The 72089-nt window shown below is 31.6% G+C and overlaps 5 protein-coding genes and 3 non-coding genes across 8 annotated transcripts; 4 read left to right on the top strand and 4 right to left on the bottom strand.

Annotated features, from left to right (window-relative positions):
• Window positions 1–4184: 4184 nt before the first annotated feature.
• LOC137826488 (BTB/POZ domain-containing protein At3g22104) lies at window positions 4185–8356 on the bottom strand. Its single transcript, XM_068632468.1, has 3 exons — window positions 7456–8356; window positions 5250–6356; window positions 4185–4821 (listed from the first exon to the last, which is right to left on the bottom strand). Exons 1-3 carry the CDS (start codon window positions 7519–7521, stop codon window positions 4366–4368), a joined length of 1629 nt encoding a protein of 542 aa, XP_068488569.1. The 5' UTR covers window positions 7522–8356; the 3' UTR covers window positions 4185–4365.
• Window positions 8357–8482: 126 nt separating this feature from the next.
• On the top strand, window positions 8483–8564 carry TRNAS-CGA (transfer RNA serine (anticodon CGA)). Its single transcript has one exon. It is a non-coding gene; the product is annotated as a tRNA-Ser (tRNA).
• Window positions 8565–20076: 11512 nt separating this feature from the next.
• TRNAY-GUA (transfer RNA tyrosine (anticodon GUA)) lies at window positions 20077–20166 on the top strand. Its single transcript is given in 2 exon segments — window positions 20077–20113; window positions 20131–20166. It is a non-coding gene; the product is annotated as a tRNA-Tyr (tRNA).
• Window positions 20167–30916: 10750 nt separating this feature from the next.
• Window positions 30917–31985, bottom strand: LOC137820978 (protein VASCULATURE COMPLEXITY AND CONNECTIVITY-like). The gene is made up of 3 exons (XM_068625346.1): window positions 31818–31985; window positions 31510–31715; window positions 30917–31323 (listed from the first exon to the last, which is right to left on the bottom strand). The coding sequence occupies exons 1-3, from the start codon at window positions 31914–31916 to the stop codon at window positions 31146–31148; spliced, it is 483 nt and encodes a 160-aa protein (XP_068481447.1). The 5' UTR covers window positions 31917–31985; the 3' UTR covers window positions 30917–31145.
• Window positions 31986–38949: 6964 nt separating this feature from the next.
• On the bottom strand, window positions 38950–45172 carry LOC137810496 (formin-like protein 3). The gene is made up of 6 exons (XM_068611805.1): window positions 44309–45172; window positions 42623–43328; window positions 41745–42327; window positions 41440–41633; window positions 40664–40899; window positions 38950–40556 (listed from the first exon to the last, which is right to left on the bottom strand). The coding sequence occupies exons 1-6, from the start codon at window positions 44453–44455 to the stop codon at window positions 39684–39686; spliced, it is 2739 nt and encodes a 912-aa protein (XP_068467906.1). The 5' UTR covers window positions 44456–45172; the 3' UTR covers window positions 38950–39683.
• Window positions 45173–55778: 10606 nt separating this feature from the next.
• TRNAA-AGC (transfer RNA alanine (anticodon AGC)) lies at window positions 55779–55851 on the top strand. Its single transcript has one exon. It is a non-coding gene; the product is annotated as a tRNA-Ala (tRNA).
• A 9-nt stretch (window positions 55852–55860) lies between these two features.
• On the top strand, window positions 55861–58673 carry LOC137828051 (putative pentatricopeptide repeat-containing protein At3g11460, mitochondrial). Its single transcript, XM_068634461.1, has one exon. The coding sequence runs from the start codon at window positions 55963–55965 to the stop codon at window positions 58063–58065; it is 2103 nt and encodes a 700-aa protein (XP_068490562.1). The 5' UTR covers window positions 55861–55962; the 3' UTR covers window positions 58066–58673.
• Window positions 58674–59677: 1004 nt separating this feature from the next.
• On the bottom strand, window positions 59678–62621 carry LOC137828056 (beta-amylase). The gene is made up of 7 exons (XM_068634475.1): window positions 62380–62621; window positions 61846–62244; window positions 61153–61317; window positions 60780–61043; window positions 60495–60704; window positions 60141–60380; window positions 59678–60039 (listed from the first exon to the last, which is right to left on the bottom strand). Exons 1-7 carry the CDS (start codon window positions 62440–62442, stop codon window positions 59887–59889), a joined length of 1494 nt encoding a protein of 497 aa, XP_068490576.1. The 5' UTR covers window positions 62443–62621; the 3' UTR covers window positions 59678–59886.
• Between the last annotated feature and the right edge of the window lie 9468 nt (window positions 62622–72089).

The raw sequence follows: 72089 nt of genomic DNA, 5'->3' as shown, positions 1-72089 counted from the left end.
AGATTTCAATAAGATAGTTAAAAAATTAGTCATCTTCATTAAAATATTTTGTAACAAAACTTTGATAAGATATTCTTATACATTTACATACATATATAAGAAAAATAGATGTAAAGCAAAACTTTAATTATTTTTAATCAAGCATTCTAACAACCCTCATTCTTGAATTTATATTTTTATCTTAATTCAATGAATTGAAACAGAGATAAAATTTTAATTTTTCAGTAGTAAGAATAAGTTTTTTTTATAATTAATAAAATTTTAATTTTTGAAAAAAAATATATTTTTCTTTGCAGGCTGGCCCGTGGGTTACCTCTTATGCGAGGCGGGTCACTGAAATGAGCTTGCACTCCTTGCGCGAGGCAGACCAACCTGGCCCGCATTTTGTGGGCCAAACGCGAGACATGCCTATGTGGGACGGGTTATCCCGCATTGCCATCCCTACCTTCAAATGAGGCAATTTTCAATCTGTTATTTTCCCATCTCTGCATTATATAAGTCCTGATATCTTCTAGCATGATAATGATAGGTATTGCACGTGCAACTATAAGCCCACTATTAAACCCTTCACAAATAGTGTTGACAAGTGAGTCACATTTTGGAGTGAATGTGAACATTGATCTGGACCAGAACCCAGTAAAGGAAAACAAACATTACTTAAATACTTCGAAAATACAGGTGAGTACAACTATGTGCTTTATGAATGTTTGCCTGGGAGGTAATGCAATCAAATGTTTGAAAGCCTCATCATTGACTTCCCTTATAGCCATCATTTCCCTCTCCCATGCTTGGGAATGTGTTGTTGGTTGTCCTCCACATTTAATTTTTTAATTTTTTTCTTCCTCCTCGTCATCTTCCTCAACATCACCTTCCTTACCAACATCATTTTCCACACCATCAGCATCACCAACATCATATTCCACACTGTTAGGCTCACCAACATCATTTTCACACTCAACCTCATCACCTAAAACCAACATAACTTCTGCCTTTGATACAACTTGTACTAAAAATAAATGAACTTCAAAATATGTATTTGCAACTTTCAGCATATCTATTGCACCACCATCATCAACCAAAAGCTACAATCTATTTTCCAACACTTCACAATCTCCATGTGAGTACCACATCTCTTGTATTATTAAAAAGCACATCTCCTTTACAATGTCAACTATTTCAAAGTAACTCCATCTATCAAAGTCACATGAGCATGTTGATGTATCACCACCAACATATCTCCTATCAGAAAATGTCCCACTATGGTGGACCACAAGCTCAAAAAACCTTCTGACATGATATGGAGTTTATAAAAGGTATCCTGTAAAATATACATATGGCCACATATACCAAACAAATTACAAATCAATCCTTCATTTAATTATGTCAGAAACCAAATGTTGGACCACACACAATTTTTTTTTGCACATGGTGGGAACCTACATCAGAAACTACTCTGTAAATGTTCTCTTAAAGTAATCAAATACAGAACATACGACATAAAATAAAGCAATCAATTAAAAAACATTTAAAGAAACCATAATCATTGAACCAACACAGGGTAAATGAAAAGTCCTAACATTAGAAAGGAGAAAACAAAAAACTACACCACACTCAACAATCGTTGCACCTCACGCAATTATTGCACCTCACAAAATCGTTGTCCCACACAATTGCACTTCAAAGGATCACACTTCACCAATGTTGAACTATAACCCCAATCTCTCAAACTCACTGGTTGTCGCACTGATTGCAATTAAAAAAGCCCTAACCCCAATCGCCCACTCACTGATTGTAATTAAAAAAACCCTAACCCCAATCGCCCACTCACTGACTGCAATTCAAAAACCCTAACCCCCCCAATGTTCATTTTTACTAATATGTCAATCCACTCCACTTGCCACTTCACACAACACCCAATCTCACTTTTCTCTGCCACATAAGCAACATAGGGACTTAACATAAATGACCAATTTGAGTACTTCTTAAAAAACAAAGGGAGCAAATATCACTGTACTAAATTGAATATTAACCTTAAATGTAATGACTAATAAGATAATTGTACCAATAAAAAATAATAAATATTTTTTTATATTACATTAAAAAAACAATAAAAAAAAGTAAATTCATCTCACAACAGTAAGTTTTCTTATATAAACTTTCTCTATTTTTGTTTAACATTTATTCAACCTTTTTATGGGGTAGAGTGCACAATGCAATAATTTTTAATTAAATGAGGTTATTTCAAATAATTAAAAAATTAGGAAATGTTAGTATTTGTTATGAGTTAAGTGTTAATTTTGGTAGAACATATTTAATAGAGATTTTTAAAAGATGTAAGTGTGATAAATCATCATAATATAATATAATATACTATAATGTAATATAATATAATATAATAATAATAATAATAATAATAATAATAATAATAATAATAATAATAATAAATCAAAGAATTCTAGTATTATATTGTGAATCAAATGTGATGTTTTTGTATTATTGAGATTGAGAATGCTTAATATTACATATTCATCTTTGATGAGTAAATGTGTAATGTTAATTTGTATGTATATTTTATGCATTCACATATTTATTTATTGAAAATTTGAAAAATTAGTTTATTGTAGTTTTATGTGTTGTGAAACTGGTTTCATTGTATATATTTGGATAAAAAAAATTTAAAAGTTTAATGTTCTATTACTTTCAAACCAATCAATCTTATCCAAATATATATTTCAACTCTCTTTTAAATTATTACTTTTTTATGTAATATTACATTTTAAAAATAAATGAGTGGAATAAATTTGGTTTTTCTGAAGTGAGTTTTTGTTTTTATTTAGTGTCATTTAAAATGCTTAGATGAAAGATCGTAAAATGTCAATGTTTTAATAGATTTAAAATAGGCCATTTCTTTTTTACTTGAATGCATTTAAAAATAATAAATTTATGCCGATTAAAATTGTTAATTAAGTAAATTCAATTTTCTCAATTTTATGTAAAAAATAATTTCATCCTCTAAATTATCCTAGATGGAAAACTTCAATTGAAAGAAATGTGTTTCACGTGAATACTTTTTTTAAAGTTTAAAGATCAAGTGACGTGTTAGGAAAATCAGATTGACAATGAATAAAATATAAATTACATAAAAGAGTGTTTAGGAAATGAGTTTGTTGAATAGGTAAAATTAGTTAAAAAGAAATTTATTTAGACCATTATAAATTATTTTCTCTTCTTATATTTAAGTATGAAATAATTACAAGTTTATTTGCAATTTTTCAAAATAAGAAAATTATAATGTTTACTTTTCAAGTAAACGATTAAAAGAAAAAGGTATAAACCAATTTTATAGTGTGATGCAATCACAAATTATTATATATGATAACTTTTTTAATTTTGACAATATCTACTTTATTCACAAAGCTAAGGTTTGTAATTAGTACCATTAGTTTATTACGATTATTATGTACTTTGGCTAGTCGATGTGGGACATTTTTGTTACTCCTAATAGTGACAAGCGTGAAGATGGAGCTGCATAAACAAGAGCTACCAGTTCCACCTATTAATCAAAATCAATTGCATTATTACTAATTTGCAACGTATATGGGACCTCCATGGAGATTTCACATCTTACAACTAATCTTCCTCGTGATTGGTTTGTAATTTGAGTCAACACCAAGAAATTCTTTATCCTAACATGGTACTATTCAATTCAGAGTGTATACAAGTATATTACAGTACTTAAGCAATCAGCTTATTACATTTTTCTCGAATTCATCTGACACGCTTGCATCTTCAGGTAGTGGTGTCTGGTAATAACAGTAGCTATTTTGTATCTTATGCGTGTCAACTACTGAATTGTCTTCGTGTAGGGGTAAGCCAACAAACCATAATTTTATTGGTTGAAACTAGATGTGGAACCATCTTTCTGGCCATGCTTCTATTTGCAGGTGAAGGGTCAACTTTGATTTGCAAGTTACAACGAATCAGAGATGAATGAATAGTGATCAATTCAAAGATCAATGTTCATAAATTGAGGGGGTACTTTGCATTATGAGTTACAACACGCTTCGTGGTGTAAGTAATGGTCTAATAGATCAACACTTTTTGATATTATTATTACGATAAGACTCTTTTTAAAGTAATCTAGGAAGAACATGATTTCTTATACAGGGTTATTGTCCACACTCTAATCTGAAATTCTTTGAAGTCTCTTCCATTATTTCATGACTGTACAATAAATATCACTGTTCTTAGTTACCGGAAAAGATTAAAAACTACAGACACACAACTCATTCCTGTGCTGTACAGATGAGAAGATTACAGGAAAAAAAAAACAAAAATCCAAAAGCAAAGAAAATGTGTCATGACTCATGAGCATAGCTTTGGCAAAGATTTTGTATAACTATTGCCTGATGCTTTTGATTTTGTGATCTTTGCCATTTGAACTTGCATTTTCCTACAGAATTTCTCTAATTCCATGACCCTCCACTGCATTCCTTGTAAATGTGCTTTGAGTTTCTCATTATCTGTAGAAAGATCAAAATTGCCAGCATACAACACAACCTCTTCACTGGTTTTATCTTTCTTTACCTTTTGAGCAGCCCCACTGGAGCTGCAAGGTGAATCGTTGTATGAACTTGTACTGGGAGTAACATGGAGTAAATTTTTTAGCTTATATTGTTGAGAGATAAGAGCCTGAACTGCGGATTTTGAAGGAAATTTTTTGTTCTGAGATAGGTGTAGGCAAGCTTGGGGTGAAAGCTTTTCATAATTTAAAACGCAGCATATCTTCATTCTTTCTTCCTGTGACAATTGAGCATGTACCTATAACAATAATAGTCAGTTCAACAACTCAACCACACTATATTTGAATAGGCCATTAATTTAAAGGCAGATTCAATTTTCTCACTGCGCTACACATATATTATATAAGCATTTCCGATGAATTAATAGAACAAATCTCAGTCAAATACTTAAACATATGACTGAAGTCACATGTGTCCAAATTTAAATTAGAAAGTAACTCTTCTTGTAGATAATGTATTCCACATAAAAAAATCATTATGTATGGTAAGTTTGTTGACTGATGCAATAACTACTTGAAAGCCTTAACAAAGATGATTTCTTATCAGTTGACCATGTGTACAATGCATACAAATTAAACTTTATCTGAATCAAGTAGTAACCATATGACTGAAGTTAGATACTTCCAACATTAGAATTAAATTGGAAAGAATTATTAACTATTATACCTCAAGATACATGTCAATTGCATGGTAGATCTCATCATAAGAATCTCTTGCGGAATCTGGAAGTGCTGTGGCAAGAGCCAAGAACTTGGAAGTTTTCAAACAAGGATCAGGGGCTATTTCTGCTGTATACAAATCTATTAAACTAGCAACTTTCCTCATCCGAATGGGAGTGACTGGACCATTCCCTCGCCGCAAGAATGCCTTTAAAAATCTCAAAACAAGGTTCACATCATACAAGTAGCTTATTCCATAAGGAGATGGAACAAGCAAATTGTCCAAGGTTGCTTGATCCAATTGGGAACCAATCATAGTCTCCAACTTATTCCTGCTACATTTGCTTATATTTAAACCTAAAGTAACCCTCAGAATCCCAAACAAAGTCTTGCAAGGAACACAACTTAGATCCATATCAGAATGCATATCTATGACCATTTCTATTATCTTGCTCTTCTCATTTGTAGTAGAAGTGGAAAATTTAGCCTTCTGATAGTAGATAAGAAACCTGCTGATCAAAACATGGTCCATCTTTCGCGCAAGCATTGACTTAACCAACATTGCAACCAACAAGGGACTCAAAAAAAGGAGATCTTCAAACCACCATGTCAGACGAGTGAAACTTGTTTTTGCACTCTCAGTGCTCTTAGAGTCACATGAAAACCGAATCCAAGAACTATCTGTGGAACTAGTTGATGGACAGGGACTTGCTTCACTAGCCAAAACCAACCTCCCCACAATAGTGTCCAAGCATCTTTCTACCATCACCGAACAATCTAGAACTAGTAAATTCTGGCACTGCTTCAAAGCAATCAAAACATCTGACCAAGTCCAATAGTTGATCTCTTGGAGTGACTTTTCAGTTAGCTCCAACAAGTTAGATACATCAGCCACTGGTTCCTTCATTTCCATGTACTCAGCAGCACAACGCGCAAGGAACAAATTTGAAGGACTTATATCAGCTGTTCCATTATTGTAACAGAATTTTAACATAAGCTCAAAACCTTCTGCTCCTCCTGGAAAATCGTGAAATATTACTTTAAGCTTTCCTGTGGCACCACTAGACTTTCCAAATAATCTAGCAAACTTGTTTGAATACTGTGTAATAACACTCTGCAAAAGCACCCATTTAAGACCAAGCTAGATGATTAATAAACAATAGAAGAAATAATGCACCATGGAACAGCTAGATAAAAAAGAAATAGCAGCAAACTATTAAAGGGCAATTATTTTATTTTATTTGTGTGGAAAGAACAATTAGAGACAGTAGATTTAGTCAAATACCAAAATAACTGGCCAAAAACATGGAACAACTGGAGCACATAGACTAAAAAAAGGACAAGTAAAAAAGGGGAAACGGAGAGAATGAAGGGAAAGTTCCACTCCAATTAAAGCTCTGAAACCAAAAGAAGGGATTGGAGTCGTTATAAACAATAAATTATAAGTAAGTGTGAGCAGTAAGGACCCCTATTCAGAAATCATCTGGCATGGAAGGATATAGAAAGTAAATAAATGGCATGAAAGCAACCCTTGGTCTCTCTCAGAAAAAAATGTGAATAAAACAAACAAAACGAAGGTGAGAACATTTAAGGCTCGGAAGACCATAGCAGCAGCATTTAATGTGACATGCAACATGTAAAAATAAAAACAAAAACAAAAGATGAAAAGGTGACTCATGCTTGTGGTTAGTAAAAATGGAGATGGAAATTATTGCCGGGATGGACAAACAGAAGTTGCCCCACCTCACTGCTATGTAGGTGCAAATTAATGATAGGCGGAAAGCTACATACACGAATCATAAAGTAACTCAAGGTTTGCCACTACTACTAGCTAGAAAGCAGAAGAGAGAAAGAAAAATTAAAAATTGCAAAGTATAAAACCACTGAACCATAATTATTCTATATTCATGAGTATATCAGCATTTAGCATGAACTCACTGAACTGAAACCATCAACCAATTATGATGAAAAAACTAACCATGTGACTAGATCCTGACCCAATGGAAAAGGGAAAAAAAGAAGAAAGGGTTGATAATTTACAATAAAGGTAAAACATAGAAGAGGAATAAAAAATGAAAAAAGTGAATCATTGTCCAACAAAATTCTCCCTTTTATTTGGCGAAATTGTAACCAAAGTTTTGAAACAAAAGTTAATAAGATTTTCAAAACAGGAGTATTAAGCCAAACAATAAAGAAGATAGAGAAAGGGTTACCTTGTCCACCATGAAGGTCTCTTCTCCATTTACATCCACTTCAAGGTTGCAGCAGCAAGCTTCCATAACTTAAAACAAATAAAAACAGAAGAAAAAAAACTAAAGCACAAGAATACAAATCAAGGGTCTTCTGAATTGGCTTGCTGGGACTTATCTTACATGAAAGATAATCCAAGAAAGGGAGATGCATGAGAAAGCCAAACTGGGGAGGGAAGAGGAAGGGGAAGAAGGACTAACAAGATCATATTCTGAGACTAACAAAAGAAGACAAAGCAAAAGTGGTCACAACACTGGTCCTTGTAATGGGGTTGTACTAGTCAATTGGCGCAGAAGTAATGTGGTTCGCCACAGGACACAACAAAGACAAAGCTCGAAGTGAATGAGAAGCAACAAGGCATATAAAGACAGAGGGTGAAATATAATATGTGTAGACGGGTTATGAGTCAGAGAGAGCACACACCACAACGCAAGCAAGAGCAAGAGAGAGAGAAAATAATTATATTTTGGTGTGTGTGTATATAGATATAGATATCATAGATATTATTATACCATAATATAGCACCGAACCTTCTGACATTCCTGCAAAAATAATATTACTACTAGCCTCTTAAATAACAGCATATTTTATGACTAATTCTGATTTCTTTTTCCACAGCAAGTCAGAGAAAAAATTAAGAAAAATAAAACTTAGAACTTAAGCTTTATATCTGGCTTGACTCTTCTCTTGTTTGTTCCATCTTCACTGCTGCAAGAGTTTTATATATGTGCACCAACACCACCATGAGGGTCCAATATTGTAGTGGCCTAGGTGCCCCCAACACCTCTCACTTTTTCCTTTTTTCTGTCAACTATCATGTAATTGACCAAATTTACTATGCATACCTTTTTTTTCTGGGCATGTGCTTCTTCTGGGACCAATTCACGTTCTTTTATTTACCCCACCAAGCCACCAACCAGTTCCATCACTAGTTTTATAGTAATGATAGTATAGATAAATATTATATATATTGCAAAACTTAAAGCAAGCGTCGATATGTCCGAGTGGTTAAGGAGACAGACTCGAAATCTGTTGGGCTTTGCCTGCGCAGGTTCGAATCCTGCTGTCGACGTTTTTAATTGTTTTTCTTTTGTAACACTCGTCTTTATTTACAGAAGACAATGTTCTCTTTTTCTTAATTTATTATTTATCACTAATTCTATAGTAAAGTAAGAAAAGCTTTCCCTGTCCTTTTTATTGTTTTTTGGTAATGAATGTTGATAAAGTCTTCTATTTCTGTGAGTATATTGGATAACTATTTCCTCATTTAGAACTAGTTTATACACATTTTAAAATAAATTGGCCAAGTTATATGAGAAAATTTTAACAAAATTAGTTTATTCATATAATAATTTTGAATTTATATAAAAACTAAATTAGTATTTTTATACTTTTTGTTAGAAAGTTCTTATGGAAAATTTGGAGTTTGTTTTATAAACTTTGTTCTATTGATGTCATAGAAGGTGGTAGATAGTATTTTAATTTTTTAAAGAGATTTTTTTTTGTCTGTGTTGGGTGAATTGGAAGAATATATATAAATTCAATATTTATAAAAGTTTAAGTGTTAATAATTGTTCTTGTACAAAGGAATTGAGAGAATTTTTTACTGATTGAATAATTAACTCTTTTGTTTTGGTCGGTCTTTGCTTTCTTTCTTCGCTCCTTACTCTATTAACTCCTTCACTTTTGTCGGGCTTCACTTCCTTCCTTTGGTCCTTACTCTTTATCTTCAACTCTTGGTCGGGACGACACCTGCAAAAGTGTTCTGACGCTCAAGTAAGTTACATAGGAGGTTGTGGGGAGCAAAAAAACAATTTATTTTGTCTAATATATATTCTAAAGATTGCTCCTAAGGTTACTCATTTCATTTGGAGGTGTGCACAAGATAAGATGCCCACTAAACAAAACTTGTACAACAGAAGGTTACTGAATGCTGATGAGGTACAATGCCTTGTATGTTTTAAAGCATAAAAGTTCATGTATTAGATTCTATTTACTTGTGTAAAGGTGGAAAACTTATAAAAACACTATTATGCTTGGGTGAGAAGGGTATCTTGCTCTCCATGTCATATTATTGTTCACTGTTAGCAAAATGAATCTTGGATGGAAAATGCACATAGTAAAAAGATGTGGTATTTCATCTAGTGTGCATTCTTATGATGAATATGATAAAAAAGAAATGGAGTGGTGTTTAGAAATAAGATATGAGACGAGGAGGAATTGCTACAACAAATTAGCTATGTGGTATGGTCATGGATGAAGATTAAGATCAAATCTTTTAATTTCCCTTATTTGATGTGGAACTTCATCTTGGGTTTATGTTTGCTAGTTGGTTAAGGTAATGTGAGTGTCAATATTGTTGGGGGAAGCAAAAAGTTGTCAAGTTTTAGTAGTATCTTATATTATCTAGAATTCTATAAGAGTATATTGTTTCTCCTTTTGGTTTTGAGTTGCTATATTATAGTTGTTGAGCATATAACGTTAAGAAATGTTAGCTAACAAATGACAAGAAAGGTGATGATGTTTTTAAGAAGGGAATGGAGAAAGGTTTGTACATATGGTATTGGTATTGTAATTCCTGTTATGATGTTGTTGTGAGTACAATTATACAAGAAACATGGAATGTGTATGAAGGGTATTGGTGTTGGAATATAAGTTTATCAATTGGCAAAGACTTAAAGTTTGATCTTAGAGGAGAATCCTTCACAATTTATGTACTAATAGGGTATGTAACAAATGCAACAAGTTGTTTTGTTTGGGTGTGTTTTCTATTGACTTGCATTATGCATTATCACAAGGAATGTGTTTGGTTTTTTAGGGAATTCTTTGAATTGTATGTCGTTATGCAATGGTGGAGGATAAAATGCATTCAACTAGTTGTGTGTTTTTGGTGCAATATACCTTGGTCCTCATGTTTACGTGTTATGACAAGTATTTGATATTGTGGATACAACTTATACTTTTCCTTTAGTCATAAATGAAGTTCCTCTAATAAGTCTGTGATGGAAGGTGGTGAAGGATGGTGAGAAGTTGTAATGGTTTTGAGGAGAAGAGGTTATGATGGGGTGGTGAAGTAATTATGAAAAGCAAATTAAACATTAATGCTCATTTTTTGTGTCATTGCATAGAGTTGTTATAGTGAGTTTGCAGTGTAGCTACTATGAAGCTAATACAATTTACTTGTGAAGTTATTAAAGTGACGCATGATCCTAAAATCATGGTGTGTGGTTGTTAAGATGCTAATGAAGATGTAACAAGAAGGTAAAAAAGGAATTGAGAAGCTATTATACAAATCAAGAAATTATGGTGATATATTTTGGTAAAATGGTTGAATGAGTAAAGATTATATGGTCACCACATTTGACCATAATAAGGGAGTGGTCCAGGGATTTTTACACTTTGAAAAAGTTAAGCAAGAGCGATCTTAGATTATAGTTAAAGCTTCATTGGGGGTGTGGAGGCCATGCAAGCTAGAAGACTATATTTGAGGGTTACCCCAAGTCATATGAAGAAATGGTATAGATTATTAGATCTTGGCTAGTAGGCTCAATGGATCATTACAATGTGTGGTTGGGGTTGTTATGGATAATGGTGTCTTTAGTGAATGAACAAGTTGTAAAATGTGCATTTGAAGTTGAATTATGGAAGTTAAAGGTGTCACCAAATATAATTTTTCTAGATGAATCAAGCAAATAGTTATGTTCATTCTAGGCACAACAACAATAAACTATATCACATATTTTTTCGCAAGAGTTATGTCTAAGTGTTATGTATAACTAAACTTTAAGATAATGTATCGTTAAGATTTGATATAACATTTCATACAGTCAATGTGCTTCAAAACTAGTAAAAATAAATAAAACTAAAGCATTATTTGATGTTCAATTGTATAGTGTATGTAGTTAAAAAGAAATAAACATGTTTGTTTAAAGTGATCTATTTTATAATGAGGCTCTACTACATGACCTTTTTTTCTCTACATGATTTTTCCTAAAAGAATACATAAATAATTTTTCTAACTCATTCACACATGATTCCTTTCAAATCATGGTTGTTTGTTATTTTAGTTGGGAGAAAAGTTGGAATGAAAGGAAGTCTTGAGATATTTAAAATAAATTAATTAGTGAATTTCTCACATGAGGTAGTTATAAATTCAATATTGTGATTTAATGGAGAATGATAATGTGGGTTAGATCATGCAAGTTGACACATCAATCCATAATAAAATAATACAAGGTGAATTTAGTAGTTTAGTCTCCTAACTTACATAGACTCATTCCCATAATCATACAAGTGAAAGTGTGGACTAACCTTTTTCATATAAATCATATATTTTTTTTTCTTTTTTAATAGTTTATTATTATGTATAATTATTTATACGTTGAAAATGTATGAACATTTTTATTCATTACTTCAACCATGTCATATTAGTATATATTCATTATTTTATTATTATCATATTAATATGTCTTGTATAATATTTTTTTTACTTGTAATAATAATAAAAATTTAATATCTAAATTTGTATTTTACTGGTTTAATATCACTTTGCTTGTAATAAATATTTAAATTTTATATATTCAAATTTAAGAAGAAAAAATTGTTAATAATCTTCTTGAGTTAATAGTAAATGAAATTCACAATAGACTAAAAATAAGCTAGTTCATATTACAACCTCTAGTTAAATAGCTTAATTAATGTAAAAAGGAAAGATATAAAGACTAAGGCACTGTTTGTTTCCGGATGTGATTAAGGAGAAGGGAGGGGCGAGTGGGTGAAATTCCTGTTTCGATCTGTGTATTTGAAGATGTGGGTGCGGATGAGAGAGTGAGGTGGAAAACTTTTTTCCTCATCGTAAAACTGAGAAGATTTGGGAGGATTATAGGTGGCAAAAAGGACACAAATAGCATTTTACTTTCGTACCCTTTAAACACTTTGGGCACATGTGAATGGGTTTACAATGTGTTACACAATAACTTTTCTTCTTTATTACACTGTTTAGTGCTATAAATTGCAAAAGAATCTTGACCAAAAATTTATTTTGACCAGTAGACCCTGTAAATGTGAAAGTGAACTTGTGTTTGCTATAAATGAAATTAGGTTTGATAGTTATGTTTGTTGTGCCTAAAACGAACGAGAGAGAAGTGGATTGAGTAAGAGAAAACTCACTAGTTTGAGAAAGGAGAGCGCATTAGTTTGTCTTCATTTTTTTGAATTTTCCAGAATCAATTTTCCTATTTTTGTACATGGTGCATAATCGATTTTCCATTTTTTCAAATGGTGCAGAATCGATTTTCCATTTTTCCAAATGATGCAGAATCATTTTTTGATAGAAGTGATTTGGGATAATCGATTTTGTGGATTTTAAAGGTAGATAGAGAGTCGATTCTCCTTTATGTGAGAAAAATGTTTGATTCTGATATGTTTTTTTATTTTTTCAGATTGAATCTTGGGCCTCTTGAAGCATCTTGGGTGTGCTTATTTGCTTCTCTTCAACACACGATTTCTTCTTCTTCTTTCCGGTGCTCTTCACCCTTCAAGTAAGTTTTTTTTTTTTTCTAAATGTATTTAGAGTTTTTTATTATTATGTGTTGTTACTGTTTTTAATTTTTAAAAATGTATTTACATTCTTTCTCTATATATTTTTATTTTTAATAAATATATTTATATTCTTTTATATGTGTTTATTGTTTAGTTTATTTTCTTGTTTACGAATTTTTTATGAATGTAGTTACTTTTCTTTATTATTATTATGTGTTTATGATTTTTTATTTTTTTAATGTATTTATTTATTTTTATTATTATGAGATTATTGGTTTTACAGTTTTTTATTATTATGTTTACGGTGTAGTTTTTTATTTTATTTTATGATTTTACTGTTTTTATTTTTTATATTATTACGTGTTTAATGTTTTTAATTTTTTTATTATTACGTTTTATGTGTTTTTTTCAGTGTTTATTATACACTTTTTTGTTAGGTATTTACTTGTTTACAAATTTTTTTAGGTATTTACTGTTTTGTTTATTTTTTTTATGTGTTTATCATTTTTAATTGTTATAAATGCATTTACATTTCTTCATGTGTTTATTCTTTTTAATTTTTATAAATTTATTTATATTTTCTTCTTATTATTTTTTTACTGTTTTTATATTTTTTATTATTTTGTGTTTACTTTTTAGTTTTTTATTCTATATTTTTAATTTTTATATATATATATATATATATATATATATATTTTGTTATTATGTCTTTATTGTTTTTAATTTTTTATTAACAAGATACTATTTAATTTTTTATTAACAAGATACTATTTAATTTTTTTTATATGTTTACTTTTTTTAATCTTAATAACTGTACTTGAATTTTATTTTAGATTTTTCCTGTGTTTTTTATTTTTTTTTACTATTAACTGTTTTTAGTTTTTATAAACTTTTATTTGTTTTTTATTATGTGTTTTATGTATTTAATTTTTATATATGAATTTACACTTTGTTTTGTTGTAATAATTGTATTTAATTTTTTTTAGGTTTTTATTGTTTTGTTTACATTTTTTATGTATTAGTTCTTTTTAATTTTTATAAATGTATTTACATTTTTTTTTTACTTTTTATTATGTGTTTACTATTTATAAGAGTGTGTTTGGATTGTGTTATCTTAAAGTGAATTTATGAGAAAAGTTTATTGAAACTTGTGAATGATGTGATGGTTGTGAGAATATTTTTATTTTTTTAAAAGATATAAAATGTAAGTTTACAAATTTACTCTTATTTTAAAAAAATATTAAATAATAAAATGAGATATTTGTGTATAAATTTGAGTTAATTAAAATTTTGTAAATTATTTTCAAAAGTTTTTAAGAACTCACTTTGGAAAAATACTGATTATGTAAATTTGTAAAATAAAAAAAAATGATTATAAAAATAATTGTGTTTGTAATCAAAATAAAATTTTAATATTCATAATTAAAAAAATTAAATGAAATTTTTTAATATTCATAACATTAAAAAATTTCAAAACATAAAAATTACCAATTTTTTAAAATTGTTGGAAAAATAAAAATTATTAGATAAAACTAAACAAAATTTAATATTTATAGCTATAAAAAATTAATTAAAAAACATTTTTATATTAAATTTAATAATAATTTAATTTTTATATTTATTTTTTATTGTAATGATATAATTTTTTATTAATAGTATTATTAAATGTTTTTTAAAAATAAAATTAAACTCAAATTATTATTATTATTAATATTATTATTTTTATTTAATAATTTATTAATAATTAATAATTTTTTAATTTATATTCATTATTATTATTTTTAAATAATTTTATAGGTTTATTACTATTTTATAAATTAATTTTAAATATTATTATTATTATTTAGAAAATTTAATATGTATATTAATAATATTAGTAATAATAATTATTGTTATTGTATAAATATAAATATATTATTATTATTATTATTAATTTTACTATATTTTATTATATTATTATATAGTAATATATAATTAATTATATTATAAAATTTATAATATAATGGATTTTATTGTAAGTTTTATATACATAATTCATTATTTATAAATTATTTATATAAACTTATAACATAATCGATATTTGTATTATGTTATAGATTTATATAAATTATCGATTATGTATATATTTTTATAATATAATTAATTATTTTATTTTTATAATGTTTATAATATTTTTTACAGATAAATATAATATTTTTATTTATTATAAATATACTTAATATTTTAATTTATGATATAGTTAATTATGTTATATAATGAATGAAGAAAAAAAATTAAGGACAAGTTTGTATTAAAATTTGGATGTATTAAAATTAATATTAAACAAAATTATCAACAATGGACAAATATGAATTTTAATGTAAATGTAAGTATTATTACATTGTTTTCTTCGCACATCTTTGTTATTTGCAATGAAATTTGTTTTTACAAATCTTGGAAATCCAGGCTCGCATATCCGTTGAAATAAACATATCACTTTTTCACTTACGCGCAGAGTATATCATTAGAAGCAGACATTGCATTAATGTAACTTTTGTTGTTATAACATATCTATTTTTGGATTTGGTATATAGTTGACCCACAACTCTTTGCTACTTGTGTAATTTATTATAACTCTGTCGATTAAAAAAATATCACTATAGGACTTTAGTCTTAGTTGTTTCAAAGGAGTTCAAGAAAAACAAGAATATGATATCTACTTACTAATTCTTGCATGATTTTTTTTTCTAGTGTAAGAAAATAGTTAACTTCTCATATAACTAATGACTTTCTTATTTTAAGTTATATAGTGACTTGGTTAATTTGCAAACCTCGCCATGCTTTCATGGAGTAATACTAGGAGGTAAAACCATGTAAATCTCCTCACTCAAATCGTTATGCAAAAAAACATTGTCAATGTCCTGTTGCTTAAGATACTAATCTTTGACTGCAACAACGACAAGGATAATCCAAATGGTTGTAAGCTTAGTCACTGGAGAGTGTGTTTCAAGGCAATCAACTCTTTCATGTTGAGTAACCCTTTGCAACTAATCGAGCTTTGTATCTTGTTGGAGATCCCACATCGACTAGAGATTAGAGCTTTTCATTGTATATAAGTGGGTGCAAACCTCAACCCTATGAGCCGGTTTTATGGGGTTGAGTTAGGCTTAAAATCCACTTCGTAATATATCTTTCAATCTCATCATTAGCCTTACGCATGATTTTATAAATCCATTTACATCCAATGAGAGTCAGCAAGAAGGACCATAATTTTCCAAGTATTGTTGACTTCTATAACCCTGATCTCTACTTCCATGGTATTTATCCACTCAAGAAGAATAATTTTCTTCATATGTTTAAAGCTCAATTTGATTTGAAATAGAGAGAATGTAATTCATATAATTGTTAGATAATTTTTTGGATGATAGAACAACATCAAGCAGATAGCTAAACTGATTGTGACTTTATGTGACAGCATTCTGTGATGACATCAATAGTTGATGATTATAGTCCTTTAGAAAGGTTAGTGCTTTGCGCACCCATGTTTATCATATATTTTCTTCCAATAAAACTCATGAGCATTATCTATCATAATAATCTTGATACTTTTGTTAAATTGATTATGAACATAAGACATGAAACTAATTAACATACTTCTCATTTCACTTTTACTTTTCATCAAATAAACTCACATGTGTCTAGTATAATCATCAACTATCATGAGAAAAAATTTAAGACCGTGTTGGAGGGAATATTAAATGGCCCCTAAATGTTAATATGAATAAGATCAAACGAATTAGTAAGGTAGAATTACTAAGTGAGAAAGGCAATTTGTGTTGTTTGGCTAAATGACAAGAATCACAAATGTTAGTTTTATCATAATGTATACCAACATGCCTATATATACATTCATATCAATTTTAGCAAAGAAGATTATGTTATGGTTATCAGTGACAGAAAAATGAAAGCCCACTATGTAGATTAATTTGTCCAGCCATCTTGGATGTATTTTTCTATTGTATCTGACAAGTATTTTGTGAAAAAATGAGTTGGCAATTTAACGAGGATGTAAGGCAGACAAAAATAATATTAATGGTGAATTCAAGTATGTACAATACATCACATATTATAAGTTTTCTTGATTGAAAAATAGTTTCATCTCGCTTAACAAAAACTTGTGTATTATTTGGAAAAGTAACACATAGGTTTGATTTCATGATAGCTTATAAAGAAAGACAAAATAAGTAACATGATCATATGCATCGGTGTCAAGTATCCAAGAGTCTAAAACGATATTACCTTTCGCATTTAGTTGCATAGAACACTCACCAATAGTGTTGTTGATCAATATTTCTTTAGTGTTTGAAGATTGAAAAATGTCAACTAATTGTTGTATTTGTTCAGTAGTTTAGGTATTCAAAATTTGATTATTGAAAAAATGATTCTATAGAGATTGAGCCTTTTATGGGACATGTTCATTAATCTCAATAACATTAGTGACGTAATGCTCTTTTGTTTCATCTAGGGAGGAATCTTGTGCTTTCAATAGCATTCACTTTCCACATGTTTCATATTGTTGCAATATTTACATTGTTTACCAAAACTTCTTCCTCTGCCTTTTCCATAATTTCTCCAACCATAAACCATGTTGTTATTTATACCATTTATTCTTTGACTTTGTTTTTTAACATTATTGATTAACCCTTTGATTCTACACTAATATTATCATTTAGTTGCCTTTCATGTTGAAGTACCGAAGAAAAAACTCGATTAATGCTAGGTAAGAGCTCCATGTACAATACTTGTGTTTTCACAGTGTTGTAAGTTTCTCTCAATCCTTTCAAGACTCGTTCAGATTCTTTGTATTCTACAATGGTTTTAACAAGAATGCAACTGCATTTAATACTACAAAAATAGGTTGGCACATTTTGTATCCAACTCTTCTTATGACATCATTGAATATGTATAATAATTTGTGATACTTCTTTCGTCTTGCTTGATAGAGTTAACTTCTAGAATCAAATCGGATATGTGAAATTGATTACTCTTTGAGAATCTCTTCTTTAAGTCTTCCCACACTTCCTTCGCATGATCAACATATACAACACTCTATGCAATTTGCGCAGTTAATGTCAGAGTGATCCAATAAATAATCATTACGCTTCATTGTTCCCAACCTTCATATAGATCATTTTCATGTAATGGTTTTAAGATTTCTCCGTTCACGAATTTGTTTTTGTTTTTACACACCCTGGACTCTCTTCATTGCTCTGATAGTTTGTTCCATCAAGCTATGGAGTCACGAGAGTTATCCCAGGATTCTTGCCTACATGCAGGTAGAAGGCGCTCGAGGTCTAAGAAAAATTCATAATAAAGAAACAACCGAAAGAAAATTAGAGTATGGAAGAAGCACAAGAAACCAACAAGAAAAAAAATAGAGAAAAAAATAAATAAAGTCGACAAAGCAGAGCGGAACGAACCCATTCTGATACCATAACAAGTTTCTGCATTATGGTTATTTGAAAGTTCTATGCAAGAGTGAAGAAAACAACAAAAGAAAAGATAACAAAAGAGTGATAATGACCCATATATTATTTTTGCATGCTAACATGAAATACATACACACAAAAAAAATTTAAAATAGAAACAAAATGGCTAAAAATCAATTTGGTCCATTAAACCAAAATTAGGACATAGAAAAGTAACAACAATGAGATAATAATAATAAACTAATAAAGTAAATAAACTTATAACATAAATATAAATAGAACCAATAACATAAAGAATAACTCTTATTAAACTAAGATGATTTAAAAAATAACATTCATAAAAACCGTATTAACTAGTATTATTGGTGTGAGCTTAAATCTTCTTAAAAACGTTGAAGTCATTATATTCAATAATTTCGTTTTCACAACATACTATAGTGGATTAAGAATGAAGAACAAAGTCCTCTTTAATTTTACGAAGCAACATATTATAATATTGAAAGATTGGTAAAGAGACATGGTTAGAGTGAAGCAAGATGGTTGAAAACGTAAACAAAATTTGATAACTTGAAACTTGGATGAAATTGAATATCTAATGCCTCGCCCACACTTGAAAAAAATCTTTAATGTGGCATGTGAAAATGAGGTGTGTAGACCTTTGGATTAAAGACAAAAGTGGGAAGTGATGGCGATGAGACGAAGGGGGTTGACAAAGGTGAATGGTGAAAAAGTTCAAACCAGAGAGAGAATCGTGAAGAAGATGAGGACAATCACAGAACGTGACATGAGAAAGTCGTATAGGGTCAGAATCTTTACTTCATAATTTACAATTTTTTTTTGTCTGTCAATCTTTTTTGTCTTGTCCAAGTTTTTTTTTAACCTTTTTCTCTATCAAAAACCCAACCCCTTTCATCAAATTAGACAAACTGACATGTCAGGTTTGGATTAATATTTCATTGGCTAAGCAACCTTTTATAAAGATGGGGTGTTTTCCATGCCCTGTTCTTCTCAATAAAAACTCTAACTTTTCTCTTCTTTCTTTTTTGTTTATAGAAAAATATAATATTTTCATTGCTAACACAAGTATTTGAGAAAAAAGAGTTAACTCACAGCTCTCATCAATGCTATGTATATGCATCCCTGCACAACTATGCGAAAAAAAGTAAGAAGTTTATGAACTGCATTAAAGTTAAACACGAGACATTATCTTATGAGCCTATGGTCATTTCATTCATTCATAGCTTCTTATTCAATGTGTAATTAATAATAATAATAGTTACATTATTTAATATTATTCACATATTTATTTATTTCATTAATGGGTGGTTGATTTCTGATTTTTTTTTATTGATTAAAGCTGAAGAAATATCAAGCATGAAAATTATCCTGGTTTTCAGATCAAGGATGGGAATAATATGAGCAATGGGGACTCTCTCATCATAATTTGAGTCTCACTATCATTTCTTTTTCTTTTTTGCTTTTTCGTTTTTCTAGAAACCTCACTATCTATTTCAAAAAGTGAAATTAGTAAAAGATTAATAAACATATAAAATAGGTTGTACTGTTATTCACAAACCGACCTTAGCTCAGTTGGTAGAGCGGAGGACTGTAGTGGTAATATCCTCAGATATCCTTAGGTCGCTGGTTCGAATCCGGCAGGTCGGATTTTTTTAATCTTTTTCCCATTCAGTTTTGGTTTTATCATTGTGATATTTGTATTTTATTTATGATATCTGCAATTTTTCAAGTTTATTTATTTGTCCATTTTGATTGTGTAGTATAACCACAAATAAAAGAAAATAGAATTTCAGGATTTAAATTTCAGAAATTATTTGATTTTTTACAATTCTAGAATTATTTGACTAGTTTCGGTAATAAGGGTATCATTACAAAATGCATCAAAATTAAAAGTGCCAGTAGAGAAAAAGAAAAGGCAAAAAAAAGCCTCTACTCACAAAATTCTTGTAGTTCCATATGGGCCACCTCTATTGAGCTATGTTTCTGTCCGTCCACGATATGCTGAAATATAGATTTTGTTTCCTGCACCTCCACAATTACTACCTGCATTATTAAAATATCCGTCCTATCCTTATTATGTTATTAGAAAGTGGGATCCTTCGCTCAGAGTCTTGTTACTTTGAGGTTAGTCAAACTACAACATTCCATAGAGTTTTGATGGTAGTGGTGATAACGGTTTTAATGGCTCAAATTGTTTAGAACAATCCGCGGATAGAACAAATTGTTTAGGTTCTCTCTTCATGCTTTCAAGAGAAGGTGCTCTTGCAGGACTGGGTATCGAACTCGGTAAAACATGGAAGAGCTTATTGACTCATATGGAAAAAGTAGGTGAACGTGGATCGAATGTTTTAAAGTTCAAATCAAATAAAATAGATTGGATATAAATTTCATATACATTTTAATTAGATCAAATTTATTTGGTTTTTTTTTTTTAAATCCGTTTAAAATAGATTAAATCTAGATTAAATTCACTTTGTTAATTAGATTAAATTTCATGTGGGATCGATCTGGTATAGGAATAACTCAACTCAGCCTCGGTCTAATTGACTCGAAGTTGACTCCACTTGACCTGATCCAGCTCGACATAGGTCTAGGCCAACTCGGCTCAACCTGGATCTAACTTATTAGGCTCGACCTGGACCCAAACTAACTTAACCTGAGCCTAGGCCAATTAGCCTAACTCGACTCTATCTGGGTCCAACTCAACTTAACTTAACATGGGCTCCGACTTGCGTGGTTGAACCTAGGCTTGGGCCGACTCGGCTCAACATGGGCCCAGACCGACTCGGCTCGACTTGGGCTTGAATGGACTTGGCTTTACATGGGCCGGGACGACTCAGCTCCACCAGGACTTGGGTTGACTCGGGTTTACCTGGGTTTGGGCCAAGTAGGTTTGACCTGACACGCTTTGACTCTTCTCCTTGTGGGCTAGTGATAAGTGTCTAATTTCAGTAATATTTCATATTAAAATATAGACACTTATGAGGATTTATTGCTAATTTACATATAAAATAATCCCTAATTTATGAATTTATACCTTTTTACATTTTTTATGATCTTTATTTGAATAAGAGTATTTTATTCCCAAATTTGGTGTTAATTGCAGATTTCTAAGGAAGATTGGAGATTTGGATTAAAGATGAATGATTTGAGCTAAAAAGATAAAGATAGAAGGTCCCAGAATGAAAAAGATGCAAAGAAAGATTGGGCCTTTTTTATGTTTTATCATTTAGCTCATTAGCGCGACACAATAAACAACCTAACCCTAGAAAAGTAGGATAAATAGAGGGCTAGAGGCTCAACCTTAGTGTGCCAGATTGAGAGGAAAACACCATAGAGTGAATTGTAAGCCAATTGGGAGAATGGAAGGTGATAGAAGTATGCGTGGCTAATTCTACCCTTTGGGATTGAGAGTAATCTGCTCAAACTCTTATGTATTGAGGTGATATTTTATATATTAATATTCAGTTCTTGATTGATTATTGGTATTGTTGTTTTACTTTTAATTTTCCGTGACAAATTGAGAATCTTAAATCTGACCGGGAGGTATTTTTAGGGTTCGGACCTAAACAACAATACTTAACATATTTGAGTGCTAGGAATATATTTGAAATGTTAATTGCTATTAAACGTCTGAGCTTCGTTCTAAGTTGTTCTTATAATTATGCGAGGGATCGATAGTTAGGGGACATTCTTAAGGATTTTATATGCGAGGAATCGATATAAATGATTTTTATACGGGCATCAATTTCAATCAAAGAACTTAATATATTGACATGCTAATCAAAATACATGAGAGTGAGAGAGATGAAACTAATCCTTATTTTTCCAATTGAAACAACTAATTCTTTGTTTGTTTTCTTATTGATCAATGCCAACACAATTAATTCAAAACTCTTTTAATTGTTCTGTTTTTATATTTAGCGATTATTGTACTCGATAATTCATTGTTCCTTGTGGGATCGATATCCGTCCTTAGGGACAATTATTACTTTTGACAAGCGCGGTGCACTTGCCGTAAAAAGTCATCAGCTAGCTCAACCTGAGCACGGGCCGACTCGTCTCTACCTGGGTTCGGGTTAACTTAGCTTAATCTGGGTCTAGGTTGACTAAGCACGATATGGGTTTGTATCAACTTAGCTCGACTTGGACTCGGGTTGACTCGATTCGACTTGGGCTCGAGTCGACTTAGCTCGACTTGGTCCCAAGTCAACTCGGCTCGACTGTGCTGAACTTGGTTGCATGTCATCTTGGCTTGACCTAGGCTAGACCGATTTGACTCGACCTAGGCCTAGATCGACTTGGTTGGACATGAGCTTGGGCAGACTTAGCTCGACCAAGGACCAAGATAACCTGGTTGACCTTAGCTCAAATTGTGAACCAAAGGTTAAAATTAGTCTATAGTTTGTGGTCGATTAAAATTGACATAATTGTACTTTAAAATAAAAAGTAACAATAAAAAATTGACTTTGAATCTTATACAACACAGATGACATCCATAAGATCAATTCCATTTTCTGAAGGTTCTATCATATTTGAGTTAGATGGCAGGGTAAGAACCTTATCACAATGAGATTCCAATTATCTGATGAAAAAAATCTTATTCCACATATATAATCCCTTCTTTCAAAAGCAATAATTATTTAGAAGAAAAATTTGTAAGATGAATTTTATAATGATTAAGGTTCCATGCATTTTAAGTTCCCATTTTGTCAAACTTCTTTAATAATGTCTATGGAGCTTTCCACTACAAGGCATCAGCGAAAATATATACTATAACTAGCTTTGAAAACTTGAACCAAACAAGATAACTGGACTGCTTGAATTCCACTAATGACTTATCTATGGCAAGTGCACTGCGTTGTCAGAAGTAATAATTTATCCCTAAGGACGTATATCAAACCCATAAGTAACAATTGAATAATCAAGTAAAAGATTCACTAAATAGAAAATAGAATAATAAAGTTTGTTGGAGTTTGTTAAAATTGCAATGATTAATAGCAAAACAAGTCAAAGAGTTTGTTGCTTCAATTGGAAAAATAGGGATTGGGGTTCATCTTTCTCACTCTTTTGTATTTTGATTAGCATGACAATATTGTATCCTTTGATTGATATTGATGCTCGTATAAAAATCATTTATATATGATGACATTCTACGAAAATATAAAAATCATTGTATTGATGTATTTTAATGATTTCCTGTTAGATTGTCTACTATATACTATAGACAGTATAAACATAGACTGCCTATACTCTATAGACTGTCTATATTATGAATGTAGACTATAACATGAGATCATCTGTAAAAAAAGGTGCAAAAGGAAGAAGAATTGAAAACATATCCATACTGACTACATTTGAAAATTAAAAAATTACTTGGTACGGATCAACATGTCATCTCAAGTAACAAAATCTACAATAACATATGTCAACTTTGGATATCATTGACAAAATAGGGTTCACATATACAAAATATCTAAATAGTTATAAACCTTGACCTTACCTTGACCTTGACCTTGACCTTACCTTATCTAAATAGTCTCAAGTACATTCATGTGCCCTATATTCATTATCTAATGTGTTATAAGATATTGAATGCACAAGATCAACATCATCTAGCCCGTCCCACACATCAACCTCTTTTGATATCCTTGTGTATGAACTTAGTGTATTCATCATACTCCTGCCCCCAAAAAATATATTAAAGGATACAGATACCAGAGTTATAGAAGGATCCTAATATTAATTGGGTGTCTTTTCTAATTATCCGTTGTTTCTCTTTATAGAAGAGAATAATTTGGTGTCTTTTCTAATTATCAGTTGTTTCTCTTTATAGAGATGAATAACCTTTATTTTTTCTTTGCGTGTTATGATTCTAGTATTTAATTATTGATTCTTTCCCTCTTTAGTTAAACCTAGAATGAGTGTACTACTTGTATATATTCAGACCATTTGTTTTTATTTGAATAACAAGAAAATGAGATATTCATTCTCATATCCTTTACCTTCCTTTTACTCTTTTATTCATCTCTGTTCTATTTCATAATATGGTATCAGAGCCATTTCGAGCATATCCTAGCGAGTGTTTGTGTTGGGCCTATTGTGCCACCTGCTATCGGGCCACTATCGGACCACCCATAATATATAGTCTCACGCACGAGTTGGCAGTCTCGGCGTGAGAGGGGTGTGTTGGAGATCTCACATCGACTAGAGATTAGAGTCTTTCATGTATATAAGTGGGTGCAAACCTCACCTCATTGAGCCAATTTTATGGGGTTGGGTTAGGCTTAAAGTCCACTTTGTAATATGGTATCAGAGCTCCATGTTAGTTCATCAGATAATTCATCCTTGAATAGAGTTTACTCTCTCATTACACAACAAGAGAGACAAGTTTTTGGTGATCAATCCAAGGCAATGATTGCTACTAGCAAAGGAGGTTATAAAAACAATGTTATGACCTATGGCATGGGTGGTGGATATGGAAGAGGAAGTTATGGAAGAGAATATAGTTCCAAAATTTGCAGTTATTGTGGAAAGACAGGGCATACCATTGATACATACTATAAAAAGCGTGGTTTTCCACTTCATTTCAAATTTAAAAATCAGAATCATCATCATAGTCATGCAGCCTTTCACAATACAAATTTTAACAATAATGAGCAGAATGATGAAGGTTCAAAGTCAGAAGTGGAGTCTCAACAAATTGGTTTTACTCCTGAGCAGTATCAAACATTGTTAGCTCTTTTACAACAGGTCAAATCCAGTGACAATGTTTCTAGTCAAGTCTCTATTATTCCTTCCAACATGACAACACAAACTGGTAATAACTCTATTTCTTCTTATAGTTCTTGGATTATTGATAGTGGTGCTGCTGATCACATTTGTTCATCCTTAACTTACTTCACTTCATATCATCAAATTGATTCTATTTATGTTAAATTACCAAATGGAAATCAAGTCATTGCCAATTATTCTGGAAGTGTTTTTCTCAATCAAAATCATGTCATAAACAATGTTTTATATATTCCTTGTTTCACTTTTAATCTTCTTTCAGTAACAAAATTGATTGATAGACTATCTTGTGTTCTTACCTTTGATTCTAATGGTTGTCACATTCAAGACAAAACTCCTTGAAAATAATTGGTTCTGCTAAGATGCAAGATAGACTTTATATACTCAGGATCCCATCTTACCAGAAATTTCAAATTAAACCTCTTGAATCTACACACACCATCAATACTGTTAATGTCAGTGCTAGTGATCTAGAAACCCTTTGGTATTTCGATTAGGTCATATTTCAAAAAAATGTATTGATGTTATCAAGAATAAATTTCCTTTTGTTAAATATAACAAATCTTTTGTTTGTGATGTTTGTCATTTTGCAAAGCAAAAAATACTTTCTTTTCCTATTAGTACATCTAAATCAAAAAAATGTTTTGATTTGATTCATGTAGATGTTTGGGGACCATACTCAATACCATCAATTCATGGTCATAAATATTTCTTGACCATAGTTGATGATTATTCGAGGTACACATGAATTTTTCTTTTGAAACAAAAATCTGAAGTTCTTAAGGTTTGGGAAATTTTTGTTATTTTTGTTCAAACACAGTTTGAGACAACAATAAAAATATTAAGAAGTGATAATGGAACTAAATTTTTCATGACTAATTTTTTTGTCAGTAAAGGAATAATACATCAAACATCATGTGTCAATACTCCACAACAAAATAGTATAGTTGAAAGGAAACATGGTCATTTATTAGATGTAGCAAGAGCTCTTATGATACAATCTCATTTACCCAAAATTTATTGGTCATATTCTGTGATACATGTTGCGCATATTATAAACATGCTTCCCACACCTGTTTTAAACTATTTTTCTCCTCATGAAATGCTTTTCAAAACTGATGCATATTTTAATGGATTAAAGGTGTTTGGTTCTTTATGTTATGCTAGCACTTTGTCTATAAATAGAAGAAAATTTGATCCAAGAGCATCAAAATGTGTTTTTATTGGTTTTCCAAGGGGGACAAAAGGATATATTTTGTTGAATATTCAATCAAGAGAAATTTTTGTGTTTAGGGATGTTGTCTTTTATGAACATGTTTTTCCATACCAAAGGGTTCAAGATACTAGTAATGAAACTAATAGTCCCGATATTGATGATCAAATTTTGTTTGCTGAAGATCAATTTGTCTTAAGTCAGTCATCACAAGCCATTCTTGCACCTTGTGACAATACACCTTGTGATAATGTTGAAAATAGCAGTGATAATAATTGTGATTCACAAATTGAGGTTTCAGACGTAGATTGTTCCTATATAGACCAAAATCTCAATGAAAATCATGATATAGAATAAAGTTCTGAATCAGATCCATCTGTCCGAATGAGCACAAGAATAAAAAAAACCACCTAAGTATTTAAAGGATTATCATTGTAATCTTAATGTTTCCAGAACATCTTCAAGAGTTAAATATCCTTTTAATTTTGTTTTGTCTTATAGCAATTTATCACCTTCTTACAAATCTTTTGTTATGTCTCTTTCTTCACATGTTAAGCCAAACACTTATTCTGAAACTGTTAAACATGACTATTGGAGAAAAGCTATACAATGTGAGATATCTGCTTTAGAGTCAAATCAAACTTGGGAGACTGCTCTTCTACCTAAGAACAAAGCTGTCATAGGTTGCAAATGGGTATTCAAAATAAAATATAAGGCTGATGGGACAATTGAAAGGTCTAAAGCAAGGTTAGTGGCAAAGGGATATACACAAACAGAAGGCATTGACTACCTTGATACTTTCTCTCCAGTAGCAAAGATGACCACCATAAGGTTGCTTCTTTCTTTAGCTTCTATTTATAATTGGGAATTGAAACAATTCGACATAAACAATGCCTTTTTACATGGAGATTTGAAAGAAGATGTATACATAGTTGCTCCGGATTGACTTCTATTCCACCAGGAAAAGTTTGTAAACTAAAAAAGGCTTTATATGGCCTTAAGCAAGCCAGCAGAGAATGGTTTGCCAAAATGTCATCATTTTTGCTTTCTATGGGATATACTCAATCTATGAATGATCATTCCTTGTTCATTAATTCTTCTAAAGGATCTTTTACAGCATTATTGGTATATGTGGATGATATAATATTGGCAGGAAATGATAAAGAAGAGATTGCTCGAATCAAACAAGCCTTGAATCAGACATTCAAGATTAAAGATCTTGGGAATTTAAAATATTTTCTTGGTTTAGAAGTAGCAAGAAGTAAGACAGGAATAATGGTAAATCAAAGGAAATATACATTGGAATTATTAACAGATGCAGGTCTTTTAGCCTGCAAACCTGCACCCACTCCTATTGATAATCATGAGAAATTTTCTTCTACTGGAAGTGCTCCTTTCACAGATATTCAAGCCTATAGAAGATTGATTGGAAGGCTTATGTATCTCACTAATACCCGACCTGACATAACATTTTTTGTGCAACAACTTTCTCAGTTTCTTGCTAAGCCTACAATTGCTCACTATAATGCAGCGATTAGAATTCTCAAATATATCAAAGGGGCTCCAAGTCTTGGTCTATTTTTCTCTTCCACTACCTCTGTTCATCTCAAAGCCTTTTGTGATAGTGATTGGGGCACCTACAGTAATTCAAGACAATCAGTGACTGGTTTTAGCGTGTATCTTGGAAATTCTCTCATATCTTGGAAATCAAAGAAGCAAGGAACAATATCAAAGAGTTCTTGTGAAGCTGAATACAGGGCAATGAACATTGTTACATGTGAAATTCAATGGCTAACTTATCTTCTTCAAGATTTCAAAGTTTCTTTTGAGCAACCATCTCTTTTATACTGTGACAATGACTCAGCAAGATACATTGCAACAAATCCAGTGTTTCACGAGCGTACAAAACATATAGAAATAGATTGTCACATGGTCCGGGGAAAAATTACAAAGGGTCTCATCCATTTGCTTCCCATTTCCACCACAGAGCAACTGGCTGATATTTATAACAAAGCTTTAAGTCCTCAATCTTTTAAGAATATTTTTTCCAAGCTGGGTCTCGTCAATATTTGCTCCCCGCTTGTGGCGGGGTATTAAAGGATACGGATACCAGAGTTATCGAAGGATCCTAATATTAATTTGGTGTCTTTTCTAATTATCCGTTGTTTCTCTTTATAGAAGAAAATAATTTGGTGCCTTTTCTAATTATCAGTTGTTTCTCTTTTTAGAGATGAATAACCTTTATTTTGTCTTTGTGTGTTATGATTCTAGTATTTAATTATTGATTCTTTCCTTCTTTAGTTAAACCTAGAATGAGTGTACTACTTGTATATATTCAGACCATTTGTTTTGATTTTAAATAATAAGAAAAGGAGATATTCATACTCATATCTTTTACCTTCCTTTTACTCTTTTATTCATATTTGTTCTATTTCATAATAAAATACATGTCAGAAACACAAATCCAAAAACAAGAAAAAATTATCATTCCAGAAAAACAAATCCAGAATGTATACATTATGGATGAAAATAAAGCTTCCGAAAAAACAAATCCATAATGGATAAAACATATTCTAAAAAGTAATTCCGGAAGATAAGTAAAATCTATAATCCAAAATGTCCAGAGACAATTTTGATATTTTAAAAAATCATTGGATGCATATTCAAAAATATTGAGTGCAGAAATCAATTGCCCTAAGTCTTTAGAATTGCAACTTGGGCCTATTCCTTTCTAGATTTTTTTTGTTATATGTACTTCATTGACAAAAAAGAGAGTAATAATCACTTGACATTTATTACTTTTATTTAAAAATAATGTCTAATTATTTTATAATCAAAATTAATAAAAAAAAGTCAATTAAAGACAAGTCTATATTTAGAATCGATTTATGAAAGAAAATGCAATTATTAAATTAATACATTCTGAATTTCTTCAACTCAGATTAATAATATTTCAATGATTCTTACATTTTATAATCGTTTACTATATATTACTAGAATGAGCAGTTTTTCCTATGTAACTCTAAAATACAAGAAATAAGTGTTGACATGTAAGGATGTGTTTTAATAAATTTTCATGATATCTTAGAATGATTTTTAAAATGATATATTAATTAAATTGAAAGGAAATATAAGAAACTAATATATTATTTTTATTTATTAATAAGCTCTCGTTAAGTACTTCTCAATAAAGGTTTTTGCATTTTCTTATTCTGCCCATGTATATTGTAAAATAAAACATTAATATATAAAAGTATAAATAATAATAAAACACGGAAAAATATAACAGTATATAATAAATTTAAAATAAGAAACAAAAATATTATATTTTTATAAAATTAAGAAATAAATGAAAAATTATATAATAAAAATAATGAAAAATATAATAATTTTCTATATTGTAATTATAACTATGATGTTAACATAAAATAATAAGAAAACCCACAATTACGAAAAAACACACAAAATTATCTATTTAATATTTAAAATACTTATTTTATATTATTTGAATTATATAACTAACGCTGAGTAAATGCTTAGTTGACTATAGTCTTTTTAATCTTTTAATAGTATTTTAAATAAATATATTATCGTTTAAATTATATCAATGTGGTAATATTGTAATTAATAATCTATAAAATAAATATCATAAAGAATAAAATGTACACAGTCGTAAGTTGCATTGGTACAAGATCCTAGTTATATAGCATATGACAAAATGAATCCTTTGTTTTTACAACACCTATTTTTATAAAAAAAAATTAAATATATCTAATTGTTTAAATAGAAAAAGTAAAATACGTCAAACCATACTTATAAATAAATAAAAAAATTACACGAATAATGTATCTACGATATTTAGTATTGAATTAAAGAAAGAATATACTAAAATCAAAACTAAAAGGATCTATGCGGCGGTAGCATCAATAAGAAAATAAAATAAAATTTATATAAATTAACAAATTTTAGGGTAATATAATAGATTTAATAAATTCTAAATAATTTTGATATTAAATTAAAAAATTAAATTTAAATTTAACTCAAGAAAATCGATTTAATAAGTCTATATATCATTATTTGACCAAGATCCAATATAAATTAAAACTCGCCGTAACATAATTTTTCCAAATTCAGTATAAGTACCATTTAAAAAAAATTATTATATTAATTAAATTAAATATTATTTTAGAGAAAAAAATTAATATTTTATGATGACATCGAAATATACAATATAATATTTCTCAAAGATATAATGGAACAATTAAGTAAAGAATTAATGGGAACAACTAATAGAATATACAATTAACATGAGAATAACATTTTTCAAACCAATAAATTTTAAAAAATTGATATGAGAATAAAAAAAGAGAGAAGTATGTGAGAAGTTTGAAAGGAAGAAAAAAACTAAGTGAGCGTGATTTACTCCTTGAAATATGATAAAAGAAAGAAGTGATTGGGGAGGGTAGTTTGGTGATGTAAAATTGTTTCACTTTTTCTGCACAAAAGGCATGAAAGTCTTCTACACACTTTGCCATGCAAAGCAAAAAAGTTGATTGTGGGAAACCTCCAAAAGCACTAAAGCATGAATGAATGGCTTCAAGATGCTTTTCTTACTCACTAATTAATCCATAGAGGCAGTGGCAGAAACGTAATATGCAATACAGAACATGCCATGAACAAAACAACAGATTCCACCAATGGACAGGAAGTGATGGTGTGAGAAACCACAGGATCCATCTGACCTATTGTTTGACATAGTCCCTATCACCAACATGGATAATCCAATGCCCAACACAACCCTGATCAACAACACAACCAAAAGGAGACAAAAAAAAGGCCAAAAAATTAGTGAATCATCTATGCTTAGTTAGTATTGTGACCAACATAACTTTAAGTTCAATAACTAAACTTTGAAACTGGGGATTACTCATGTACATTATTTTGATCATATCAGTATTCAACAAGTAAGAAAGATAAGACTTTACCAAGTTAAAATGAGGCAAGCTGTTGATATTTGCCTATTTGAAGAAGCCTTCTCAAACTCTTGTTGAGAGCAAATGCAGTTGCAGCCACCTAGCATGTTGGCTATGGCATGAGCTAGACCCAAAAGCACTGCTGCTACTAACCCCAACATGAAGGCTTGATGACTTGGCTCTCTACACTCAAATATCCACACTTTTAAGTGCTTCACCTGTTTGTTGAAAACAACAATGGGAGTTTTAACATAGGTTTCATTTCATACAAGTTGTCTTAAAACCCTAATGCACTTCACAAAAGCTGGCTTCAAACATACCTTGTTTTGTGCTATTTCTGCCTCAAAGCCAAGAATCCCAGCTGCAACATCCATGACTAAAATCAGGAGGCACAGAAAAATGCCTGCTACTCTAGCCATTTGTGGCAGAAGTGTTCTTCTGTACAATTTTTTGAAGATCAGAAACAGTGGAGAAATATGCAAGTGTAGTGTGAGTATCTGATTATATATATATAAGGAATAAAGTGAGATTGGTGGGAAGTGGCTAGTAAAAGTTTGTTTTGTCACACTGTGCAAACTTTAAATCTGCTTTATTGTCTGCTTTCTCTTCTTTTTCCCCACTCTTGGATTCCTTTGAAAGAGAAGTTCTGGTAAAGCAAGGTAGAAGCCAGCTCATTCTATGTCTATAGGCATTTACCTAAATATGAATATAGAATAGGTTAGTTAGTTTCTTTTTTTTTTCACCTTTTGGGGTGCAATTGATTTAATTTTAATTACGTATACATTTTATGACAAAAGGTATGGGAAATTTTAAAAAATAAAAATAAGTTTCTCAAAAATATTAAAATCAATTTATAAAAATTATTTTTTTGTTAGTTTCTCTAAAATTTTAATTTAACCTGTGAAAAAATAATTTAAACTTTTAAAAAACTTTTTTTAACTTATGAAAGAAAATAGCAATGGATACCAATGTCACAATTCAACAATGCTTATAATAATGTCACCTTTACTCAAGTTATCATGACTATGGTTTAGAGAGTTTATTTTATTCTTTTTGTCAATAACTTAATGTTTGGCGATTGTGTTACTCCTGATTTCGTAATTATTATGTACTTCTCGTATATTACACTAATAATATTGACAATAATTCAGTGAGTTGAAAAAATTATAGAAAATACTGAATTTTGGTTTAGCAAGTTTTTTTTTTTTTTTAGAATTAAATATATTTTTCGTCTTTGCATAATTTTTATCTTTGATTCAAACTAGATATTTGTAGTATGGAAATGATGTGGAATTCACTCAATTTGAGATTCCAGTTCATCAATCCATAGTTATAATAGACGTAATGAGTTTGCAATCAAAACAACAATAAATTTAAAAAAAAAATTAACAACCATTTTACATATAGACTCATTCTAGTCATTTCCATATTATAAGTATTAAATGCTGTATAATTTGAATCAGACAAAAATTAATTTTATGTTATAATATGGGAACCAAAAACATATTCAATTCTTTTTAGTCATCTAAAATGCAATAGATTGGAATAGCCTCTTTGTTACCTTCAAATGACAGACTGAAAAATAATTATTCTAAATTAATATAAGAATGTTTATTTATTTATTCATTTAAACTAAACTTAATTTAAACTAAACTTAATGCATCTATTTTGTATGCACTTAATGCCACGTCATATATAGGTATTCTCTCACCTCATCTAAATAAATAACCAATATATCCACTACAACATTATAAAGATTTATCAAAAAAGAAAATCTCAACGACCTGGGAGTTTCATAATAAACTAGCAAGTATTCATTTTTTATGAACTATTCATAAATAGTTTGCATATTAATTCAAAAATAGAAAATAAAAGGTGACAATGCTGTTTATCACTACTTTTAAAAAATACAATTTCATTATAAAGTTCTTCTTACAATTTTTTTTAAAAAAAATAACAAAGAACTAATGCTTCCATGAGGATTTCTTTTTTTTTTTTTTACTTTTATTTCTATAATTCTTCTAACAAGTAACTTAATTATTTGTAATTTTTAGAAATGTCAAATATTTAATTAAATATAACGTGTATAACTAAATACTCTGTAATTGTGTTGGTAGTAAATACTATTTTATTATTAATGTACATGCACCAATAACTTCATATTCCAAATTAAAATTGTGAGTTTTATAATTAATAAATATTTTATTAAATACCATAGAAAAAAAGTGTATTAATAACATTAAATATTATGTTTTTTCATAATTTTTCTACTAATATATTCTTAATTGTACCGATCGGAGTTGAATGAGCCACATTACTCAATGTCGTTAACCGACTGAATGATGAAACAAATTGAAAATAAATATCAAGTAAGGAACAATTCTATAAATTAGCGTAACCTCCTTATAAATTCGGGTCACACCCTACCAAATCCGGGTAACACTTCGAGAAATCAGTTAACATTGATTTATTGAAGATATGTGTCAAATATGACCCGTGAATCAAATAGTCAATTACCAAATACTATAAATAAGTCTTCTTAAAAGGAGTAAGGTATACACTTTTATCAGTTTTATATCATACACTCTCAATCTAGAGTACTTAATTGTCGGAGAACCTTCTCTAGGTTTACTCCTGATCAAAGGCTAAAGAGCTAAGGAATTGAAGAGTGGAAGTCTTAAGGAGTAGAAGGGTTGAAGAACTAAAGCACGAAAGAGGAACGAACGAATATGAGGAGAGCGACTGACACAACGACAATTGTATCTGTCAATCTCAGGTATTATCTAGGCACATTTTATCTATTATAAATACATTAATTAATATTATTTAGATACTGGCTAGTAATATTGTGAAATATAAATGTAATTTTATATTACAATAAGATATGATCTTATATTTATTTTTATTTTTTAAGAAAAAGAAATCGTGTTAGAAAAACAAGTATTTCTATAAATTAAAAAAACAACAGAAATTGTGTTTAATGAAGATATGATTTCAAACATGAGTTACCTATTTTCATTATTTATAAAAGTATATCTATATTTTGTAAATAAAAAAATAAATAAATTACACCAACTTTATAAAAATGGCAAGTGTGTGTATGTATATATAAAAGTATGGCCTCTAAATTTGTTGGCCACAATATGGTTTTTTTTTTATTGCATCAAAGTTTGTCATGTTCATGTTAAATAGGTGAAATGATAAAATACTCCATTTAATTCACTCTTTTACATACTCTTAATTAAAACTGGATACATTCATACCAATAATTTTTTGTTTAATGTTATATTTAAGACATATAAATCAGACCATGACTCGGTTATAGGTTACTAGCAGTTATAAGTTACTATTATAAAATCCATTTACATCTCATGATTACTATTTAATGTATTTTCTAATGGTCTGAGTCCAACAAGACCTATAAATAGATGATAACTCTCTCAGTAAGGGGACACACTAAACTCTTCATACTCTTACTCACAAATATTCTATGTTTTTACTGACTTAAGCATTAGAGAGTCTTTTGCAAGTGGATCTCCCTTCTCTCCTTGTGATTGGTCAACACTACAAAGCTTGGTCCACAGAGAACTTATCTCTTCTCCATCTCGGAACTCTCTTAATCCATTTTTGGTAAGAATATTTTGGTGCCCACCATGGTGCTTTGATAAAACTTTTCCCCAGGACTACCATAACAACTAGATGTACCTTATCAACATGAGTTCTTCACAGAACAACATGACCACCCAGCTCGAGGCTATCCTCCGAAGGAAGGAGGAAAGCATGCACAAGACAATGGAGAAAGTCCTCGGACAAATGCAGAAAAATATTGTTCAGGGATATAACGTCCCTGAAAGAGCAACACAGGGTGGAAGCTAAACAGAACCGAGCTGAGATACAAGCTTTACAAGATCAATGGTGGCAAGAAATGACGACCATACTCGGATTGGTAGGAATCCTACCCAATATACGATAGATTCCCAACAGTTATCGCTTGAACCATCCATTTGGCAAGAACGTACTTCTCCTTACACATATACTCCAAGATCATCCTGGAGGGAGACTCGTTATGCTCCAACGACAGGATCATCATGGAGGGAAACTCGGGGACACGAGCAAATACCATTCAAGGCGGTACCCAATCCTCCTATCAATGAAACGATGAAAGTCAATCGAGAAGGTTTCCACCCCTTTACCTCTGAGGTCATGAGAGCTCAACTACCCCAAAAATGGAAATGGTCGAGCTTGGAAATATACGACGGGACTTCAGACCCCGAGGCTCACATCAAAGCATACATGACCTAGGTAAATCTGTTTTTGGGGAGCATGGTCGTACATTGCAAACTCTTTCCAACAACGTTGATGGGGGTGGCCTTGGAATGGTACTATTCCTTTCCCAGGATTCCATTGACTCCTTTAACACACTTTGTGATAGGTGCCTTCATCCGAAATGCTTGGAGTTTTTGGAGGAATTGGCGGAAGCTTGGTGTAGGAAATGGATCAAAGATGGCTCCAATGGAGCTATGGATTCCTTGTAGGTGCATGAAGAGTAGAGAGAGTGATTGGTTGGGCAATATCACTTAGAGAGGTGAAGAAGAAGACCAAAGGTGTTTATCCTAGAGAGGTTTGGACAAGCGAGTGAGTAGGCTAGCAACTTGGCAACATAACACTTATTAATTTATGAGCCAAGCACCCCTTTAAATAGCATAGAGGTCCACCAAGGTTACACAATTTTGAGAGAGAAAATCTAAATGCTTTAGGTTTGAAAGCGACACCTATTTGGAGTCACATTGCAAGCATGACCTAGGTGTGCTTCATGTGACTTTTTTAGATCTAAATGACTGACCTAGGTTAACTATGAGCCTTAATGAAATCCTAACTTAACCTAGGTTGGTTTTTAGATTCCTAAATTTAACCCTAATTCAATTAATAAAATTACAAGTAAAATTCTTATTCTACTTTTAGCAAGAAATTTAAATTCTACTCTAGAAAAACTACACTAGGTTATGGAATTTTTTAACATGTATAATAGGGTGTCTCTGCCATCAGTAGCAGAGTCCCAATCCTCTTGAATCTTCCTTGCCATAGCCCTAATGATTGGTCCTGAGCTGGGCCTTCTGTCATCACTTTGTGCATAGTTCTTGGCCAAATTTGCTTATTGCAAACCAATAGTTGCAACGCCGACTTCATTGCACAATGTGGTGCAAGGTGAAGAAGAAGGCATGGGACAATATATATGGCACGATTTTCAAAAGCAACATTAAACATTCCTGACCTTCATCCAATTGTAGCCATGCACGCCCTATTGGTAGGACTTCATTTAGGGAAGTTCTTAGACACCCTTTACACGAATACATCAACATAGATGAACTTCGCAACCGAGCTGCACGATACATCAACATTGAAGAGAATGTTGATGTAAGAAGAAAAATAATGAAAACATCAGAAGTTCTCACTTTGGAACATATCCCAAAAGAAAACGAATTGGGAGATTTGAAGATTATACAACCTTAAATACAAGTCGGGACGTGATCTTGCACGAAGCGTGCAACCATGGGTCGATGCAACATTTGCCTTCGGCAATCAGTCATCCATCAACTGATTCGGCCAAGAAGTGCAATTATCATAAAAACATGGGTCACACTACGGAAGAATGCTTCAAGGTACGAGCAAGTCCTTTTAGTGACCAAGGAAGCATTAACCACTAGACCAAACAAGTTCTTTGGTCATATTATCATTTTTATTATACTTATTATTATTAATATAATTTATATCCCTAAACCCTGATAATAATATAAATTATATTCATATTATTAATATTATATTCATATTATTAATATTAATATTATACTCATATTATTAATATTAATATTATACTCATATTATTAATATTAATATTGTTAATATTAATAATATTGTTAATATTAATAATATTGTTAATATTAATAATATTGTTAATATTAATAATATTGTTAATCTTAATAATATTGTTAATATTAATAATATTGTTAATATTATTATTAATAATAAGTATAATAAAAATCATAATAATACTAAAGAATTTGTTTGGGGGTAATGGTTAAATTTTCTTTGGTAACTGAAGGAACCTGGTTTTGAATCCCATTCATTGCAAATTTTATTTTATGGTGCCAAAAGTTACATACGGAATATAATCTGTATGTAATGTTGATTTTACATACGGATTTTGATATTATAAAAAATAATCAACAGACATTAGTAGAAATCAAAATCAAGGGTTGACCTATGCTAAATCCAAACTGAGCTCATTCTTTATTCCGAGTTGGGGGCTTATGTACAAACCCCCAATTACAACTGGATACATTCAGATTAATAACTTCTTGCTTAATACATAAATTAGACCATAACTTGGTTATAGATTACTAGCGGTTATAGGTTACTATTATAAAATCCATTTATATCTCATGATAACTATTTAATGTATTTAATATTTTTCTTAATTAATGGTGTGAGTCCAATCAGACCTATAAATAAGTTATATATGACTCTCATAGTAAGGATACATTAATCACTTCATATTCTTACTCTCTCCTACTCACAAATATTTTATATTTTATATTTTTATTAATTTAAACATCAGATAATTTTTTGCAAGTGGATCTTCCTTCTCTACTTGTGATCGATCAACAGTACAAAGTTTGGTCTAGATATAAGTCTCTTCTACACCTCTTAACTCTCTTAATCCATTTTTAAAGATCAACCTTTATTTTAAGAACCACTTTTTAGAATACACTTTGAAAAATACATTTTTTTATCTTTTCAGAATACATTTTATTAACTCAAAAATTATGTTTCAAATAATTCAAAAGTCGTCAATAAGAATAAGAGTAAAACAATTTTTTTTTAAAAAAAATTGATGGGTTACAGTAAGAATTGATATTTGCAGGAAGGAAGACCCTTCCAAGATTATGTTTACACCTTTCCTACAAAGAATGAATCTTTCGTCCCCGATTAAATTACTTTTTTTTCTTCTGAATATTAGATTCTTGAGAATAGCATTCTTAAAAGAATTTTAAAATGTATTTGTTTGTTTTTAAAATTTTTAAAATACAATACATTTAGCATAAACGTTCTTGAAAAATGTTAGTAATTTTATATTCAATTATTTTGGAAAAGTTCAATTTCTATCTCTAAAAGTACAGTTTTTGGAGAGGAAAACAAATATTTATCCTTTCGTAATATTGTATTTCATGATTCTCGATCAGCCCCTCCAACATATAACTTCTTATTTTATGCCTTATATTTGAGATGGATTATGCTGTTTGTGTTATTTTTTTATTTTAGTAAGTTGTATATGTAAAAATTTTAGTTAAGTACTTAAGTATTCTCATATATATTATTCTTTATTATTGATTAAAAAAAAACATAGAACTTCTTATTGCTGGGATGAAGTACAGTCCGTGAAATACAATATTTCAAAAGAAAATGTTTTATGAACATTCAAAATAATATCTATAACTGTTGCAATGACTAGAACATTCTCTCGTTACAAACCCAACATATATGGAGCAACTCATAATAAGATAATGAGATGCAGGAAAAGGACAGAACAAAGGGTTTATTGTTGCCACTCTTTTTGTTTAGATTTTTCAGACAGACTAATACACAAGAAATCAAGAGGTGCCACAACTATAGACCCGAATGCTTCTTTTTCAGTGTGTTTGCTTCCAACATCAGCTAAACAATATCATTTGAACAAGTGGAGAGAGAAAAAGAAACAACAAATTCACACCAGAACTTCATTCTTGTAATCTTGTTCGCTTTCCATGTAAAAGGTTAAATAAGGAAAACTTTTGAACGTTGAAGAACAAGACCATGCTAAGCATTGATCAGGAGTCCACACGGAAATGTTATGATGATCATTACACATGTCCCTTGAGATAATCAGAGGCAACTTGCAGCACACATGAAATAGGCTTTGTTTCCTTAACTTTCCATGTCATGAAGCATTACAACAACATGCTTTCTAATCAAAGCCACTTACATAAGCATAGAGCCACAATCACCCCTCCCCTTTTTCCATCCCTCAAATTACAAAACAACACCACAATATATAAAAGCAAAAGACCAACAAATCCTTGAACTGGTGTCATTTTGATGTGATTTTAGATCATATGCATACCAATATGTGAGAGCTATGGAGGTGGAAGTTAGAAGTCCTCATCATCAGAACTAGAATAATCCATTCTCCTCTCAGCTATGGCAGGGAAGAACTTTCTGTGGAAGTCAGAGGGTGGATTTGGCGAGTGTTGACTGCGCGCGTCAGGTGAAGAAACCGAAGAAGTCGTCCTAGTCTCCTTCTTGCTACTGCTGGAAGCCTTGGCCTGCTTTATGATGGCGTCCTTCACTTCTTTGCAAACCTTGTCTAATATGATCAAGAAATCACGCACGATCAAGAACAAACGCAACCCTTCATCCTTCCCGGCATTGCCGTGAAAGTAATCGGCAGTGCTCTTAACCAGCGTCATTATCCTCTTCTCCTCCTCCACCATCCACACCACCTCCTTCCTCGCGTTCACCATGAACCGCTCCATGCTGCGTTGGAACTCGCTCTCTTCGACCAGGTTCTTCATGTCCTTGTCAAGAAAATCCTGCGTCTTCACCAACGAGTGCCCCAGCTTCGATACCGCCGACGTGAGTGCGTCGCCGTCTATCAGCGCCGCCTTCTTCACGTCCGCGAGTTCCGTGCTGAGGCCCGACACCACCTGGAGGCCGACGCTGTGGTAGTGTTCCTCGGACTCCTCGCCGCCCTCGTTGATGTTGACGCTGCTGGTACTCCGGCTGGCTCTTTTGTTGCGCACGGTGCGGATTCCCTCGGAGCGGATGATCTCCTCGACGACGAAGTGCAGGAGTGTGGTCTTGCCGTCTGTTCCCTTGACGTCGGAGAGTTTGAGGAGGGTGTCGAGCCTGAATGCTTGCGCGCCACCGCGGTAGGTTCCATCATTCATACGATTGCCGGTTTTCAGAACTGCTTCTAGGAGTTTCAGGAACAGCCTGCTCTCTCTCAGATCATTGCAAGCCACCTGCCATTCTCATGCAACAACTACGTAAGCCTTTACCACTTACATGCATGAACTTGTAACGAAATCACATGAGACAAATATCACAAACATGCCTTGCTTGGTCTTACCTCTAATGTGGCAAAAGAATCCTTAATGCTTGAGAAATCTTCTTTAAGGTTATACACGAACATCAGACATTCAAGACGTTTGAAAGCGAATGGAATTTCAACCAACACTTTGAGAAACCTCTCTGCTGGCCCTAGTTCATGCAGTTGTCCTGTGAACAGCCTTAGCTTTAGTTCCTCGTCTTGCGTAGGTGCCATCTTCAACAACGTCTGGATCAGCTCCATGGGAATCTCATTACCTGATTCAACCAACATATTGTAAGTCCTTCCTAAGAAATGCAAATCCTAATCTCATAGAAAAATGCTAAAAAATTTAATACTTTTGGATTCTTTTTATGCTAAAACCAATGAAGCAACTCATAACGAGAGAACACCCTTATGAATGTAACTTCAATATGTGAGTCCTGACACGTTCCCCAAATAATTATCATAGATTCAAAGTCAAAGTATAGTCCTGTCCTAAGAATATATAAATGAAAGAGAAGAGTATTTCAAATTATTGGTATCATGAACACATGTGCCAAATGAACAGCGTATATAGTTAATTAACAGAACTGAGTGGCCTTAAAGTGATACAAGACCTTCCTAAATTGAATTGATCAGGGGAATAAACTAATTTATCAGGAATATCAACCGTGTGCCAAAAGAAAAATACCAATCCATATATGAATTAAACTCAAAAGTTCAACAGAAATTAATAACAATACACATAAACCCAATAAAATATTAATTAGAGCTAGTCAGCTAAAGAGTTAGTCGCAATAGACAAAGAGAGTCACCTTCTATAAGAGCATCGACAACTTCTTCTGTCGTCACATTCAGAGCTCGCAAAAGAATTGATAAGTTTTGTGCTTTCCTAGGATCAATAATCTTAATATATTGCACTGAATTATCTAATGATGTATCTCTTCTGCGATCATTCTTGTTCTGGTTGGCGCAGCCAAATAAAGACTCCATCATTTCCTCATTGATCCTGAGAAGTTGTTAAAAAGATAAATCAGTGCAAGCAATCTTTCTGGTATATACGTTCTACTTTGTTCATTCAAATTATATTTTGATCTTCGACAAGAGTTAATGTTCTTACACGAATGATCCTGAACTGATCTCATGCCACACCATTGTTTGGCCAGGTTTTGCATTAACCTTGTCCCAGAAAAATGGCTTTAGTTTTGGTTTTGGAGCATCACCCTCATTTGAACTTCCTTCTTTAGAATGTAGTGGTCCTTGATTCTTACCTCCAATTGGAGGAGCTGGTGGAGGATTAGCACCTTTTGCACCAAACGGTAAACGAGGGGCGGGAGGTGGCTGTTTCGGAGGAGGAGGTGGTTGTGGTCCAGAAGAAGAAGAAGAAGGAGGAGGAGGAGGAGGAGGAGGAGGAGGAGGAGGAGGAGGTGGAGGAGGAGGTGGTGGTGGTGGTGGTGGTGGTGGTGGTGGTGGTGGTGGTGGTGGAGGAGGAGGGGCAGGTTTTACACTAGGAGATACTGTTAGTTTTCGTACGCCTACTGATGATGATGATGATGCTGCTGTGTCAACCATTGAGACTTTGATATCTCCACCCTTCCTAGCGGACAAATTTCTAACATTAGAAACATTAGAAGGGTTCTTTCCATTGCCAATGTCATATTCTTCTCTTTCAGAATCTCCCAATTGAACAACCTTCTTTGAACCTGAAGAAAAAAAATTAACGATTGATCCAAGTATAATGTTTCAAAATCATGTGTAACTGGATGATAACAACATTAAAATAATTTAAACTGATTCAAGTCTTGAAGAAATTGATTTGTCAACTTAAGAGTTTGCTCTTCACTCTTCAGGTTTCATATATTATAAAGAAAAAAATAGTATATTTTACACTGTCATGTCATAAACTGTCACGATTGATTAGTTTATCAATTTCAACAAACACTACTATAGAAGTCATAACATAACAAAAATCATGTAGAAAGAACAACATGAGCATACCGCCAGGATAATCATTTGAGGTTAATACGAGCAAAGGCCTGTCATCGCTATCAGTTTTGTTGCTTCTGGCCTCACGATAGCACAGGGCCAAGCCTATCAAGATTACAACACCTGATAAAGCGGCAGCTAAAATAGTTGTTTGCTTCTTTTTCTCATCATTGCTAGTTGGTGGAGTAACAGGAGTCTGTAATTTAGGTAGAGAATTTTTGGGAAGAGAACGAGGCATAGGGGGTGAAGGTGGCAATGGTGCGAACATATCTGGAGGGAGTGGTAAATCCTTTTTGGGAGTTGGAGTTGGTGGTGATGGTGATGGTGGAGAACTGGCTGGTGTTGGACCATGACTTGGTGATAATGGAGGACTGGCTGGTGTTGGACCATGACTTGGTGACAATGGAGAACTGGCTGGTGTAGGAGAATGACTTGGTGCCATTTGATTATTTGGTGAATCAGCAAGCAAGCTTCTTCCATGACCACTTTCTGCACCCAAGGTTGACCCCGAATGCTCTGTTGACAAATATCTAAAGCTACCCTTTTCTGAAACAGGACTACAGTCCAAAGTTTTTCTTTTTACTTGAAGAGGCAGAGAATTAGTTTCTATGTTTTTGCTACTTTTTATAGTCTTTATGTCACCACTCCCTTCCAGGGGATGCAACTCATTGTTCCTCTCTATCAATTGTTTCCTGCACAGTGTCCCGTCATTTTCTACCTGTATCAACCAAATACGAGAATAGCGCCCTTCATTCAGAGTAGTGTGAAAAAAAAACAGATTAACTAATACGTCTACAACAAGTTTCACTTGAAATTTAGAACTACCTATCACTGTCATACTTTATCAAAATTAAAGTAACAAGGTATGCTCCTTTATTCTATCAATGTATAGTCAAAAGCAGTATTTTAAACATAATTGGATCATCTTTTATGTGTGGTATTCCTGTTAAAATACAATGGTATAAACATTCTTGGGTTTCTTACCAGTTTTAAGATAACATACAGTAGGAATGTACTTAAAAGTGCTTCATTTCTTCTAATCCAACTTCAATATGCAGAGGCGAAATGGTGGTATTTAACAAATTTGAATATTTAGAATAAAAATATGACCTTTTTATACTCGTAGCATCCTTTACTGAATCCTATAACCACAGGCTGATATTAAGGTGTTTTTTAAACAAAACATGCATCCATAGTTTTCCTAAAATTAGGCAGAGATATCCTTTTCTGTGATACTACTTTTCAGTCATGCAACTCAAACGAATGGATTTCTTCACTGTGATTCCTTTCTATGAAAGAGATCGAAAGACTGTGTATGAAGTGATATTGTAGACCTTGTGTGTGAACTTTGATATACAAACAGGTAACTCTATGCAGCCAAGTAATCACATAATACGCATGTAGTTCGCAAAGCTTGAGCCAGTTTAACATACATGTAAAACCAGGGGAAGTTCTACATAACCACAACCCAAAAACAAATAGAATTACCAACCAAATTAGCCTATTACTATGAAACCAAACAGAAGAATATGGTACTCAAAATTAAAACCACTATTTGGTAACAAATTAAAAAGGGCCATTAAACATTCATTCAGAATAGAAAGAGGAATCATGAGCAAACAAAAACCCAGACAAGAAATTCCAAAGAAAAACGACAAAGAAGGGACACGAATTTCGATAAAAAAAAAAAAGCAATACCTTTGTTCTAAAAACATAAATGGCTGATGCCGCTCCACCATCTCTAGGAAACTCCTCTTCTCCCCCTTTCCCCTCTGAGCCCCCTTGGGCCAACGCACAAAGGAGAATGACATAAACAACAGCATAACTGGGTCTTGTCAATTCCATTATATTTTTCAACTTCAGCAATCGAAAGGCAAAATTCCCGTCTCATCTCTCATTCAACATGAGTCCTCCCAAGTTTTCTAACGTGCAAATCCAACACCTTGCCAAAGAGCTTCCTTGCCTTCTAAATCAATAAAAATAATAATGTATCGCTCGTTCCAAACTTCGTGATCGCTCAACTTTTCCAGAAACCCACGAAGGTTGGAGTTTGGAAATTCAACTGGATGGATCTCAGAAACTCGGGAATCAGGTTGGAACGAGAGACAATATAATCACAGAGAAGGAGAATGAGGCAAAATTTGACGAAGCTGAAGAATGGGTTGGTATTTGATAAGATAAATATTACGAATAACGCACGTTGGAGAAGAACCAATGAAATGAACGTTACGTACTCAATTCATGCAAAGGTATAACAAGTGTTGAACCCACGTTGAAAGTTTGAGTTTGATATTTGGTGATCTTCTTTTGTTTTTGCTTTCGTTTTTCTCTTCTTTTTTGCGTTTTGCTGAAAAATTCTATAGAATTGTAATACCAGTACAAGAATTTGCGTCTCTGGGAATTTTGATCATTCAAAGGTTTGTTTCTTGTGCTGGGTGTGGGAGGGGGCGTCAGAGGAGAGAGAAAGACAACGATGCATTGAAAGTCCTAATAGGGACGTGGGGAGAACAATGTGGGACACCCATTCATCAACCACCATGCCATGTCTTGGATCCTTCTTTTGCTTTCCTACCCTCCAACTATGTCTTTTTTATATATGCCTCCACCACCATTTTTTTTATTTTATTTTATTGTCCCTCTACTCACTTTATTTAATATCATCCTCATTCTTCCACTGGTTTGTTTCTGATTTTTTAAAGTATTTTTTTTTTTATGTTTTCATCTAATCTACTTATGTAAAATTAAACCTTTTTACTTTATTTTCATAAGTAAATTGAAAAGCGATTTTTTAATTATTTATTTTATACAATACTTACTTTAAATTTAAACAATTTGATTTATAATATTGAATAAGTTTCGTTGAGTTTAACATAAGTGTTTTCGAAATAAGTAATTTTAAAAAAAAAATACTTATTTAAATTTTCTTCTTCAAATAATGCAGTTGTCGGAAATACAGATAATTTCTTGTTTTTAAGCAGTTTAAACGAATCCTAATTTTTGTTATTTTTATTATAAACACCTTTTTAAAAGGGTAATTAGAAACGAACAATAAAAATATTTTCTTTAAAAAGTGCAAACAAACTCACCTATTATATGAAAGTGATATTTTGTATAAAAATATTATGTTCATCCATGAATTTTTGTAGAGACTTGTAATATATGCTATATAAGAAAAAAAAAAGAGAGAAGTTAATCTTTGCATAATTATTTTTTGTATGAAAAAAAAATACCAAATGATAGTCGAAGGCTAATTCTTTTAAGTGTAGAGATTATCTAATTGTGTTTTACCTCTCTCTTTTTTCCATACACATGATCACAATTTGAACTTCTAACCATGTTCAAAAATTCGAGTTATATATCAATTACAATTGATATAAGACTTTCTATATATATATATATATATATATATATATATATATATATATATATATATATATATATATATATATATATATATATACTCTGTTCATAAAATAATTAACTCTAATACAATTTCTAATTACACTCTCACATACAACGTGTATTGTAGAGAAAAGAAACGAAAAAAAAAGAATTTATATTTTTCATGAGTTAATGTAAATTCTTAGATTATTTATTTTCCTTTTACTGTATAATATTCTTTCATTAAATTAAACATCAAATAATCTTATCTATATAATCTCCTCGCTGTATATATAACATATATGTAAATTTTAACATTTAAGAGAAAACTAATAATATTTAATAAGTTTTAAGAAAAACTATAGTGGCCTAATGCTAATACCACCTAACACTACCAGAAAATCATGAAATAGAAACCAATTTGTAGATACCAAAATAATTAGTTATAATAGGAACTAAAATAGAGACCATATTAGAAACTAAAAAAAGAATTAGTTTCTAAATTAGTTTCTATTATTTCCTATTATTGTTAAATAGTTTCTAAATTGATATTTAATTAGCAATTAAAATTTTAACTACCAATTATTTAGTTTCTAAATTTGGTAGCAAAAACTTTGGTTGGTAATTAGATACCAATTTAGAAACTATTTAACATTAATCAAATTTCTTTTTAGTTTATAAAATAATCTCTAATTTAGTTACTTAATTATTTTTGTTTCTACAAATTGGTTTCTATTTCATGATTTTCTTGTAGTGTAAAACAAGTTTTTAACATATTCAACTTTTATATTATTTTTAAAAGAAATTCTAAATTAAATATGAAAATAATTTCTAAAGTTATTAATTAAAAATCAACAATTTTAGGACGTTATCTATGATGGGATGTCAATATAACTTTTATATGTTATTAATATATTTAAATAAATTTCTTTTTAAATACTCATGATATGTCAAGAAAGTATATATTTTAACATACTAAATATCAATAAAATATTATAAAATTTTAACAGTTGATAAAACGTGTACGACTAATAATTTCAAAAAAATAAATTAAGTATGAGTTAAATTATTTTGATGGAGAAAAATCAACAAAATTAACTTGACGCGTTAAAATTTAATAGACTACCATCGTTATCATATATGAAAGGGTAAATTATGCTCTCTCTTTTATTGTAATATATGAAAATATCTCTTTAAAATTTTTGTATTAATTTATTTTATGTAAAATTTAAGTATGACTTTTAGATTTGATTTTGTAACTTTACTATAATGGTGGATTATATGATGGACCAAAATAATGACATGTATTTTTTTATTTAATTTAATAGAATTTGTATTTTATAACTATAGATTTTTTTTAGTTTGTATCTTTTATTTCAAAATTTACGAGAATGGATCGAGGTTTTATTATTAAGTATTTGTGATTGTGAGGTACAAGATTAATGTTTCGAGAGTTAGTTTATCATATGAGTATGAGACAACGCGAATATGATGAGAATGTTGTGTTATTGACGTGGAATAGTGTAAGGAATCTAGGTAGATAATCTTGATAATGATAAAATTAGAATGTAATTTGTTTTGTGAATATTTGTTTCATGACCAATAGTTTAGGGATTTTTTTTGTTACTTAGTTGACTTGCATTTTGGTTTTATTTAGGAACCACATAGTTGTACTTTTATCAGGTTGGTTGATTGATGAAGAAGAAGGTGAAGAAAATGACATGTGTAATGAAGAATATGTTATGTGATACATTGTTGTAGTGGGTGCGATATCAAATGAAACTAGGGGAACACAACAAGATTTGGAAAATTGCAAGGAAAAAAATTAATAATTTGCAAAACAAATTTATGATGGAGGGGAAATTTTTTTGTTACTGTTGTTGTTTTAGTTTAGCAATGGTCCTTATTTAGTATTGTTGGTATATTGTATTTTTTAGAGAAAGAACTTAGTTAGGTATTTTGTATGGTTGGTGTATTCTTCATTACAGGCATTTAGGTTTGGTCATATCTATATAACAATACTTCAAATGGGTGAGTTAAACTTAAATTTTATTTTTATAAATGTTATCATGGTCATTCAAAGTCTATCCTAATGAAATTAGTTGAGTCAATCATGTCACCTGTTATTAGGCTCGACTCTCCACATTCAATGTTTTCAACATGAAATGATGTATTAGAGATCCCATATTGTCTAGATATATGATCAAATAACAATATATAAACCTCATATTACTAAGCCAAATTTGTAAGATTGAGTTAAACTTAAAGTTCACTTTTAAGATGATATCAAAATTTATTAATGATTTATCCTAATGAGATTTATTGGACTTACTTTATCACCTATTACTGGACACCTATCTATTTCCACATTCACAGTTGGAAAACTAAGCGTGTAATGAATTTTTGGTATTTTGTTGCTCCAATATTGGTTTTGATTTGACATGGGACCATATGAGAAAGGAGAGGTAAACATTTATGCATTCTCTCTAGAAATATAGTATTGAGTGAATATAAACAAATTTCTTTGTGCTCATATTTCAAATATTAGTAGAAAAAAAAGAAGAGAAGTAAACATTGTCACAAATATAACATTTAAAATTAAGGATAACAAAATGAGTCTCAACTAGCTCATCACTAACATGCTTTAGCTCGCTTCACCTAGTCTGCCAAATTAGAGGAACAAGGTGGATTGACCACTCAACTTACTATTTTTAAATTTAAAATAAAAAATAGTTTAGAAGATTAACTTTTTTATATTATATTATTTGAATGATCCAAATATGTAATAGTATTATAACTTAAATCATTAACACTTACAAATTAAGTTTCAATCATCAATTAATTAATTAAAAATTTAGAAAATATTTATATAATTAAATGAGCTTTTAAATGTGTTTTTAATACAAAATTTTAAAACACAAAATTTGAAAAACAACATTTTAAAAAGAAGTTGGCAAGTTGGCTAGCGAGTCTAACATTTGTAGAACAACCTAAGATTTTTAACTCGCTTTCTTATAAAGGGTCAACTCGTCCCGTCCTATTTTTGACAAACCAATACCTTATCAAGTTGATTTGTTTTGTTACCTATGTTTATAATAATGATATAATTATTCATTTGCATTTGTATAATATATATATATATATATATATATATATACTTTATTTATTGTTCTCTGTTGTATATATACATTACATATATGATAAAAGGGAATTAAAATATTTATATTTTTTTATTTATTTAATTTTTAAAATTTAATGAATGAAAAACTAATACTAGAAATTATCTTTTTTTAATTATATTATTATCATTATTATTATATTTCCTCATTCTTTATATCTTACAATTTCTCATTTTCAAAATTATTTTAAAAAATGAGTATTGAAAATGGTAATATCTCAATATCATTAGTAGTTGGTGACATTTGCTTTTTATTTATTGGAAAAATTAATTAACTATAACACTTTAGATAAGCTTCTATTTTGTATTAAGAATGTACATAGTTCTGGACATTGTGTTTATACGAGATTTCAACAAGATTAAAAAATTTAATAAGAATAGGAGTAACGTTCAAATATATTATAAACTTATGTGTAACATCAAAACAATTAAGTACTTAAATGTTTCTAGAGGTAGAATATAGTTTAAACCATATGAATATATTTTTTACCATCATTATTGTTATTAAAAAAATTGTCATTTTGAATCTTCATCCTCAACAATTAAAGTTTGACCTTCATACTTTGTTTTCATATGTCATTAGTCAATGCAATGAAATGTGTACATTTCTTAATAAATATGTTTATATAGTTGTTCAAAAATACATTAAGGGATCCAAATCTTGGTTGCAAAAGTAACTTTGGTTTGGTAGTTGAACTTTGTAAGTATGGTGCAGGTTGTGTTAGAAAAAACGGGTAATTTTCCCACTAAAACAGAACCCTAATAGAGCTACCCGACAAATAATATTGAATAAATAAAGCGGAATAATAAAAGAGATAAAGAGGAAAAAAACACACCAGAAAATTATTAACGGAGTTCGGCCAATTTAGCCTAATCTCCGAGCACAGCAAAAACAGCTCACTTTTATTATTATAGGAGAAAATATTACAAATTGGGATATATAACAGTGAAGGAGGAGCGTTTAATTTATAACCCTCAAACCTCCTTCCCAAACAATGAACTCACCGATGTGGGACTCGGGATTAAGCTAAAATCAACAAATCTCCACCTTGGCTTAATTTCAAATCTCACCTAAAACAAATATTCTCAAAACATAACAAAAACAAACTTTGCAGTGCTTCAAATTTGCGCTTCCAGGCGCCAACTTCAAATGTGCAAGATATTAACCAAGTCTAAACAGTGTTCAAACTTGGTCCTTGTAACTACCTTGGTGAGCATATCTGCAGGATTCTCCGTAGTGTGAATCTTCTGGAGAACAATCTCCTCTTCTTCGAGAATCTCACGCACAAAGTGATTACGAACATCAATGTGCTTCGTCCGTGCATGAAAGACTTGATTCTTTGCTAAATGAATAGCACTTTGACTGTCAGAATATAACTCAAGTTGTTTCTGACCAACTCCCAAGTCTTTAAGCAACCCATGAAGCCAAATTGCTTCCTTCACAGCCTCTGTAATCGCCATATACTCTGCCTCTGTCGTAGACAAAGCCACCGTAGACTGCAAGGTAGACTTCCAACTAACTGGCGCTTTTGCTAAAGTGAACAAATAGCCAGTTGTAGACCGTCGCGCTATCCAAATCACCTGCATAATCAGAATCACAATATCCAACTATGCATTGACCAAGTGATTCATCTTGCTCAAATGTCAATCCAACATCTAAGGTATTTTGGAGGTACCGTAGAATCCATCTCACAGCTTGCCAATGTCCCTTGCCTGGATTATGCATGTACCTGCTAACAACACTCACAGCCTGTGAAATATCTGGTCTTGTACACACCATTGCATACATCAAGCTTCCAACTGCATTTGCATATGGGACTTTTGCCATGTATTCTCGTTCTTCATCAGTCGTCGGAGATAAACGACTACTCAATTTTAAATGAGCAGCAAGTGGGGTACTTACAGGTTTTGTATCTTCGTGTATACCAAAACGTTGTAGTACCTTCTGCAAATACTGCTTCTGTGACAGCCAAAGTTTTCCCCTCTCCCTGTCCCTATTTATCTCCATGCCGAGAATCTTCTTGGCTTCCCCCAAATCCTTCATCTCGAACTCTTTACTCAACTGAGCCTTTAACCTGTCAATCTCAACTTGGCTCTTTGCTGCAATCAGCATATCATCAACATATAAGAGTAAGTAAATGTAGGAACCATCTTCAAGTCTGCGCAAATACACACAGTGATCATATTTGCTTCTCTTGTACTTCTGATCCTTCATGAACTTATCAAATAGTTTGTACCACTATCTCAGAGATTGTTTCAGTCCGTACAACGATTTGCTAAGTTTAGAAACCCAATCTTCTTTACCATCAACCTTGTATCCTTCTGGTTGAGTCATATAGATTTCCTCCTTCAAATCACCATGTAGGAACGCGGTCTTTACATCAAGTTGAGCAAGCTCCAAATTCAACTCTGCTACCAAGGCCAACAAAATTCTAATGGAGGAATGTTTAACAACTGGAGAAAATACCTCATTATAATCAATTCCCTCCCTCTGAGCAAAGCCTTTAGCAACCAACCTTGCCTTGTAGCGAACATCTTCTTTATTAGGAAATCCTTCTTTCTTTGCAAATACCCATTTGCACCCAATTGCCTTCTTACCTTTTGGTAATTGTGCCAGCTTCCACGTCTTGTTCTTCTTCAAAGACTGCATCTCCTCTTCCATCGCACCTGCCCAATTACCACTCTCTGAACTCAGAATGGCTTCTGGGTAAGTCGATGGAATGTCATCAACAACTGGAAGTGCATAGGCAACCATATCCATGAAACGAGCAGGCTTCTGAATATCTCGTCTCTGTCTTCTAACTGCAATTGGCGCTGATTGCTGTTGAGATTCTTGGGTAGGAACCTCTTCCTCATCTGACTCTTCTTCTACCATAGGAGAGTCACTTGTGGTATTTCGTGTTGGGATCACCACTGTCGGCTCAAACTCCACCTGCTTCCGGGCACACTCCACCTGTTGTGGAGTACTATTAGCTCATTCTGGATTTACCTTCTTTAACATGGAAGATTCATCAAAGGTAACATCCTTGCTGATAATCGTCTTCTTTGCCTCTAGACACCACAAACGGTATCCCTTCACTCCAGGACTAAAGCCCAAGAAAAGAGCCTTCTTTGCCCGTGGATCCAACTTTGATTCAATCACATGATAATATGCAATAGAACCAAAAACATGCAAAGAATCATAATCAGTTGCAGGTTTTCCAGACCATACCTCTAACGGAGTTTTGCCATCTATAGTAGATGATGGAAAACGATTGACGAGATGTTGAGCGTATGTCACAGCCTCAGCCCAAAACTCTCAGCCTAACTCAGCATTAGACAACATACAACGAACTTTCTCCACAAGTGTCTTGTTCATACGCTCCGACACCCCATTCTGCTGTGGTGTTTTTCTAACAGTGAAGTGCCGAACTATGCCACAATCTTGACATACCTTCAGGAACGGATCACTCTTGTATTCTCCTCCATTGTCTGTTCGGAGAACCTTAATCTTCCTTCCTGTCTGGTTTTCAACTTGAGCTTTCCACTTAAGGAAAATTTCAAGCACATCATTTTTGTTCTTCATAGTAAACACCTAAACTCTCCTGGAAAAATCATCCACAAAAGTGACAAAATAATGCCTACCTCCGATTGATGGAGTCTTGGCAGGTCCCCACACATCTGAATGCACATAATCCAGAATACCCTTGGTATTGTGAATTGCAGTGCCAAACTTCACTCTTCGTTGTTTTCCCAGAACACAATGCTCACAAAATTCAAGTTTGCAAGCCTTCGTACCTTTCAACAGTCCCTCCAGCATGTCCCAACCTCATATGCCACAACTTCGTTGCCTCGACATCCTTCTTAGTGCTAGAAGTTGCTACCGCTACTACCCCCACCACTGTACTACCTTGATAGTAATATAGATTGTTCTTCCTCACGCCTTTCAACATCACCAGTGCTCCTGAAGTTGCTTTAAGAATTCCATCTCGCATCGTCACAACTAGGCCTTTAGATTTTAAAGCCCCCAATGAGATGAGATTCTTCTTCAACTTTGGCACGTACCGTACATCCCGCAAAATTCTGGTGGATCCATCATGATTCCGCAACTTGATTGAACCTATCCCAGCTGTCTTACATGGATTATCATTACCCATGTAAACAACCCCGCCATCGAGTTCTTGAAATTCAAAGAACCATTCCCGAATGGGACACATATGATAGGTACAACCTGAATCCAATATCCACTCATCTGGATACGATGATGCTGAAAGCGAGACAATTAAATAGATATCTGATTCCACATCATTTTTGCATTCTGTAACATTTGCATCTTGCGGAGCTTTCCCTTTCTTCTGCAGTTTTGGACAGTCTTTCTTCCAGTGTCCTTTCTCATGACAGAAAGCACACTCATCTTTGGCAACGGCTCGACCTTTAGACTTAGACCTTCCTCTTCTCCCCTTTGTCTGGCTTTGCTGGCGACCTCTTGCCACCAATGCTTTTTCTGATGTCGTTGATTTGGTTTTCATCTTATCCTGCTTTCTCAATTCATGACTATATAAAGCAGAACAAACAGCATCTAACGACACATTCTCCTTCCCGTGAAGGAGCGTAGTCTCCAAATGTTCAAATTCATCAGGAAGAGATGATAACAACATCAAAGCCAAATCCTCATCCTCAAACTTCACATCTAAATTCAACAGGTCTACTACTAATTGATTAAACATAGTGATGTGTGCATTCATAGTAGTACCTTGTTGGTAGTCAAATCGGAACAACCTTTTCTTCATCAGGAGCTTGTTCTTACCACTCTTCTTCAGAAACTTGTCCTCCAATGTCTTCCACAGTTTGTGTGCAGAAGTCTCATTTTTTACAGCATACTTCTGCTCTCTGGACAGGCAGGATCAAATAGTTCTGCATGCCAACCGGTTGATGATGCTCCAGTCTTTCTCCTCTACCTCTTCTGGTTTCTCTCCTTCAATAACAATATCAAGACCCTGCTGAAAAAGAGAGTCCAAGACCTCTCCTTGCCACATACCAAAATGTCCAGTGCCATCAAATATTTCCACCGCCAATTTCAAAGTGGACACCGGGAACCTCGACCATGATGACGAGGAGCCTGACACTTTGGATACATCCTTCGCTTCTTCTTCTTGATTTGCCATTACAAACTCAAAATATAGTATTCAATATTACAAATAATTTCAAACAACCCAAGGCGAACCTTCGGCTCTTGATACCACTTGTTGGGAAAAACGGGTAATTTTCCCACTAAAACAGAACCCTAATAGAACTACCCGACAAATAATATTGAATAAATAAAGCGAAATAATAAAAGAGATAAAGAGGAAAAAACACACCAGAAAATTATTAACGGAGTTCGACCAATTTAGCCTAATCTCCGAGCACAACAAAAACAACTCACTTTTATTATTATGGGAGAAGATATTACAAATTGGGATATATAACAGTGAAGGGGGAGCGTTTAATTTATAACCTCAAACCTCCTTCCCAAACAATGAACCCACTGATGTGGGACTCGGGATTAAGCCAAAATCAAGAGGTTGATTCTCCTCAATTCAATGTTGTAACTCCATAATTGAGAGTACTATTTTGTAGCATTAGCTTTTACCATTGCTTATGCAATCTTTCAAAGAGCGGCAAAATTATCTATTATAATACTAACTAAAAATCTTTTTTTAAAATCATCTATTATCTCTGTCAATTTTATTCTTTTCTTTAAATTGAATATATCCATAAGAACTTTTTGTTATTCATTTTTTTTTGCATTTTGATTCTCAAACACCATTGCAAGAGTGTGATTGAGAACATAAGTCTTTAAAGTAAAAAGCATAAACTCCCCTTATGTATAACTTATACTATAGTTTTATATTTTTTTTTTTATAAATTACACTTCCTTACTATTTAGAACAAAATGTTCTAAAATGACATATTTTTTAACTTTTAATACATTTTCTTAGTTTTAAATAACTTTGTTGTAGTCTTATACCCGTATGTTTCTTCTTTATCTTTATTAAAATCAAAATCTATAACATCAGTCCCATAATTCGTTTCTAACTGAAAACATTAGATTATAAAGATATAATTTAACATCTCAAATTTAATTTATATTCGTCCTCTTTTTGTCAAATGCTTTCTTCTTTAGGGGTAACTGTTCGTAAATTTTGACAATAGAACTTCTCATTAGGACCAACAACATTTTGAACATATATCTCAAATTCACAATTTCCTCATGTAGAAAAACAAGACAAATTCAAAACAACTATTGCATTAACTAACTCCTTAAGATTATCAAATTGTTCATTGTTTCCCTTTCCACTATATAAATAAAATATATATACTTAATATATATACATAGTATATATAAATAATATAATATAAATGAAATAATCATAAATAATATTAAAATTAATTTTGATTACACAACAATTCTCAACCCACCTCTGAATACGCCAAATTCTATTTGCATTACATTTTTTTTTTCATAAAAAATGACTTCCTTCATTACACATCAAAAGTGTTCTTTAAGTATAAAAAACTAAAAAAAAAAATCAAAATATAGATTGTTGTTCTAGTATTATTAAACTTTACATGTAATAAATATTACATGGGGATGTAGCTCAGATGGTAGAGCGCTCGCTTAGCATGCGAGAGGTACGGGGATCGATACCCCGCATCTCCAATTTTGTATTTCATTTTTTTTTGTATTATTTTCAATAATCCTTCATTACTCTTGTTCCTGGTATTTGTTCCTCTCCTTCTTTTGATTCATGGAAGAACACCCTGAATCTCAATGTCACTACTCAAGACAACAGCTCTTCTTCCCAAACCTTGTTCCACCACCACCCTCAGTTCTCTACAATGTGGAATCTTGCTGCAATCACTCTCCAATTCCAAATCCTTAACCCAAGCTCAGCAACTCCACGCCCAAGTGACCACCGGCGGCACCCTCCGCCACAACACCTATCTCGCCACCAAGCTCGCCGCATGCTATGCCGCCTGCGGCCACATGCTCCATGCCCAACTCATCTTCGATCAAATTGTGCTAAAGAACTCGTTTCTCTGGAACTCCATGATCAGGGGCTACGCCTGCAACCACTCTCCCACCAAGTCCCTTGTTCTCTACCGTGATATGTTGCGTTTTGGACAGAAGCCTGACAATTTCACCTACCCTTTTGTCCTCAAGGCCTGTGGGGACCTTCTGTTTCGCAGAATTGGTAGAAAGGTTCACGCTTTGGTGGTGGTTGGTGGGTTGGAAAAGGATGTTTACGTGGGGAACTCGATACTTTCGATGTACTTTAAGTTTGGTGACGTGGCAGCTGCGCAGGTGGTGTTTGATAAAATGCCTATGAGGGACTTGACTTCTTGGAACACCATGGTGTCGGGTTGTGTGAAGAATGGGGAGGCTGAGGGTGCTTTTGAGATTTTTGGGGAGATGAGGAGGGTTGGCGTTGTGGGAGACGGGACCACCTTGCTTGCTCTTCTCTCTGCTTGCGGGGATGTTATGGATTTGAAGATGGGTAAAGAGATTCATGGTTATGTTGTTAGAAATGGTGGGAATGGGAGAGTGCATAACGGGTTTTTGGTGAATTCAGTTATTGACATGTACTGCAATTGTGAGTCTATATCTTGTGCCAGGAAGTTGTTTGAAAGGTTGATAGTGAAGGACATTGTGTCGTGGAATTCTTTGATATCCGGGTATGAGAAACGTGGGGATGCTTTTGAAGTTCTAGAGCTTTTTGGCCGGATGGTTGAGGGAAGTGCAGTGCCGGATGAGGTGACTGTGATTTCAGTGCTTGGGGCTTGTAATCAAATCTCGGCTTTGCGGTTGGGCACGTCTGTTCATTCATATGTTGTTAAGAGGGGTTATGGAGTGAATGTAGCTGTTGGAACTGCACTTATTGGCATGTATGCTAATTGTGGGAGTTTAATTTGTGCGTGTTGTGTGTTTGATGAGATGCCTGAGAAAAATTTGGCTGTTTGGACTGTTATGATTACTGGCTTTGGAATTCATGGAAGGGGAAGAGAGGCCGTCTCCATTTTTTACGAAATGTTAGGTACAAATGTGACTCCAGATGAGGGCATTTTCACTGCAGTTTTATCTGCTTGTAGTCATTCTGGATTAGTGGATGAGGGTAAAGAAATTTTCTATAAAATTACTAGAGTCTATAATGTAGACCCTGGACCCACTCATTATTCATGTTTAGTGGATCTACTTGGCAGAGCAGGGTACTTAGATGAAGCATATGCAGTAATAGAGAGTATGAAATTAGAACCCAATGAGGATGTGTGGACTGCTCTTCTTTCAGCATGCAGATTGCATCGAAATGTCAAGTTAGCAGAGATCTCGGCACATAAGCTTTTTGAATTGAATCCAGATGGAGCGAGTGGATATGTTTGCCTTTCCAACATCTATGCTGCTGAGAGACGGTGGAAGGATGTAGAAAATGTGAGGGCATTGGTGAAAAAAAGCAGATTGAAGAAAGCACCTAGTTACAGTTTTGTTGAGCTAAAGAAGATGTTTCATCAATTTTTTGTTGGGGATACTTACCACCAACAGTCGGATGATATTTACGCCAAATTGAAAGACATGAGTGAGCAGCTGAAGAAAGCTGGATACAAACCTGACACTACTTCAGTTCTTCACGATGTTGAGGAGGAAATAAAGGAGAAAATGCTTTGGGATCATAGCGAGAGGTTGGCACTTGCTTTTGCTCTTATTAACACTGCTCCGGGGACCACAATCAGGATAACCAAGAATCTTCGTGTGTGTGGAGATTGCCATACAGTAATTAAAATGATTTCTAAGCTCACAAATCGGGAGATTATCATGCGAGATATTAGTAGGTTCCACCATTTTAGAGATGGCATATGCTCATGTGGTGGATATTGGTGAGCTGATGCAAGTTTGATGAAGTAGTAGATAAAATTCAAATGAAAATACAAAATTTTGGTCCATGGAAATTTGATAGCTAGAAAAAGAAGCTAATTATGAAAGGAAGTTGATAAAAAAATTCAATAAAAACTGAAATGTATTCTTCCCATTGTTAAGGAGGCCGACTGTAAATTCGCTGACAATATGTCTACGCTAGTTCAGATTCAGCTTGGTGAAGAATTTGCCCATCCACTATGAAATCCTATGATCCATTTAGATGAAGTTGCTGATTTGTTATCTGATATGAAAAGATATCTTTGGATGTTTTGCAATTACAAATGTGGCATCATCAATTCACCATTGGCATTGCAGATGAAACAAAACTGTCTCCGTAATCTGAAGTGTTTGTTTTGCCTCAAAGCCCCAATACTAGGAGGCACTTTCTAACTATAAAAGAAGCTCAAGTTTCCAGTAGTTGGACAGAAGAACTCAACTCCCTCCTGGCTGTTGTACCAAGCATGTCAAACTCAAATTCAACCAGACATCGTACCTTAACATCCAAACCGTTTTGTCTTGTGCTCAAATAGATGGATATGATATATTTATTACTAAATCATTTTCTGTGTGCTTCTCTAGAAGTCCTAACAACAGCCACACCCAAGTAAGTTCTCAAATAGTTGTTATTCACAAACAAAATGCTCTTGAAGTATAGTAACCGATTACGGCGACAACTGAGATGGAAAGACCAAAGAATGGAAGGATTTTAGAATACAGGAGGTGTGTTAGGAATAACAGACGACAGGAATAGAAAGAATGACAGATTAAATAATGGAGTAAAGGAAAACTAAAATAAGATGACAGTGAACCATTAAAATGGAATGCAGCTTAGAAATTCAAGTACATATAATCTATAGTGGAATCAAACTTATATAATGAATTGCAATTGAAGGCAAAATCATCCCCTTCCAACCCCACCCCACCATCTAGACCAACCAGGAAATTTTAACCTGATAGTTTTTTGCAAATATGCCGGAACCTTTTATTTAAACTAGTTGTGCGGTTTCACTTCTAGAGAAAAAACTTGAGGAAGACAAGGACTTTAAGGAAATAATGTCTTGTAAATTTTAAATAAATAGCAATGAAATAGTCTACACATAATAAAACCCAAATTCCATATAACTTCAATATGTATGCGTTATCACGTTATCACATCGGGATGTGGTATGCCAAAGCATCATTGCTAATATATGTCATAAATTTGTTACTTGCCTGTAGTTATAGATCTGTCTAAAATTAGTTAATCATGTGTTCTAAGCTCTAAAATATTTATTCTTCTCGTAGTTAGAGACTATATCTGAATTTATTTGTCATGGAAAGCTAATTTGTAATAGGATTTTATTCCCCTGGATAAGGTACTTGTGATATAATTTACAGTTATTTGGATTGGGCCATATAGTTTTTAAAAGATTAAGTTTCTTTTAAACACTTAATCACATTTGGAGAATAATAATAATAATAAGGGTTTAAGATCATTCGCAGGTGTCAGTTGATTCTCAAATATGTGCTGCATGAGCAAGTTTCACCATTTTAGAGACAGATAATTTTGGGTTGCAATAATCAGCATTGATGCATGTTTGACAAAGTAGTTTATTAACTTCATACATAGGAATACACACATGAAAAGTACACACACGAGTACTGCCTCTTAGATGTTTAGACATTGCTACTTCATGGCATTATAGTACTGCTGATTTTAGTGGCTGGGTGCTTTATTTATATCCTGAACGGTATCTATTATTTCCAGCAGATTCTTCTTTAATTATTCTTAGCACCATTGGGAAATCAACCATCAATTTTCATGTCTGTCTCTGGAAGCCAGGGGAATGGCGGTATTGGTTTAGTCGCTTCAAGAAGAACCTCAATGGGAATCTTTGGTGCCAATGGCTTCAATGGTGTTGTGCCAGCATTGTAGTTTTGAGGGTCTTCACAGTGACCCTGTAATTTTAGGGGAACAGGATTAGGAGGCTACAAGGTAGTTATGCATTTGAAGAAAGCTCACATATCATCTTATAAGCACATGCCTAACGGCTTCTCACCTGATCTGCATGCATCTTTAGCACAAATTTTTTGAATGTATCATAATTTGATTGTTGCAGTAGATCATCTGATAGACGAAGATATGTTACTCCAAACATCTTTGCTTTTGGAGGGCCATTTTTGTTGACGCCTTGTGGCCTTGCGTTCAGTATGATTTGGTTGTATGCTGTGGAATCATACCTGGGAAGTGCATTTTCTCCAGCAACTAGGATGTCTTCTGTCCAACCACCACTCAATACCTGTGCATGTGTTCATGTTTGGCAATTTAACCACTCTAATACAGAGCATTTACACTTGGCATCATCTTTAGAAGCAGAACAAGCTTTAAACTTATGAAAAATTTAATGCATTACCTGCTGAACGAGCTCCGCTGGTCCACTTTTGGCATCTGAGCTTTGTTCTGAGTCCCTCATCTCAAGACAAGTAAAGTTCAAAATGGCATGATGGCGAGACAGCATTCTTGCAATGGGACGATATCCGTCCCTATCATTAAGGTTGTAATATCCAGCAGTAAGCTCAGCAGCGTGATTTTCAACTTTGTACCACCAGTGGATTCCAGATACCTGTTATCAAGGTCAGAGGTTAACCATCTGGTAGAAAATGAAGGAGACTATTAATTGAGGTTCTATGAAGTTTACTTTGATCGCTAATTTGACTTTAGAGCCCAGGAAAGCTTTGTTGGCTTCATCTAGGATTTGATCACCATGATTCAGCAATTTGTTTGAATACCAAGTCAAGAAGAACTTCCCTTTCTCAGTGACATATGTGCCATTTGATTTGAAGAATCCACTAGATTCTGGTACATCATTGTACTGGCCTGCGTCATCTGGTAGTTCCCATTCAGGATGGCCAGCACTTACTACAGCTTCTTTATAATCAGCCTTCAAATATTTGTCATAGCACTGCAGATTGCACAATTTCGTTCTTATTATGATGCTTCAGTTGTTCAAATAATCAAATCCCAGTTTGGATGAAAAACAACTTTGTTTTGAAAGCTAAGACCAGACTCACCTGAAATTCTCCAATACCAGGAAATTCCCATCCTTGATTTTGTGGATAAGAGGGATATCTGAGCTCTCCTGCTGGGCCAAGCCCTACTTCAATGTCTACAATAAGCCCAGATTCTAAAAAATCTGACATGTTTTCTCTGAAACTCTTCATGTAGTCACTGTATATCTGCATATAGCAACAACTTTAAACATGCTGTGTAATAATCAAGATCATTGTTCCTATATCTAAACATGTAGAAGTCTATCTGAAACATGTCTAGCCTATTGTTACACAATAAAAGATTGTTCGATGAGGATTTGGACTTTCCCACATAGAATGAATATGTTTATCTTCTTTTATTGACATTTTTTCCTTCATATGATGGAAAGAGGATTGCGTAGCAAGGCTGATTCAGTTTAGTTAGCATCTTTTGGGATTAGATTATACAAGTTAAACAGACAACTGACAAGTTCAACGTAATAGACTGAATCAGTTTCCTTGTTTTTTAGCATGTCATTATTAGTAACACTATACTTCTTAATTTTAATACATGTTGGTGAAAACTAGATTATGAAGCAGACCAGGTCCATTCTTTTCGATGACACGCATTTATGGTAGGCAAATATACACATGATACGTTCATACGTTCCTTAGGAGTTGACAACAAGAATGCTAGTTATAATAAGAATGATAATCTTAGTTCTCTTAGTTCACCTCAATGGCTGTTCTTCCATGGAATATAGGCTCGTCGTCCACACCAACACTTAGATACTCCTTATTCCTTGTGCCTGAACGGTTGGTGTAGAAGATATCAGGATCAGATTCTCCAATGTCAAGCACCCACTTGGGAATTGGGATGTTAACTACATCTCCTACATTCCCTCCACACTGATGGAATGACATAATAGCTTGAAGTTTCAAGCCACATTCCTGAACCAGCTTAAACAAGCTCCTATAGGCACTCCAATCGTACTGCTTAGGCCCCTTTAGTTCTACGATCCCCCACCACACATCAACCATAACTCCATCAATTTCTGTTGCTCTTAGCTTCAAGAGCTGTTCTTTAAGACCATTTGGGTCTCCAAAAACACTGTCAACAGTGACAACTCCTAGCTGCAGTAGTTTGAAAGATAAATAACAAAACAAGATATAATTAGCTTGTGCAAATACATGGTATAGTCATTTATTATGTTTCCATGCAAAAAAACTGGTAGCTTAGAAACACACTAGTTTGTGTGCATGACTTACAGGGAGCATGACATAAACTGGAACGTAGTTTTGTAACATGTTTCTGTCCGAAGTAATAACCATCTTGCTGGTTGCGTTTTTCTCTTAAAAAAGCCTAAGTTGTCTGATAGCTATGGAGATCAAAGATGAGATGCTAGGTAGAAGTTGCTGGTTGTTGAAGTCACGACAGAAGGAGGCTTTTTATAGACAAAGGAAAGAATAACTGTGTAATTATAACCAGAACAAAGTGAAAAGAATAAAGTAATAAAGAACTTGTCGTTGCTCACTTTTTATGACTTGTAGTCTAAGGAAAATAATTTTAGAAATTAAAGTGAGCAAAATAATTGTTCTGTTCCTTTTCTGTACCCGTTGAATTTGTATTATAGTTGGATGGTACAGTGGAAAATGAAAATATAAATGAAAGTGGTTTTAAATAAAAATGATGTAAACATAGTTCTATTATAATAACTTTTTATTGTTTATATCTTATTATTTTATTTAATATATTTTTAAAAATTGAAAATAAAAGTAAAAAATATAACTCATAATTGATTATGTGATACTTCTAATTAATTTATTGTAGAGTATTTTTAATGTGAGTTGTTGCTAAAAAGAAAATTCAACATAATCAATGAGAGAAAAGTTTCTCCTACACCATTTTTATATTTTCACCATTTTTTTTTTCTTTCTAGGTTTTAGGATATGTTCTGAGCTCAAATCCATTGAAAGATAACATCAATATAATCAATCATTATATAAAAAAAATAGTTTGTTTTGAAGTTAAAAGTTTCATTATAATTTTGTCTCTAAGGCTGCATTTGTTTCAAAGTGGAAAAAAGGCATAGAAAGACTGTTTGCAATGAAAAACCAAAGGAATCCACCTAATAAAAAGTTATATATATATATATATATATATATTTTAATTAATTAATTTTAATTTACTTTTTTATCATTTTTATTTTAAACTTAAATTATTATTATTATTATTTAAAATATAATTATAATTTAAATATAAAAAACATAATCAAAATTATAAAAAAATAATTATTATAAAAAACATAATTAATAATATTATATATAATAAATTAGAAATATAATAATAAAAATAAATATATTTTTTAATAATTAAAAAATAAATTTATCTAATAATTATATTAATTAAAAAAAGTAAAGATAAAAATAATATTATTATTAAATATAAAAATAAATTTTTATCAAATATTTATAATTATAAATATTTAAATAATATTTTAATTAAAAATAATTATAATTTATAAATAAATATATCAAATTAATTTTTAACCACTTTTAAATATAAGGATAAATATGTAAACTTAAATTTTTATCAATTAAAAATATATAATTTCAATCACACTCATTACATCATTCACAAACTTTTATAAACTTTCTCCACACTTTTCACTTTATTTACCTTAATTCAAACACCCCACCTTTGTTTACACTTTCCCTTCAAATCATCTCAAATTCACTCCTTCATTTCTACTTCTTAATTCAAACAAAACATAAAAGATATCTTAGATGATTAAAAAGAAAAAATGTATTTAAATTGTCATTAACCTTGACTTTTAAACATGAGGACTATTACCTAATTTTCTATATAATTATAAAAAGGAAAAATATAGATAATTGTTTTAAATATGCTAAAACATTTTTTTTCTCATCTTATTTTCAAGTCAATTTTATCCTTTAAATTTTAAAAGACACTTTAATCTTTAAATTTTTGCATAAGATTGTTTCATCATTTCTTTTATTTATTAACGATGATAATATTAGTTGAAGCGATAAAAGTCGTACTTTATTGAATTGATCAACATAGTATAGTAAGTTCAAATTAGAATCAATTTAGTATAAGAAGATGTTTTAAGAAATTAAATATAAAATTTCAAAATAAAATATGCATATTTTAACTTTCAATTTATCACCATGCTAGTTTTCTGCTGATAAAAAAACTATGCTAGTTTTGTGTAAGTGACACATTCCTTTCCCTTTTAGCTTCATTCAAATCCTTGTGATGTTTTGATCAAATCTTTGTGATGTTTTGATCATATCCTCACCAACACACACCATTTTGTTTTTGGAAGTAAAATATTTGTGTTAACATACTTATGTTTATCAATTAATTGTTATGAGTCAGAGTAACATCTTGATTTTGCAAGGCAATGAATGTGGTTCTGAATGGAGGGACCCTGACTACGTGGTCAATCTTCCTTCAGGAATTGCTATTTTTCCTGATGGGACTACTGCACAAGCATTGATGTCACAGGATATGGTGGATCTCTTTTGACTGTGACCTTTCAAATCATGGTTGATTCAGTTCCAACATCAAAACTCTCTTAGATCTGTTGCCACTATTAACAACCTTATTGCTTGCAGTGTTGAGAGAATTAAAGACAGCTTTATCTAATTGAAGTTGCAATGCATATAACTGGAAATTAGCATGCAGAATTCACTCTGTCAAAAGGAACTTGGCATGGTGAATTTTGAAGCCATCATAGGAAGGTGCAGGGGGTATGAATGCATATACTGCAGTTCATTTTCTGGAATTCTGCAGATGCTTTCAATGCTTTTTTAGATGTTGATTTTGATGTAGATGAGGGATGGGAAACTGCAATCAATATAACTTAAGTTTGTTTTTAGCAAGATGCATTGTCTTACTTTGATGCATAATTATACAGTAAAAATTAGACATTCATAATCATTAGCTTTCGTCTTTTTTAAATTATGTTTTAAGATTATTATGTTTCTGGTTTTGCTAGTAAGATGGTCAAGAATTTTTATAAGGATTGGAATACTTTTTAAAGTATTTTTTTTTAATTAATTAATTAATTTTTTGTTGATAAAAAAAATAATTATTATAAAATTATGTCTTTTCTTATAATCTAGTTGAAATTAAAAATTTCTTAATTATTGTTTCGATTAAATATCATACAGTAATTCATATATAAAAATACATATAAAATTAAAGTTATTACTCAAATAAACCAAATTAGCAACGGTTATTGTGATGCTCTTTCAATTTAATTATTAGAATTATAAAGTTAGTTAAAATCATTTTAAATACACTAATTTGGGTATATATGAAATTAATTAAAACCATTTTAGATGTACTCCTAATTTAGTTTAAAATTAATTAAAATCACTTCAGATGTAATTCTAATTTAGTTATATAAAAATTAATTAAAATCATTTTAAACGCATTTCTAATTTGGTTACATGAAAATTAATTTAACTACTTTAAATGCATTTCTGATTTGGTATAAAAATTAATTAAAAAAATGTAGATACACTTATAATTTATTTTTTATTTTTTATTTTTTTTATTTTTTATAAAGTTTTCGTGTTAGGCATCACTATGCAACTTGACATCTCAGCTAAACTGACACCTCAAGTAACAACAATCATCTACCATCACATGAAAAAAAAAATTATTAAAAAAAAAAGAAAGAAAATACAAAAATATGGGGGGACTAGACCAAAATCCATATGTTAACACAAACGATACATAGGTAGATTATACCTATTCATAAAGAATTCTAAGAACAGACTAGCTGGGAGTCTATTATACCAATGAAAAGATTCTCTATGAATAAATCCTAAATTAGCCAACTTATCAGCACACGCATTCCCTTCACGAAAAATATGAGTTACCCTAAACCTGATTGTCCCACAAAAATTAAGACAAGTATTCCATCGATTCTGAAGCATCCACGGAACATTAGTCCTAGCAGTAAACGCAGCACAAACCAAGGCAGAATCACATTCAAGCCAGACATTAGTAAGTCCCATTTTTTGAGCTTCCTCCATAGCATGTATAACTCCATAAAACTCAGCAACCAAAGCAGTTTGAACTTCAAGAAACGCTGAAAAAACACCAATAAATTCTCCCATACTCCCACGAAAAATACCTCCACAAGTAGCAAGACCAGGATACCCCCTAGCAGCCCCATCAGTATTAATTTTGACCCAGCCTGGTGAAGGAAATTCTCATCTAATAGGAAGAGGACGAAGAACTTTACCACTACGAGTCTTAATACCGAAAAACTTAATCACGTTGAAGTCCAACATATCATTCTTCATTGAAGCTTTAGACGAATTTCCCACTAGACAAGTTAAATCTTTAATTATCGAAATAGTCTTAGAAACCCCAATCTTATCCTGAAATCTAGCATAATTCCTCATACGCCATATTATCCATATAGAAAAGGTTATCGCCGCAAGCTTAATCAATTTAACCAAAGGACTACCATCACTCTTAATAAAAGAAAGTAGATCATCCTTATTAGAGAAATGAGAAATAAGAAAAATTTGTCGTACCCAACTCCAAATATGCAATGCGTTAGAACATTCAAAAAATAGATGTTGAATAGATTCCTATTGCTTTTCACAAAACGAACACATAGAACATATATGCAAACCCTTATTCTGAATATGTTGATATGTAATTTGAACATAGATACACTTATAATTTGATCATACAAAAATTAACACTTATAATTTGATTATACAAAAATTAACTCTTTTAATTTGATTATATAAAAATTAACTAAAATTACTTTAAATGTACTTTTAATTTGATTATAGAAAGATTCGTAGCGCAACTTTATACTTACTTTTAATTTAATTGCTATAGTAACACAATTAAATAAAAATTTAAAAATAATTATCGCTCACAAATATTTGAAAAGGCTATTATTTACTGTACAAGCAAGACACCACCGTGTAAAACTAAAGGTAATAAATTAATATAATAATTTTATATTAATAGTATTTAGTTTTATAAATAAAAGGTGGATAAAGTATTCTTGTGTTGTATGACGGATAAAATAAATGTTTTTTTTAAGTTAGCTAAACTTTCACATTTTATTAGGGGTAAGCCTTTAAGGATGGAGGTAACAGGATACTAATACATTTCCCATAATTGACTTTTAAATCTCCAATATGTTCTTGCATATATTTTTAAAATATTTTCGTTATATTTTTCTTAAATAAATATTTATGTTGATTCAATTGTTTTTTAAAATTAATTTTATTTTCTGACTCGATTTAATATACTTTTTATATTTCATGCTCATTAGACAATTATTTTTCTTCTCATAATTTCAATTGGATGGTAGATTTCCTTTTTTAAAAGATGTCCTTTATTAATGAAATAAATATGTGAAGTTTTTATTATTTCACACATTAATTATATTTAAATCCATCAACCTTAATATTACCGCTAGCAAATGTATGAAGTTAGTTAAAATAGATAAGACAAGATTTTTACATTAGACATATTTTCATTCGTGTGCACTCATACAAAAGATTCAACTCCAATATTTCAAATCATATACTCCAATTAGTCTGTCTATGGTTGAATAAACTTTCTCATATTGCTACGCACTTATAAATATAACAGTTTACACAAAATATGCTCTCTAATTTCTATAACATGTAGTCTTTTTCATTCAAATAATTTATACAAGGGCACCCAATTCTCACTCCATCATCACTACTACTTTGCGTAAATTGTATAAATATTTTATTTATCTCTCGTAACCCTCACTCATTCAGGAAAATTCACTTTTTATAGTTAATTATCCCATAAATTTTAATCAATATTTCTTACATTTCATAAAATTTTGGCAGCAATTTGTATTAGTATTTAGGTGACTTGAAATAAAAATGGTGATGTGAAATCAACCACAATTAAATATGTATCCAAAATTCAAAACAAAAATACAACTTAATTTCATTAAATATATGAAATATAAATTAAAATATATGTACTAATGAACTATTAAAAAATGAATAATTTTTTCAAATTGTCCAACCACTCAGTTCAATATTTAATATAATGAATATCAATACTTCTTATTTTTTTTTTATATAAAACAAATCATACGAACAATTCAAATTGGAGGTGATACATACATATAGAAACAATTCGAATTAGAGGTAATACATACATATTGAATCTTTAAAGCAAGCTAAAGTTAACCAAATGTAATATAACAATAACACACATATTAGTACATAAATATCTACGGATACATGTATATGTAATTACCTATGGATAAAGTCGTACATAATTTAGTGTAATATTACCTACGAATACATCAATAGGAATTTATTTTTTTAAATTTTAATATAAATGAATCTATACATATATACAAAACTTGGACATATATGAATAATAAAACTTTTAAAGAAACCTCAAAAGACAACTAGCCTTGTGTTAAATTTGTACTAACATACATTTTCTCATTATACATAATAACAAAATTCTACTTAACCTTAAAACAACAATAGACTAAAAGAGATCACAAAAAAGGTACACAATAAAAAAATATTCCTAGACGAGTAAAAGATTAAACCTAAACCCTAAAAAATCATATTTAGTTTAATGATGCAAGCCAAGGTCACCGAAAGTCAAGTACACAAAACATATAATTCAAATTTGAAAGGGAAAAAATTCATTTGTTGAGAAGACTAGTAAGAAACAAAGAGGAATCACATAGAGAAAGCCAACAAATTGTCTACAACATTAACAATCAAGATAATACAACCTCCATTGTTTCAGAATAAAGGAAAACTAAAACTCCACACAAATTGTTTGCATAATTAAGAGCACAAATACCACACATAAATTATTGGAATAGGAAAGAGAGGAAGTTTTTACAAGAATACCACAATGAAAAACTAAACTTACATAGGGTTAAGTTGAGAGAGTGTCAATGATACCTATAACCAGATTCACCAGTCCATTTTGTTCTTTAGCTTGGTTTGTTTCACGATTCTACAAACAACAAACTACGACAACGAACAATCACCTTGGATAATGACTTGCAACCTCCGATAATGAGTGCCTACCTTCGAGAATGAGCGCCTGTCTCCGAAAATGAATGATGATCTCCAAAGTGACTTTTCTTTTAGATTTTGTAAACTTGTTTTCCTATTTGAGGTTAGGACATAATAACAATAAACAATAATTTTTTTTTCTATTCCATATTGTTTTAAGTAAAATTTTAATTTTTTTTAATAATTATTATTTTACCGTTCATATGTAAAATTTGTATATAAAATGTTAACTTTATTACTTACGAATCCTCCTTGTCATACATAAGAATCATTGACGCCTAAGCATACATACGAATACAAATTTGTATGTTATATCCTATACAGATAAAAATCCATACATAAATATATATAGGTAAACACATATTTTTCTTATAGTGAATCAACTCAAATATTTTCTGTCAACATCAAGATAAATTTAAATAATATACACAAATATGAGTTTTTTTAAAATAAAAATAAATAATAAAGTATAACAAGCATTGTCATATAGATTGTTTTAGATGGTAAAAGAAAAAAAAAACTATGGTGCCCTATATTACACCCCTAATAATATCATGTACTAACCTTGTAACCTTTAAAAACGGAGGTACTTTAGTCTTAAAGACAAATTTTGAAGGAATCCTAAGCCAACACCAAACCACACCCCTGTTAGTCAATCCCTTACCCTTTGCAATTAAGCCACAACCCTTACAGTTTTGCTTCTATAGAAACTAGTTTAACTCCATCACTACAAAAAATCGCGTATGTGGTGGTGGTTATTTTCGTATAAAGTGATGTTTATAAACGCCACAATATACGCATGTGGTGGTTTCCCCAAACCGCCATAGAACTGACAGTCACAAAGTTTAAAATAGCGGTCTTTTGCGACCCGTCACAACACCCGCCATTTAACACTTTGTATAAAGTGACAATTTTTTTATGTAATTGTCAGTCAAAATTGTCAAAACTTATTTAATTGAAAAGGATTTCAGCGCAAAATACGGCACATGTAAACGCCATTATATACGGTATAATGTGATGTTTTTAACTTCAGTATTATAATAAAATTGTAAAAAAATAATACATCAATTTTAACTCACGTAATTTGAATACTAAATAAATGGAATTCAACCATCAATTTTTATAATCTTGTTATTTAATAATTTTGTTTGCATAATTAAACGACTAAACATATTTAATTATATAATTAAATTTGTTTTCATAATAAAATAATTAAATATTATACAAAATTATAATAAACATTCATTCATTGCATTGAAAAATAGAACAAAGTTGATACATAGGTATTCAAAAGCACACCAACAAAAATACACAAAATATTTTTAAATATCGTAACATGTTCAGACTATTACAACTATTTTTTCTAATCAGTTTGCTTCTCCATCTTTCTTAATCAGTTTTGTTTCCAGAACTTAATCCTATTACTTGATTAGGTGGTGGAACATTGTTCAACATTTGACACAATACAAGACACATCTTAATTTGTCTTGCTCACTCCGTTAGATCCTACAATGTTTTAATTTGGTGATAGAGCACAATTTCCAACATTAAGTGCCTGAAATAAGTAAACAATAGTTATAAGTTATTCATTTTCAATTTATAAAATAAATGAAGAGATAAATATTATAATAAAAATTTAAGTATAGTAAGTTATACCTCATTAATGGAGTTATGTATATCAAACTAGTTGTCATTGCACCATTTATACCACTTAACCTTGTTGTGGATCTTAAAAGGAAAGCTAACACAAGCTCCATATGCCTTCTATGCTAATTTCACTTCAAAAATCACATTAACAAAAAAAAAGTCATTAATGTCAACAAAATATATAAGCAAAAATCAACAAAAGTCAAATATAAGTTTCCCAAAAATAATTAATTATCATCTTCTAATTCAAGTCTTCTTCAGTTTTACTACTATTACAATTGTAGAATTATGCTATCAATATATATATATATATGATTAATTATTTAATATATAAAAAATATTAGAGCAGAGATCATTCCACTGTCCAAAATTGACTACTATGATTGAATTCATTTTTTCAAAATATGATTTGATTTTGCAACTCACTCTATAACACCGTATAAAGTTTAGATAGCTTTCACTACTACATGCACTAGTTTACAGCAAAAGTTCTATTGAAGGAAGAATGTAGTATGTGTATTATCATTCTTAATTGTTATCGGGTACAGATAGGTTAAATTTTGATAAAGGCTGATCTATTTTAAAGACCTAATATAACATGTATGTCTTTTTAAAAACCTATTTTATTATAAAAATATTATAAAAAAAATGGATAGGCATTGAAAAAAAAAATCTAGTGATGAATACACATTCTTGATATTGGTAGGTTGGATTAGGATTCCTCAATCATATAATAAAACGAGAATAATGATGATTAAATAATACCTGGTAGACCCGTGATCGTATGGCTGAGGGACGAAGACATGATCTTGATCGGGTTCCCCTTTAGGGTGTATCGCTTAGAATGGAATTATGTGAGTAGAGAGACAAAGAGATGAGAGGCTCGAAAATCCCTTTAGGGAATGAGTTTCGGCCGTGTGATGTTAGAATATGAGGGTGTCTCTTTAGTTGTCTGGTAATCTCTATTTATAATACACCCAAGGGAAAACCCTAATTATTTATGGTAATAGTAATTACGTCCATCAAGTAATTACCAATAATATAATAGGATAATTATGGTAATTGATCAATTAATAAGATAAATAATCGTGAGGTGTCACATAATATTCTTACATGTTATGCATTACATATATGCATTATACAAATACATTGAGAAGAAATTATGTAATTAGAAATAATTACACAAGAGAAAATGGTTTTAACGAGAGTTTATTTTTACATTA

Source organism: Phaseolus vulgaris, chromosome 11 (assembly GCF_000499845.2).
Source record: "Phaseolus vulgaris cultivar G19833 chromosome 11, P. vulgaris v2.0, whole genome shotgun sequence".
In the NCBI taxonomy this organism is placed as follows: Eukaryota; Viridiplantae; Streptophyta; class Magnoliopsida; order Fabales; family Fabaceae; genus Phaseolus; species Phaseolus vulgaris.
Note: the sequence above shows the minus strand (reverse complement) of the source record. Positions and strands in the feature narration are given on the sequence as shown.

Excerpts from the sequence above, each read along its gene's own strand:
- LOC137828056 (XM_068634475.1), bottom strand. The coding sequence starts at position 62,442 with ATGGTTATTACTTCGGACAGAAACATGTTACAAAACTACGTTCCAGTT. Across the intron at positions 61,044-61,152 it reads CTGGTATTGGAGAATTTCAG|TGCTATGACAAATATTTGAA; the intron begins GTGAGTCTGGTC and ends TGCAATCTGCAG. Across the intron at positions 60,705-60,779 it reads AAGTCAAATTAGCGATCAAA|GTATCTGGAATCCACTGGTG; the intron begins GTAAACTTCATA and ends CCTTGATAACAG.
- LOC137810496 (XM_068611805.1), bottom strand. The coding sequence starts at position 44,455 with ATGGAATTGACAAGACCCAGTTATGCTGTTGTTTATGTCATTCTCCTT. Across the intron at positions 42,328-42,622 it reads CTCAAATGATTATCCTGGCG|GTTCAAAGAAGGTTGTTCAA; the intron begins GTATGCTCATGT and ends TTTTTTCTTCAG. Across the intron at positions 40,900-41,439 it reads TGTCGATGCTCTTATAGAAG|GTAATGAGATTCCCATGGAG; the intron begins GTGACTCTCTTT and ends TGGTTGAATCAG.
- LOC137826488 (XM_068632468.1), bottom strand. The coding sequence starts at position 7,521 with ATGGAAGCTTGCTGCTGCAACCTTGAAGTGGATGTAAATGGAGAAGAG. Across the intron at positions 6,357-7,455 it reads AGACCTTCATGGTGGACAAG|AGTGTTATTACACAGTATTC; the intron begins GTAACCCTTTCT and ends GTGCTTTTGCAG. Across the intron at positions 4,822-5,249 it reads CAATTGACATGTATCTTGAG|GTACATGCTCAATTGTCACA; the intron begins GTATAATAGTTA and ends TTATTGTTATAG.
- LOC137820978 (XM_068625346.1), bottom strand. The coding sequence starts at position 31,916 with ATGGCTAGAGTAGCAGGCATTTTTCTGTGCCTCCTGATTTTAGTCATG. Across the intron at positions 31,716-31,817 it reads CAGAAATAGCACAAAACAAG|GTGAAGCACTTAAAAGTGTG; the intron begins GTATGTTTGAAG and ends TTCAACAAACAG. Across the intron at positions 31,324-31,509 it reads GCTTGCCTCATTTTAACTTG|GGTTGTGTTGGGCATTGGAT; the intron begins GTAAAGTCTTAT and ends GTTGTTGATCAG.
- LOC137828051 (XM_068634461.1), top strand. The coding sequence starts at position 55,963 with ATGTCACTACTCAAGACAACAGCTCTTCTTCCCAAACCTTGTTCCACC.